This window comes from Rhinichthys klamathensis, unplaced genomic scaffold (assembly GCF_029890125.1).
Source record: "Rhinichthys klamathensis goyatoka isolate OS25496 unplaced genomic scaffold, OSU_Roscu_1.1 h1tg000223l_1, whole genome shotgun sequence".
NCBI lineage: Eukaryota > Metazoa > Chordata > Actinopteri > Cypriniformes > Leuciscidae > Rhinichthys > Rhinichthys klamathensis.
This window is the reverse complement of record NW_026606747.1, coordinates 4,576,957-4,649,045: the sequence shown is the minus strand read 5'-3', so window position 1 is coordinate 4,649,045 and position 72,089 is coordinate 4,576,957. Positions and strand designations below refer to the sequence as shown.

At 38.4% G+C, this 72,089-nt stretch overlaps 1 protein-coding gene and 2 long non-coding RNA genes across 3 annotated transcripts; 2 read left to right on the top strand and 1 right to left on the bottom strand.

Annotated features, from left to right (window-relative positions):
• Window positions 1–33,912: 33,912 nt before the first annotated feature.
• LOC130097709 (G2/M phase-specific E3 ubiquitin-protein ligase-like) lies at window positions 33,913–36,561 on the top strand. The gene is made up of 6 exons (XM_056264650.1): window positions 33,913–34,259; window positions 34,386–34,567; window positions 34,640–34,797; window positions 34,965–35,179; window positions 35,317–35,495; window positions 36,454–36,561. Exons 1-6 carry the CDS (start codon window positions 34,187–34,189, stop codon window positions 36,559–36,561), a joined length of 915 nt encoding a protein of 304 aa, XP_056120625.1. The 5' UTR covers window positions 33,913–34,186.
• Window positions 36,562–39,542: 2,981 nt separating this feature from the next.
• On the bottom strand, window positions 39,543–40,108 carry LOC130097752 (uncharacterized). Its single transcript, XR_008808341.1, has 3 exons — window positions 39,985–40,108; window positions 39,741–39,881; window positions 39,543–39,647 (listed from the first exon to the last, which is right to left on the bottom strand). It is a non-coding gene; the product is annotated as an uncharacterized LOC130097752 (long non-coding RNA).
• A 4,626-nt stretch (window positions 40,109–44,734) lies between these two features.
• On the top strand, window positions 44,735–47,098 carry LOC130097751 (uncharacterized). Its single transcript, XR_008808340.1, has 4 exons — window positions 44,735–44,942; window positions 46,334–46,603; window positions 46,684–46,838; window positions 46,960–47,098. It is a non-coding gene; the product is annotated as an uncharacterized LOC130097751 (long non-coding RNA).
• Window positions 47,099–72,089: the final 24,991 nt, after the last annotated feature.

Below are 72,089 nucleotides of genomic sequence, written 5' to 3'. Positions count from 1 at the left end.
TTCTATTACCTCAAACTGCCTGAAAAAATAGTGTATTTAGCTGACGTAAATGGGAAACAAAATCTCCCTGGGGGAGTATGCCCCTGGACCCCCCTAGGTTTGGGCTAAGCCCAAATGTTAACATCGTCTGGCTCCGCCCCTGGGTTACAGTATATAATTAATCCTTAGGTAGTGTGGAACATAGGCTTAGATGAGTTAGATGAGGTATTATAAGCCATTGGCTTACTTATGTTCTCCCATGTCTGAATCATGTGTTCATCTATTCAAAACTAGAATGTTGCTGGACCCAGTGAATACAGCTCAGCTCACAGAGTCAAGTGTCATGGGAAGACGGCTATGAGAGAGACACACCCTGACACAGATGCTGACAGTTTCTTAAAACTGTGGCTTAAATCAACTATTAATCGGCCTCTGTGCTCGCGCTGGCCAGTGGAAAAGCGGCTAATGGGTGAAGATGGCAGAAGAAGACTGTACATTCGCGAGATGGACGTATGCGCATTACTTCGAGTTTGTCAGTAACAGACTTGGATCGTTTGTGATTCTGTCTGTCATCCTTTCTTGCATTGTCTTGAGCCTTCACTTTGCCAATTATATGCTATATTGTTAGTAGCCTGGATAGCCCACAGTCATTATGCTACATCATATCGCTTTCTACTGGATGTAAAATGCTCTGTAGTACATTTGGTCATTTTAGAATGTTAAGTTCTACTTCTGTAGTTATTTTGGTGAAAGTAACTCAAAAGTAATACAGGAGTAATGTAACGCACTACAATTCTGAGACAGTAATTTTGTAAGGTAAATAATTACTTTTAAATAACAGTAACAAGTAATCTATAATGTATTACAGTTTGGAAGTAACTTGCACAACACTGCTGATATCCTGCGAACTGTGGTTTGCTTCCTGTCGCTGGATTTCATCCGACTGACTTGACTGACTTCGTAAGTACTATGCTTAGTACTATGCTCGTAAGAAGGGACACTCTTCCGTTCCGATTCCCATAACAAATCAATTTGCCCCACTCAGTGAAACACCCACTGAGAATTCTGTTGATTGTGCCCTGGTAATTGGTGATTCGATCACACGGAACGTGAAAATAGAGACACCAGCCACCATAGTCACATGTTTGCCGGGAGCCAGAGCGCCTGACATCAAAGCAAATTTAAAAGTGCTGGCTAATGCTAATCGTAAATTCTCTAAGATCATTATTCATGTCGGCACTAATGATGTTCGACTCCGCCAGTCGGAGATCACCAAAATTTATATTAAAGAGGTGTGTGAACTCGCAAGTATGATGTCAGGCACTGTAATTTGCTCTGGCCCCCTTCCTGTTCGCAGGAGTGATGAGATAGTTAGTAGATTGGCCTCACTAAATCGCTGGCTGTCTGAGTGGTGTCTGCAAAATAATGTAGAATTCATAGACAATTGGAAAAGTTTTTGGGGCAAGCCTGACCTGTTGAAAAGAGAGGGTATTCATCCCTCCTGGGATGGTGCTGCTCTTCTCTCTAGTAATTTGGCTCATAGTCTTAGAGCTAAAACATGACAATCTGGGGCTCAGGTCAGGAAGCAGACAGACTGGCTAAACCGACCGTCTGCTAGCGGCCTCACGTCACCAAGGTCAGATAAATCCCATCACATAGAGCCTCTTTCACCTAGATATCATCATATAGAGACTGTGTCTGTTCCCCGAATTTGGAAATCCAAAAAACGTCAGGTTAAAAATGTAATTGATGTTCAACAAATAAAAAACAGATATAATACAGATGAGCAAATGATAAAGCTTGGGTTGCTGAATATTCGATCCCTTACTCCAAAATCACTCATAGTTAATGATATGATTTCAGATTATAATCTAGATGTGCTGTTTGACAGAAACCTGGTTAAAACCAAATGATTATATTACTTTAAATGAGTCAACCCCACAAGATTACAGTTATAAATATGAACCTCGTCTGAAAGGCAAAGGGGGAGGTGTTGCTGTAATTTATAGTAATATTTTCAAAACCACTAAGAAATCTAGTTTTAAATATACTTCTTTTGAAGTGTTGGTTCTTAATGTAAAAATATATAGTGTAAACGATAAATCACATTTGAGAATTCTGCTGGCTACTGTATACAGGCCACCAGGGCACCATAAAGATTTTATCAAAGAATTTGCTGACTTTCTATCAGAGTTAGTTCTGGCTGCAGATAAAGTACTAATTGTTGGTGATTTTAATATACATGTAGATAATGAAAAAGATGCATTGGGATTGGCATTTAAAGATATTGTAAACTCAATTGGAGTTAGACAACAGGTGTCGGGACCTACTCATTGTCGTAATCATACTCTAGATCTAATACTATCACATGGAATAGATGTTGATGCCGTTGAAATTCTGCAGCAGAGCGATGACATCTCAGATCATTATCTAGTTTCATGTAAATTACATTTAGCCAAGGCTGCAAAGCCGACTCCGTGTTATAAATACGTTAGACCTATAACTTCTGCCACTAAAGATTGCTTTATCAATAATCTTCCTAATCAGTTTCATCATCTCAGCATCCCAGATAGCTTAGAAGAACTCGATATTGCAACAGAAACTTTTAACTCTCTCTTTTCTAGCACTTTAGACGCAGTTGCTCCATTGCGCTTAAAGAAGATTAAAGAAAATAGTCCAACTCCGTGGTACAACGAGCACACCCAGGCCCTTAAGAGAGCAGCCAGAAAAATGGAGCGCAACTGGAAGAAAACTAAACTAGAGGTATTTCGGATTTCATGGAAAGAGAGCTCGATTGCTTACAGAGAGGCTTTAAAAGCTGCTAGATCTGCTTATTTTTCAACCCTATTAGAAGAAAATAAACATAATCCTAGGTATTTATTTGAAACAGTAGCTAAACTAACGAAAAAGAAACCTTCAAGCTCAGAAGTGTCCAAGCAACACAGCAGTAATGACTTTATGAACTTCTTCACTTATAAGATCGATAATATCAGGGACAAAATTATAACTATGCAACCGTCTACCACAGTATCGCATCAGACAGTGCATTGTAGTCTCCATGAGGAAAAATTTGATTCCATAGGAGAGGACGAATTTTCTAAACTTGTTAAATCATCTAAATCGACAACATGTATGTTAGACCCTATACCGACTAAGCTACTGAAAGAGATGCTTCCAGAGGTCATAGATCCTCTTCTTACTATCATTAATTCGTCTTTGTCTCTAGGATACGTACCAAAAACCTTTAAGCTGGTGTTGTGGCAAAAATTCATCTCAAACAAACATCACTGCGTAAGAGACACTCAGAGTCAAATTATATAAAATAGAAGTATTTATTCTTGCAAGAATAGGAGCAGTCTAATACACAGTTGTTACCCTGTGCAGAAGAGTGACACACCCCCAGACAGACTGAACTAGCTTTTATCTTAGTTTCAAGGCCTTCTTCCCCCCAGAGCCTTCCTCCCAGTAGTTTTCCATAGACGTCACTAGTTGGCCCACTAAGCTCCCCTGCACCAAATGGCCTTCTGACATCTAGGTCAGAGGTCCTTGTTCGTCTGTTCTCTGGAGTGTCTCCCTCTTCTGCCTCCCCAGGTACATAAACAGAATCTTCTCTCACTACAAGTGAGAGACACACATGTGAGATTCTTTGAATCATCTATATTTAACTAAAGATCAATGAATATCATTAAAATTGCCACCACAACTCCTCACTTTTTATCATTCTGATTACCCATAATCACAATAATAAACAAAAAGACAAATTTTAAGTCATATCATCACACTACTCTTCATCTCTGGTTTCCACATAACTGATCCCTCTTCTTAAACATTTGTGAAATAACATTTGGAAAAGTAAAAAGCTTAGGCTGTTTTTTTGTAAGGATAGGCCCTTAATATATAGCAAGCAAAGATAAAGGTTTATTCTGAGACCGGGCTAGACGAATAAGCACTGTTATTGCATCCCCAACCTAGGTCGGACCCTCAGTCATCTCAGAGTAATAAGAAAAGTTTACAGATTAGTAGGAAAACCCATCAGTCAAAATATAATGAATAAAAGTAGAATAAAATCCCTCATTTCAAACCCTGTCCTTGTACGCCACCTCGTAACACGGATGACTGCTGGTTGTAACCTTCCTTAAATCTTTCGCCCTTAATCTTTCTCAGAAAATGAAAAATAGAAGAGAAACAAACAAAACCTACATACATTTAACACACATCTTACTGTAGCTTCTGCTACCTGTATCGTCGCATAATTTTGTTCATCCTTAGGATAGACTGTCATTTTCACCAATTGAACAGACAGCAGGTTTCACCTGTCTCTGTTATTGTATTCACCCATGAATAACAAAACTATCATAACACATACAATCCTAACTCCTACCATTAAGCCTTTTCCATTAATCTATGCCCATCTCCATATTTTATTCACCTCTAATTCAATTTAGTAAGCTCTATTGAACGCTGTTTAACAAATCTAACCAGAGAAGTTTTATAATTTTATCCATTCCTCTTAACCAAATTAGTTGTTCAAAATCAACTCTAATATCTCTAATACGGACACATCAACCAATAGATTTTCTACATTTACAATCAAATCCATACCTAGTTTGATTCAATCAAACAAAATCATCAAAATCATCACAAAAACAGATTCTTCTGTTAACCCTAAACCCTCAGTTGGCAGTTGGTTCCTCCAGGTGTGTTGATCATCTCGTTCGCCGTACGGACTAGCACGTCCTTGAATCCCTCACTTTGTGCTCTATTGGATGGTTGAGGCCTGTTGGTGTTGTCTAAGGTGAGAGGCTTGGACCCAGGTGTCACACTCTCCAACCATTTTCTGATCCTTATAAGGTTTTCCCTTAAATCACGACCGCACCCCCACTGGAGTGAACCATTTCTTGCCTGCTTTCACCTGTGAATGGAGACCTTAAGTATTTTGTTAGTGACCGCTTGTCTAGTCGCTCGTCCCTTTTGGTGTGACCTGTGGAATCAACAACCTGAAACATTATCACCGGATAATCTCTTGCTCACTTAATAGCACTCAGGGTCCTTTTCCCCAGAAAAAACTTTGGTCATGTCCACAACACAATATTTATACATTTGGAACAGAATCAGTTCGGTTTGATCCAATCCATCCTGACATTCTGTAAAAGGAAAATTTAAGTTATGCGCTGCGCAGGTGTGGCACCTTTCTGCTACAATAATAACCCAGGCCAGGATAGTTAGCCAAATTCATCCATAACCATCATTTTATTGGGCACATTTTGCCCTGTCTCCCCATCCTGCATGCTCTCTGTAAAGAGAAACAAATTTCGAGGTTATTGTCAGATAGTAAAGTACGTAGTTTCTTTTGTCTACTGTTCTCCCGTGGCCTTCGATGCCCTGGCGTTTCCTGTTGAAACAATCTTTGTTATTGGTGTGTGCAGCACACTCACAGACATCAATTTTGTTAGGCAGAAAAATGGCTTCTTTCAGGGCTTTTATCCAATTACCCCTAGTGTTCTCCCAACATTTATTCAGCAAATGTGAACCCCTTAATAAACCATATTTGGCAATTGTTATACCATCTCCCTCTTGATGCACGACACAACTCGAGCATCAATTTAACATAACATTTAACATAGTGTTTTTTATAAAGTTTGCCATCAACACTAACCCAAACGTTGTCCTTAAGACAAATTTCCTCCAGACATCTTTCTCTGCCTCTGAAACAAAAATATTACATTCTTCACTTAAAGCCACAATCTCATCTTCTTATCGAAGTATTTGAAAGGCAACGGCCCTCAGTCTCACAGCGTATCCTGCTTTTCAGGCCTGTTGTTTGGTCTCTCAAGTCAGTCATCTACAAACATTTCCAAAGTCATCAATTTTCCCTATCAGGTCAGGTCGTGCTGTACAGACTTGGTCAATGTCAGTCAATCATTTTTCCCCCTTTGTTCACAATAATCATAAATGTGAGGGGCTCTCTTGATAATTTCATGTTGACTTAGCCAATATGTCACTTTGTTGTTTCCCTCAAATCTACAACATTTTCATTTATCTCAGCCCATGCCAGATGGTGATCTACAACTACACAATTCCAATTTACTTAAACTGATCTTCAAACTACATTATGTATGACAAAAGTATTACTACCAGACAGAGCTTGATGGCCAATCAACTTAAAGCTTGTCCCATGTTCTGTATTGTCTTTTCATCAGAATTATCAGCTTCTTTAAAATTTGTCATTTGCCTTAACCCATCTGTAATGATAAACTCATTCCAGAGGTTAATGACGCAATATACACACCATTCAGGCGGAATATTAGTGCCTCACACTAATACATACAAGACATAAAGTGCTGTCACCATCACACGCACTCATACTAGACACACATATGTTAACTGCTCATTCTCAATGTTCACTTTTCTTTATATTATTGCTAAAAGATTTAAATTTTAAATAAGATTTTAACCTTTCCATTTTCCTGTAGCTTCTATCTAATTTTACATGGTCTCTTAACCAATTTCAAAGCATGTCTGTTCATTATTCATTAGATTTTCAGACAAGTCAGCTGGGTTGTTTTGGTTCCTTATCATTATTTTTCTTCAGCTTGCTCAGGCAGGCCGATAACAGAAAGACAGACACAGTTACCATCCCTTCCTCCAACTCAGGCAGTCTCTCTCACTATAAACAAATAATTTTTCCACCAGCCTCCTAAGGCTGTAACTTAGACAAAATTTGTATTCATTACAATATCCTTTGACCATTCACCTTTGTCATCCAGACTTTCCTTAAATCAAAAGCTGTCTTCATCTTTAGCCACCACCATGTCTAACGACCTTCAAGAGTTAAAACTATGTCATAGACCTATTAGTTCAAAATCAACACTATGATTTTCCTTGCCCATAAGGCAACCAGTACATAAAAAGTTTTGCTACTGTCTCCACAACAACTAATGGGAATCACTTCATGGCCTCAGCTGGCTCTTGAAAGCCCACTCCTGTTAGCCCTTTATCTATAATCTCCATCAGGGTGTTTTCCCCTGGCATATTTGCAGACGCTTGTCACAATAAAAAACAAGCCATACAACTAATGCGGTTTCTTCTGGCGAGTGGTATATAGAGGAGCTTTGCTTTATGGTGCAGACATGCCGTGACTCGTCACAGCTTCATCTCCCTGTAACGGCATAAGGACGCTGCTGGCCTCACAGCTCGTGCTCAACCCTCATACCTGTCTCACATAACACACCTCCATTCAGGAGATGCCCAATGACTTTACGTGACCCCTCTGCCTTAGGTTGCCCCCTGTCTGGCCAAAGAAGGTCTTACCCGTCATAGAGATGGTCACTCGTGCCCACTGGTGACTGCTCTTTCCCATCACACAATCAGTTCTCTTCAACAGAACTCAGCTGTTTTCTGGAGCTTAGGAAAGGCACGTTCAAGAGTCACCAGAGCCATTCCGATTGCCTAATAGTGTTCACACAGGGAGACAGGTTAATAACAGCAGTATTTAATCACTTAAATCCATTAACCATCTTAAAAGCAGAAACCTAGCTGCTTAGATTATACTCAGTGAATTTAGATCACAACCGTACATTCAGTGTACTTCATCTGTAGCCGGAGCCATCGGTCCTGAATGGTGGAGACTAAATGAGACAAAGAAGTTACTGGTCCTAAAATAAGCTAATCAAAATGTCATCTCTATCTGTATTATTATTTTAAATACTTCTTTAACCTGTTAAGCTTCAAGCCCACTTTTGAAAAATCCCCAGAAATCACATACCCAAACTGAAACAGATACAGTTCATGAACCCTTTGCACTAAAAGTACAAGTATGATCTCATTTGAAAGCTGACACCTGGTTGTTTATTGTAAATGTAGAATGAATTATTGTCATAATGAAAAAAACAATTTTAAATAGCTTCAAAGTTTTGTAAAGTTATTAGAAATTTATTTTTATGAAACATCTTTATGAAAATAAAATGGAAGTTGGCCCTGGAGCAATCTAGAAATGCACTGCAGCTAAAGCCACATGTCTGACCATTTTATATTTAAAATCTGAAAATGATAAGTATAAAACTCTGTATTTAGTTAAATGTTTTTCAAGATCATGTCAAATTACTTTATTTTGATTAGACTCTATTAGCAAACTGATGTTTAGTCATCCTCTGAGTCATCTATTCAGTCTATTGTCTCTATTGTTTTGTGGTGCCCCATTCAGTGTCAGTCTCCCCTGTACACATTCACACCTCTCCAGACTGGTTATTATGGATCTAAATATGCATTTCTTTTGTCTGCATTATAGCTACTAACGACTGGCTATTCACAGGCTATTCATAGGGTTTCAAACCCTAATTTCTTTTATCAAAATTCTCACTAAATATTTGAAACTGGTATCAAATGCACTGAAACATTTCAGTAAGCATTCCTATTTAGAAAAAAATCATAAAACAATAACTGCTCGTGGCAGGTGCGCCTGGGCTCGCTAGCATGTTAGCTTAGCACACCATCAATACACGACCATTTATGAGATTAAAATTATGTTTGTGCTCCAAACTTACTATATAACGCAAGTCTAGTGTTTTAAATAATCTTCTGTGATCTAACTTGGCTTCATATTAAAAAAAAATCCGACAGAAAATGTATTATTTAGTGTTCTGAACGATGATGAAATCTATATCGATTAGCATTACATTATAAATATAATCTATTATTATGAAATACCTGGCATGGCTTGAAGAACACAGGTAACTCAAATATCATTGCAATCATGTTTATTGTTTTCAAAACATCTTTATCTGCATGTTACAGCGATCTCTGTCAGCTACTTTCTGTATCACTCAGTGACGTCCTGGAATGTCACATGACTATGGGTCTTCTTCATGATCCATATATGGACTTTTATTGGACATAATAGCGCCCCCATGCCATTGGTATGAATGGAAAACACAGCACATCTCAGTAAGAAGCGATCATAACTTACATCGACGCATTTGGGTATAAATTCAATAAATATTATTCCTGTCTATAGAAATATGATGTGAATCTATGAGAATATATCAATATTTCTCCACATCTGCACATTGTTGAGCTAAAAGCCCTCAGGGACGTTGTTTTGTGAATCGCTGTCATGACGACAGCACGGAGTGTTTTTTATGAATGGACCAGCTGACGCTCATAATTCATATTAAAGGTATCGACTCATTGTTTTCATTTCATAACTCCTGACACAAATTAAGACATAACTGTCACTATAAGTTTCTCAGAATACAATAGTGGTCAAATACTGAATCTTGAGGCTTATATCTTTTTAATGATGTATAGTTTGTCAAGGTATAACATTAAATCTGATAGTATATTTGAACTAAATAAAAAAAAAAACGCTTCAGTGCGCCGACGCTCTGGAGACGGTTAAGAGGTTAAAGTCATTCAGTTTTATTTTTAAAACATCTCTGTGTCTATGATCTTCAACTGAAACACTGTGCTTTACTTATTATCACAGATAACAGCTTTTAGCTGACTCATTGAATGAGAGAGACTCTGAGACTCTATTGGGTGGTACACTGCTCTCTCATATACTTCTAACATCAAATTTTTATCTACCATCTTTTAACTCTATCCCAGCTTAAGGCATCTTTGCCAGAAATTACACACGGTTTCAAATAAACATATTATTTATATTTGTCTTTTGCCCACCTCAGGGAATTTAGACATTACAAATTTCCACTCAGATTGAGTCTCTGTCGCACTGGCAGTTTCAGGCACAGCACACATCAGATTTTAGATAAGCAAACTGTTTCATTACAGCCAATAACAAACTTATCTTTTGAAAGCAAAACATCAGCTTCTAGTTCTTTCATGGTCAACTTTTCAAGCTGTTTGTTTAATCAGATGCCTTTCAACACATTTTACATTTAGCAACTGTTAATTCAGTAGCCTACTGCTTCTGCTTATTTGTTCTTACATAATGGTAATTATTCTAGTTCTCAATAACGTTTCACATTTCTCAATCTCAATTACCATAGTTTAATCTCTGACTTCAGTGTTTTCTCTAGGAGTTTATCAATCTGCTTTTAGAATCCACAAAATCATCCTTTTAGTTACTTTCATATATTTCGCAACTCAAATTTCTTTTTAGTCATTATCTGTAATTTTATATCAACCGGTACTTATCCATTCACAACCGGTGCTTTAAATCTTTCCTTTAAAAGGAATTCCTTAAGTCTTCGATCTTATGACCTTATTTTTATCTCCTGTTCTTTCTCAGACGAAAACTTTAATATCGTCATTTAAACACTGATCTACTTTCAAACCCACATTAATACCAGAAATTTGTGTCACTTTATCACATTTTTTAAACACCTTTTCGGTGGGCATTTACAGTTACGTGTTACATGGTCCTACTGACCACAATTAAAACACTCTCTGCCATCTGGTGAATTTGTTTCAGCCTCAACTTACTGCACACCCTTGAAGCAGTGTGTTCCATTCAGGAATGCAAACAGAGCTGATAAGCAGTTCTCTGTATTGTTTTACAGTCCACCAGTGGCGGATTCAATCACACTAGCCGAATCATACTCTTCATCATTATTATTGGCAGAACATAATTTCAATCTTTATTTTACCATTAAAAATATAGAATTGTTCCCCATTCTGCTTAAAACATTCTTCATATCACGTTAATCCCTGTCAATCATACAATGCCTTATTTTATTCTAAAACTGAATTTTCATACCATTTAAACAGTTAATTTGACTTCCATAAATTCTGTCAGACATTTTATTTTCATCACATATAGTTTTCTACTATATTTCTTCTCAATCGTTCCCTACATACCAGTTCCTTCTGTATCCTCTCCTTTCTTCCCCCTACTTGCCAGTTCCTTTATTATCTAACCAGTACATGATTGTTTGCTTACAATCACCACACACACGTCTCACACACCAACCTTTTTGTTTTTTCACTTCCCTCTTCCACCAAGTCTCACTTACAGTTCCCTCTATTTCACACAGACAGCCTTATTGCTTCTTGCTACTTCAATCCTTGTCATATAAATTTAAGTTCTATAGACATCTAATGTCATGCATCCATTTACTGGATGAAGAAGTAAAAAACATTATTTCTCCTGGCAGTTCGACATTTTATCTTCAAGCCAACAATCCATTATCTGTTCACATTTTTTACACACATGTTGAACGCAGCCACAACAACCTTTTGTCCCGCTGCTCTGTTCCACTGATTCTCGCACACTCTTAGTCTATTTGTGCTCAGTGTTCCCTCCCTGGGGAAATCATGGTATTTTCTCAGTTTTTTCAATATCTAAAACATACATTTCCCCCCATACTTTCCTAGTTCTACAGAAAACCGGTGTATCAAATTTGGCATGCTTACTCTGAGATTTTCCCATACTGGCTGTTTTCTGTTCCCTGTGGATTTCTCTTCAACGTGCGTTTTCTCTAATCTGTTAGGCGTCCCTAACAGACCCGATTCTTTCTTTTAACCCAAATCGGTCGGGTTGCACTATTAGTGCCCTCCTAATTATGGTTTACCAAAAACAACTGTTCTGGTTCCCCCTAATTAGCCTCAGCACCTAAAAACAATTTGCTCCATGGTGGAACAACTAATTTTCAGGTTACCTATCTGTTTGAAATCTCTTGATCTGTCACACTTCTCACTTAATCCCAGATTATTTATCTGCTTGAAATTTCTTGTTCTGTTACAGACCTCAATTAATCTCAGATCATTTTCCCTCGTATCTGTTTGAAATTTCTTGATCTATATAGATCTCAATTAATCTCAGATTACGTACCACAGAAACAGCCTTCAGCCAATATGGTTCAATTTCACACTTCTCCCCAATTAAACTGAATTTAACTAATTTACCCAAAAGAAAATAAATTGAACTGTCTCTTACCAGAGATGCTTCTGTTGCCACCGGGTTCTTTCAATTGATTCCAGTAGAGTTTCTCCTGGCCCTGATAGCGGTCGGCCCCTCTCTCTGAAATTTACGAGGTAGAGCTGGAACTGCTCAGTCCAGGTGGCCAAACACCGTCCGCTCTCAGGTCCAGAAGGCACTTCCAAGGAATCCCACTATTCTGACACCAAATTGTTGTGGCAAAAATTCATCTCAAACAAACATCACTGCGTAAGAGACACTCAGAGTCAAATTAAATAAAATAGAAGTATTTATTCTTGCAAGAATAGGAGCAGTCTAATACACAGTTGTTACCCTGTGCAGAAGAGTGACACCCCCCCATACAGACTGAACTAGCTTTTATCTTAGTTTCAAGGCCTTCTTCCCCCCAGAGCCTTCCTCCCAGTAGTTTTCCATAGACGTCACTAGTTGGCCCACTAAGCTCCCCTGCACCAAATGGCCTTCTGACATCTAGGTCAGAGGTCCTTGTTCGTCTGTTCTCTGGAGTGTCTCCCTCTTCTGCCTCCCCAGGTACATAAACAGAATCTTCTCTCACTACAAGTGAGAGACACACATGTGACATTCTTTGAATCATCTATATTTAACTAAAGATCAATGAATATCATTAAAATTGCCACCACACTGGCTATGATAAAACCGCTTGTTAAAAAACCACAACTTGATCCTACAGAATTAGTCAATTACAGGCCGATCTCGAATCTGCCTTTTCTATCAAAGATATTAGAAAAAGCAGTATCCTCACAACTGTGTTCCTTTCAAGAAAGAAATGATATCTGCGAGGATTTTCAGTCAGGATTCAGACCGTACCAAAGTACCGAGACAGCTCTCATCAGAGTCACAAATGATTTGCTCTTATCATCCGATCATGGTTGTATCTCTCTATTAGTCTTACTTGATCTTAGTGCTGCATTTGATACTATTGACCACAACATTCTTTTAAATAGACTCGAAAATTATGTTGGCATTAGTGGAGTTGCACTAGCATGGTTTAAATCATACTTATCTGACCGTTATCAGTTTGTAGCAATAAATGAAGATATGTCTTTTCGATCACAAGTTCAGTATAGCGTACCACAAGGCTCAGTACTAGGACCGTTGCTGTTCACTGTGTACATGCTACCCTTAGGAGATATCATTAGGGAACTTGGAATTAGTTTTCACTGTTATGCTGATGATACTCAACTCTATATTTCTTCACGCCCCGACGAAACTTACCAATTCACAAAATTAACGGAATGCATAGCCGATATAAAAAATTGGATGACTAGTAATTTCCTACTACTAAATTCTGAAAAAACAGAGATTCTAATTATTGGACAAAAAAATTCCACACGTAATAACCTAGAATACTGTCTAACACTTGATGGCTGCTCTGTCAAGTCTTCGTCGTCGGTTAAGAACCTGGGTGTGCTCTTTGATACCAATCTCTCATTTGAAAGTCACGTGTCTAGTATCTGTAAAACCGCATTTTTCCATCTTAAAAACATATCTAAATTACGCCATATGCTCTCATTAACAAATGCAGAACAATTAGTTAATGCGTTCATGACATCAAGGCTAGATTAGTGTAATGCTCTACTGGGTGGTTGCCCTGCACGCTTAATAAATAAACTACAGCTAGTTCAAAACGCAGCAGCTCGAGTTCTTACCAGAACCAGGAAATATGACCATATTAGCCCGGTTCTGTCAACACTGCATTGGCTGCCTATTAAACATCGTATAAATTTTAAAATATTGTTGATTACTTACAAAGCACTAAATGGTTTAGCTCCGCAGTACTTGAGTGAGCTTTTAAAGCATTATAGTCCTTCACGTCTATTGCGATCTCAAAATTCCGGCCAGTTGATAATACCTAGAATATCAAAATCTACTGCTGGCGGTAGATCCTTTTCCTATTTAGCACCAAAACTTTGGAACAGTCTTCCTACCATTGTCCGGGAAGCAGACACACTCTGTCAGTTCAAAGCTAGACTAAAAACACATCTCTTTGACCTAGCATACACAAAATACATTATAGACTTCGATAATTCAATGTTAGGCTGCATAAATTAGGTCAGCCGGAACTGGGAACACTTCCCTTAAATCCAGATGTACTCGTTACATCATAAGAAGAATGGCATCTACGCTAACTTTAGTGTCTTTGTTTATCCCGAGGTTTTCCTGCAGCCTGCCGGATCCAGGCCGTATCCAGATCTGACGAAGGAGATTCGCCTGGACCCGATGACAATGCAGTGCTGGAGTGTCAACTATCCTCTCCCTATGGAGGATCCCTCTCCCACTCCACAGATAAAGCGTTGTTGAAAATCCGGTTCGCGTACCCCGAAGTGATAAAATAAAATTCGGTATCAAATTTATAGGCAAGACAAGTAGTTTGTTTAGGCATGGTTTGTAGGGAAATTACAAACCTGCGCACACATATTCAAACGAATATAACTATAGAATCAATTTTTAATGCGCATGTGAATGCCATCAGGTCACAGGTTCGCGTTTAAAGTCTGTTTAGAGAGAACGCCGTCGTCTTAGTGGCCCCTAATGTAATAACAAATGATAATTTTGCTGGAAGTGAATCAATCAAAACCAACTTTAGCCGAAAATAACATTATTCAAAATCGCTATAAAGCCAAAACAATCTCTGTTACCGTTAATTGTATGTTTATCTCTGTAAAGCTGCTTTGAAACAATCTCCATTGTTAAAAGCGCTATATAAATGAAGATGACTTGACTTGACTTAAGTTTCTGAAGATGTCATAATCTGAATGAATTTCATGAATCTAACAATATAATTATTATCACTCATATCATTAATACACTTCTCTAGTCTGGATCAATTAATAGATTTGTGTTGTAAGGACCACCCATTGGTCCAAAGACGGAATTCAATGGCCTGGGTGAAGGGAAAATGCGTGTATGTCTTTTCAGTGCTCCAGTGAAGTTCACTTAGGGCGTTTTCACACCTAAAAGTCCGCACCAAGGTCCGAACCAAAGTTCACGTTTTGATACATTTTATACTTTCAGAAAGTTTTGGTTTGGTTTCACACTGCAATTATGCATGCGCACTAAAGATCTTTACGTGACATACTTGCGTCCTGTAGTCATCATCTATGTGGGCTGCATCCTGACATTGATTGGTTTTGTAAATGGACATGCGTCTGACGTCAGCGTGTTGTCAATTCGGCGGGTAACTTTGACAACATGAATGAACAGACGCATATCGTCACAACTATATTGTTATTTTTATGGCATAATTACCCGCAGCACCAACTATACACAAGGGTTACTTCCTGCTCAGCTACTGTTTCGGACGCTCTTGCTTACTGCTCCGCGCCTTGCTCTATCGCTTTTATATTTTTTCATCGCTCTATCGCTTTTATATTTATCTCCTTTTATCACCTAATTTTAACTTCAGCAAATCAGCTACAAAAAAGCAGAATTCTTTTCTCTGACCAGCCTCCCACTGAAAGCTTACATTCCGGGGAAGGAAAAACACAACTGCCTACATTCTAAAGGATAAGAGAAAATGCCTCTTCTGAAATCTACTTGCTGCACTAACTGCCAGAGACTTTTAAAAAAGGATTGCAGTTCTTGAAACAAAGTTACTTGTGGGACGACCAAACCAGACGGAACACACAAAAGAGCTTTGTCATGGACGCCCTCAGCATACAGCCGGTGAGTCCCATGAATCTAGTGCTCCAATACAGGCCATACTGAGTGCAGAGAAACAAGCCGATCGACTGATCGACAAATCGATGGCACAAACAGGGAGTGAGACCCAAAGGCACTCGAGACATCAGATTGTCACGAGCATCACATATTGCTGCAGTAGCATCCTCTACCCCAGATACGGCTCTGACAAGGATTGCAAACACTGGTCTCCTACCACCGCCTATACATCTTGAGAACAGATTTGAAGTATTAATGAATGAGGAATCTCTGAATGTGATGAATGTGATCGAACACAGAATGAATCAGCCAGTAGCTAACACTGCTAACTGGCGCTCAAGGTCGAGCAGACAGCGGCACTCAGCTCAGAGCGCAGCCGAGCACAGGACTCTGATAGTGGGTGACTCCATAATCAGAAACATTATTAGCAGGGATACAACTACGTGCTGCCTTCCACAAGCAACGACTTCTGATGTAAATAGGGAACTTTAGAACATTTTGATGAAACATAAGACTGCAAATCGACTCATCATTCATGTGGGGAAAAATTATATTTATAAAGAGTAGTCAGAACTCCTTAAGAAGGATTTCAATTAACTTTCTGAAACACTTAAAAGACTGAAAGTTCAGACATTCATCAGTGGACAACTCCCAGCAAGAGGAACAAACAGGTTTTCACGGTTGCTTGGGCTTAACACATGGCTGCAAAAAACCTGCAATATAAAAGGAGTGAACTTCATTGACAACTTCAATGTTTTCTGGAGTCAGAGGCAACTGTTTCAACAGGATGGGCTCCACCCAAACAAACTTGGTTCAAGAGTGCTAAAGGACAATATCTACTTCTCCCTCAATCATCCTTCTGCAGTGTGTGACAATCTACTCAACCTGAATGGCACACACACACCTGGACACAGTATGAATGACCACAGGACTTCACTTCAGCACCTGAATGGACATGCGGTTGACATATCACACAAGGACAACGATAACACCATGCAGCCACAACAACTTCTGCCCCCGGACACAATCTCAGCAGAGCCCTGCCCACAGAGCTCACCACATACAGACCGGGACATATTATAACTGCTCCAAGATTCAGCTCCCAAGGACAACTTTCTGGAAAACAGCGAGGGAAACCAGGACAGCATACTACAGCCTTCGATAACACCAGAGCAACAGCCCCTCTCCCCAGACACGTTATCCCTCTCTCCAGCATCTCCACTTCTGTGCTTCTCAGAGAAAATGGAAAAACTGGTGTATGCTGGAACCAAACTATCCCACTCTTTTGCGGCAAGCCCCGAGATGTCAACCAAAAACGTTAGGCTCCACAACCACCAAAGCCTGCGGGCCCAGCCCCTCCTCCTCCCCCTCCTCCTGTGAGAGCTCATCGGCCTCTGCCACAGCGCCAGGGCTCACACCCGAGGCGCCAGGGCTCACACATCTGCTCGAGGTGAACCAAAAACATCTGATACCAGCTCTCAGTGATATGTGTCGGGTCCCCGCTATGATAACAGTAACTTTCTTAAATGTTTACAAAACAAGCGGGAACCCAGTGTGCCTGAATCTTTCTCTATTGCTGTTCAATTACATGATAGAAAATCTAAGGCCTTCAAAAGCCGTACAGCAAACCCATCTAATCTGGTGCCTATTACACACCAAACTAAGATTGCTGTGGGGACAAAAAGTAAGACTGTTAAGTTAATACTTTTAAACATCCGCTCACTTAAAAATAAATCACTTCTAGTCAACGATTTAATAACCACATACAACCTGGACTTTATGTTTCTAAATGAAACTTGGTTAGAAGACAGCTGCAGTGGAACAGTCCTCAATGAAACATCCTCTCCTAACTTTACTTTTATGAGTGTCTGCAGAGCGCGTAAGAGAGGCGGGGGCTTAGCTGCTCTTTTTAATGATGTCTATGAATGTAAGCAAATATCATTTGGGAATTACCCGTCTTTCGAATATCTGGGTATTGTGTTAAAAGGTGCTCCACGTATTTTACTTATCATTATTTACAGGCCTCCAAAATACACTCCAGCCTTTGCTGAGGACTTTACAGAACTGCTATCAACAATTTCCTCAGAGTTTGACTGTTTTGCCATTGCTGGAGATTTTAACATTCACATAGATAATGCAGAAAACAATAGGTCAAAAGAAATCAAAACTGTTTTAAAAACTTTTGATCTGACTCAACATGTACATGGTCCCACACACAATCGTGGACACACTCTAGATTTACTTATCAGTAAGGGTTTAAACATCTCATCGATTGTTATTAAGGATGTAGCACTGTCTGATCATTTCTGTATTTTGATATATTGATCTCTCCTGCCATTGAAGCTAGATTTGTGTCTGTCAAGAAGAGATGCTTAAATGAGAACACTAGTGTGCTATTTATGAAGGCTATGGGCCCTATTTTAACGATCTAAAATGCAAGTATCAAGCGCAAAGCGCAAGTAGCTTTGTGGGCGGGTCTTGGGCGCTGTTGCTATTTTCCCGGCGGGATAAATGACTCTTGCGCGAGGCGCAAGTCTAAAAGGGGTTGGTCTGAAGTAGCTTCATTATTCATAGGTGTGGTTTGGGCGTAACGTGAAATAAACCAATCAGAGCGTCATCTCACATTCCCTTTAAGAGCAGGCGCGCTTGTTCTAAAGCAGATTCCTATTATAACGGCGGATTTGCCAGGCGCGCGCCAGGAGCGGTTCACAGCCGAGGAGAGCAACGTTCTCGTCAGGGCCGTAAAACACAGAGAAGTGACATTGGGGATGGAGAAACCCACCCAAATTAACTTCTGTTAAACAGGCGTATGATAATTTGGGTAAATGTGTAAGCTACATGTATGCTTTTATAATAAATTGTCTATCTATCTATCAATCTATCTATCTATCGTAATAATGTATGATTTGCAAAAATGAAAACTGCTGCTTAGATGAGAGAATCAAAGTGTATGCGCGTTGTGCACACGCTACATTGATTATGACCAAGCATGCGCCCTTAAAATAGCATAATGAACAACGCGCAACGTGCCACTGACTTTAGACTAGTTTTTTTCTGGTCAGTGGCGCAATTGTTTTATGGAACAGCAAAATAGCAAAAGGGATTGTTTGCGCCGGAACACGCCTCCTTTTTGCGCTGAACCGCCCAGGGAGTGCAAGTTCATTTCCTAGTTTAGCGACGTGCTTCTGTGGAGGGAAAATCGCGCTTTGCTCGGGTGCAAAATAGGAATGATACATGCGTCAGTGTACAAAGTCAATTGCGCTGGGTGCAAGATAGGGCCCATGATCTTTAAAAGCAAGCATATCTGCTGACTGTTGATTTGCTCCTTGATTCTTTTAACTCAACAGTTAAAAGTGTAATTGATGATATTGCTCCTGTGAAAGTCAGGAAGAATTGTGGTAGACAAAAAGCACCTTGGAGAAACTCAACAGCTGTGCAAAATATGAAAAGACAATGCAGAAGAGCAGAGCGCATGTGGCGGAAGACAAAACTTGTAGTCCATTATAACATCTACAAAGACAGCATCCATGCTTTTAATATTGAACTAGGCAAAGCTAGACAGACTTTCTTCTCGAATATTATAAACAGAAACTTAAACAACACACGCACTCTTTTTGCTACTGTAGAGAGACTGACAACCCCCCACCCCCAGATTCCCAGTGAAATGCTCTCACGGCAAGTGCAGTGAGTTTGCTTCTTTCTTCTCTGAGAAAATCAATAATATCAGAAAGGTGATCAGCACATCCTTGAGTTGCTCTGGGGTCAGACTGATCAGACAACAACCTGAGAATGTAGTTACTATGTCTGTTTTCGAAAGAAATTGAAGGCACAATTTTGGAAGAAACCGTACAGCACCTTAAAGCATCAACCTGCGCCCTTGACACACTTCCCACATCTTTTTTCAAAAGTGTGTTAAACAGCTTAGAAGCAGATCTCCTAGAAGTGGTAAATGCCTCACTTCTCTCTGGGAGTTTTCCAAACTCCCTGAAAACTGCAGTTGTCAAGCCCCTCCTGAAAAAGAACAATCTGGATAAGACCATCTTAAGCAACTATACAGTAGACCGATCTCAAATCTTCCTAGGCAAGATCATTGAAAAAGTTGTCTTCAATCAGCTGAACAAATTCTTAAACTCGAATGGATACTTTGACAATTTTTAATCTGGTTTCCGATCGCATCACAGTACAGAGACCGCGCTCATAAAAATAATTAACGATATTCGCTTAAATACTAATACAGGGAAATTATCAGTACTGGTACTACTCGACCTCAGTGGTGCATTTGACACTGTCGATCACGACATACTTCTTGACAGGCTGGAAAACTGGGTGGGGGTTTCTGGGATAGTCCTAAAAGGGTTCAGGTCATACTTAGAAGGGAGAGGTTATTATGTGAGTATAGGAGACCATAAGTCTGAGTGGACATCCATGACATGCGGAGTCCCACAAGGCTCAATTCTTGCACCACTCCTGTTCAAACTATATATGCTCCCAATGAGCCAAATAATGAGAAAGAACAAAATTGCTTACCACAGCTATGCAGACGACACACAGCTCTGCTTAGCCCTATCGCCTAACGACTACAGCCCCATCGACTCCCTGTGCCAATGCATTGATGAAGTAAACAGTTGGATGTGCCAAAACTTTCTTCAGTTAAACAAAGACAAAACTGAAGTCATTGCGTTTGGAAACAAAGATGAAGTTCCCAAGGTGAATGCATACCTTGACGCTAGGGGTCTAACAACTAAAAATCAAGTCAGGAATCTTGGTGTGTCTCTAGAGTCAGACCTTAGTTTCAGTAGTCATGTCAAAGCAATAACTAAATCAGCATACTATCATCTGAAAAATATTGCAAGAATTAGATGCTTTGTTTCCAGTCAAGACTTAGAGAAACTTGTGCATGCTTTTATCACCAGCAGGGTGGATTATTGTAATGGACTCCTCACTGGCCTTCCTAAAAAGACCATAAGACAGTTGCAGCTCATACAGAACGCTGCTGCCAGGATTCTGAGCAGAACCAGAAAATATGAACATATCACACCAGTCCTCAGGTCTTTACACTGGCTCCCAGTTACATTTAGGATTGATTTTAAAGTATTATTACTGGTATATAAATAATTCAATGGGTTAGGACCTCAATATATTTATAAATAATTCAATGGGTTAGGACCTCAATATATTGCAGATATGCTCACTGAATATAAACCTAACAAATCTCTCAGATCATTAGGATCACATCAGCTGGAAATACCAAGGATTCACTCTAAGCATGGAGAGTCTGCTTTTAGCTATTATGCCAGCCGCAGCTGGAACCAGCTTCCAGAGGAGATCAGATGTGCTCCTACAGTAGTCACATTCAAATCCAGACTCAAAACACATCTGTTTAGCTATGCATTTACTGAATGAGCACTGTGCCACTGTTCGTCCGACTGTTTTTACTGTACTGCTTTAATTTTTTATTTTTTTATACATGTATATATTTTTTTAATAATCTCTGGAAGAGATTTTGAAGGAGAGCGGGAGAGTCTTTACTCCGATGAAGAGAGTGAAGGTAGTAAGTTCATTATTCTGCTGAGAGTATAAGAAGTCGCTGAGAGCGTCGTTAAGGGTAACGGCAGCAGACAGCGCACGCGAAGCATTACTGGTGTAGCACCACCCCAGCAGAGTACGTCCCTGGGCTAGAGGTCCAGTGACACCGTAAACCGGCTCAATCTCTTTCATCTCAGATAAGGGATCCCCGAATTTAGTGAATCAGGCAGTTAGGGATACAAACAAAAAATAGGGTTGTTTGCCAGGGATGCATCAGGAACGATTCCGAGAGAAAAATAAAAGTTGTGACCCAAATTGGCGTGGACCAGTATTACTTTATTTTATTTTATATTCTAAACTGTTTTAATTATTCTTATTTGTTTTGATTATTTTAATTTCTTCTATGTAAAGCACTTTGAATTACCATTGTGTATGAAATGTGCTATATAAATAAACTTGCCTTGCCTTACACAAGGCTAGTTCAAATTCGCCAAATGAACGTCCTCGTCGTGCGAACATTTTATCGTCGCTAGTAGGAAAGGAGGAGAAGACTGCAAGTTGACTTCTTATTATGTCATCAGACCATACTTCATTTAAAAACCTCGTCTCCTCTCCCCATGTGCTACCACGGCTCATTTTTCCTGACATCTTCTGTTTTTTCGGCTTTGCGGGAACCACCGGAACTTCCTGTAAAAGGTCTGAAAGTCCGAACCATACAGAAATGCTTTCACACTAGAAACGAACCAAACCTTTGTTCAGTTTGATCCGGACCGAGACTACCTCTTTTCGTCGTACCAAATTTCATCTGTTTGGTCCGGACCGTGGTCCGGGGGAGGTTTCACACCTGTAATTTTGATTCGGACCAAACTGAAAAGTCCGAAAGTCCATTTAGCCACTTCCATACAACTTTCCAAGTCAGTGATAGACAGAAATCAAAAGGTCTTCAGATGACGTGCCTACTGCTCCGTTCATATGCGCCTTTAGTTTGACCTATCCTGGACACAGAGCTGCGGTAGCACCAGCGTCCTCATAATCTACTAAAATAAGGATTTCAGAATACTTTAGAATAAATCAAGATGTATCATTTATTTGTCAGGTAAAAATGTATCATGCCAATTACACAAGTAATTAACAGCCAATTCAGAAATAATAAATACATGACATCAATTACTCAAAGATGATTCTAAAAGTAAGCAATGCATTCCTGACAGAGACACACAGTAGTGTGTGAGTGCTTTCCACCGGGAAAACTCTGACACAGTATTGTATGGGGGTTTTCCTGGTTACGGTTCCCTAGTGATGTATGTCTCGAGACCGGTCTTGGTCTCGTGACCACTTTTACGTGGTCTCGGTCTTGTTACGGCCTTGACGGTCTTTGGTCTTGTCTTGGTCTCAGACCTCTCGGTCTTGTCTAGGTCTCGTTGTCTCAGACCGACATAGTGGTCGGAGGATTTACCAATATCAATATCCACGACGATATCCGCAACGGATTGAAGCGCGCGTCCGAGTGAAGACAGTGCGGTGCGCGAGCCGTATCCGTGCCACTGATCGCAGAGGCAACGAGCACTTTGATCACTTGATTTAAAAAACACATATCATGTACAGTTTTTGATGTATTAATATTTAGTAAAACACATATCAGTGACATGATGGGTTTTAACTTCATTCAGGAGATTTTGGAGAACTGCACAACTGACAGATGACTTTGAGCGCACCGCCAACGGTGTGTGTGTGTGTAACCATAGCGACAAAACAACCAACTTTCGGATCCTGGACTTTAGTTTATAATTTCGTTTTTTAAAATATAATTATGTATTTAAAAGTTGCAGAATGGATTCATTTGGAGACTTCGAAATCGGCAGAGATAGGCAGGCAATGCAAAACAAAATCTTACAAGTTACTGCTTAGCTTCAGCAACACTAGTCTGTTTTTTTTCCCCCTCCGGTCTCAGTCTTGGTCTCGACTTGGTCTGTCTTGGTCTTGGTCTTGATACCCTCTGGTCTTGGTAGTGTCTTGGTCTCGGTTTAGACGGTCTTGACTACAAGTCTACCAAAGACAGCTCTGTTACCTAGCCTTAAATACCCAGACCAGAACAAAAGGGTTGTACCAATATTTTTCAGAGTTTGTTTTGGGTCAATTCCTGTACCCCAGGGGGTAGCACCTGGTCTCGGGGGGAGAGCGAAGATATCTTGAAAAGACATCACCCATGGAGGAGAACAGGATTCTTCTATAAGTTCTTAATCTTTCTCCTATTACCAATGACTGCAATGAAATTAAGACCATTTTACCAATCGCACTGAGACACTTAAAATGATACCAAACATGAAAAGTAAAAACAATAGATTACATGATACATCATATATGATATATAAGCTTTCTTAGTGAACTTTTGGTGACTTGACCCAGGGGGAGAGGGGATGAGGGAGAGGGGAATTAAGAGATAAGGGAAACATGTTTGGACAGGACAATGTCCTGTGCTTTGTCTTTGCGATCTTCTGTCCAGGGTGCGTTTTATTGCTTTATGGTCAGTTTTATCTCAGCTTTTGTCTTCAGCAGGAAAATCAGTTCTTACAGTATTATTAATAATTGTTTTGTGCAGATTATTTACTGTATTATTCAAAAGAACGTTTAATATGTCAGGGTTTAATTTCAATTAATCAGTTTTCTAAGTTTTAAGAACAAAAAAAAATATTTAGAACCATAAAGAAAACACGCAAAAATACAATAAAAAATTCAGTTTTAGTCTACCATTATACAGTGGGTATAGAAAAGAATCACACCCCCCTCATTCATTCACACACAGACATGCGATTCATATTTAAACAGTCTTTGTGCAGTTTACAGACACGATTCCATATCGCGATTAGAACAAAGCACTTAAAAATAAATAACTTACTACATCAGCTTGATTCGTTGCTCCTCGAAATGAAACTACCAGCACTTCAGAGGTAAATTTTTCCAGGATTATTAGTATTATTCCTCACAGCGTAGCAAGACGACGTAAAATAAATGATTCGGTTTCACTTTATTTGGATGGTCCCTTTAACACATTCAGTTGACTATAAGTAACGTTGCACCTACATCTCTACTAACTCTCACTAGAGTGTTAGTAGAGTATTAGTAGACTGGTAGGGTTAGGGATAGAATAAGTTGACTTGTAGTTGCAAAGTTACTTATAGTCAGTAGAATGTCTGTTGGAGGACCATCACAATAAAGAGTTAGCAGATATTAAGCAGACAGTCTACTAATACTCTAATGAGAGTTAGTTGACATGTAGTTGCAAAGTTACTTATAGTCAACAGAATGTTCAAAAGGGACCATCAAAATAAAGTGTTACCAATGATTCTTATTAAACTTGATGTGTTTTATCCAGCTGTTGTGGGCGTTGACACGTTTGCGTGGCTTGCCTCAGGTTATTTGCGTTTGAATAGCGTGCGAACTCAGTGGGCGTGGTCAAATTAAAACTTAATGAGCTGAAAAGAAAACGTCTGAATTCTCTCTCTTTTCATACAGATTACATAAACTGAGAATATTTGTTTTTTTATATTAATTTCTTAATTTAAAAGAAGATAATTCAAGCTTCATGCCTGTGTCTCTGTATTCCTGCTTGACTGAATATTCGCTGAGTTACAGTTCAATTTCGGCGCGTTTCAGAATGGACTTCACTGACAGAGAGAACGCAGAACTCGCATCATGTTTTTTTTTCTTTATTTGGCGAAAAGCACAACACTTTGTTTTTATTGTGAGTATACACAAACAAAATAGACACTTAACAGGATCTAATGATGTATAACACTTTTATGTAAGATCAAAATCAACAGAGTATTTTGAGTCTCTTTTGCACTGATAAGAAAAAAGCGAGCTGGTATCGCCCAGAGGGTTAAATTTGGTACAGTACACTTTAAAGTTATAATTTTAATAGCAAAACTTACACAATTTTCCCCTTTTGTGTTCTATGACAGGGCTTTTTGATGGCCTGTTGGTAGGAGATAGAGGTTCTGCATGCCAGAGGTTTTTGCTAACCCCCTATCCTGACCCTCAGACAGGGACCTTTCAGCTGTTTGATCTCCAATTTAATTTATTTAATTTGGAGCCTCCTCAGCTCACAGTCCAGCTCCTGTAGAGAACAGTCTAGTCTGAGACTCCTTTTGTAAAGGGCCCTGACTGAGTCTGTTTCCACCTGAAACAATTCCACCACAAATAATCATTACACGTTTTCTGGAGGTTGATCAAATCACAAAAAGTGGCATGGCTTTCTAGGACTGACTGTAATTCATGTCAAGGGTTTGAAGCATTACCTTGTTCACATTCCTTCTGTAGCCCATTGAGGTAGAGGCTTCAGTTTCTGGGGCAGGTTGTGAAAAATCCTACAATAAAAGAGATGTGTAAGGGCCAGTCACTTAATTATGACATTCAAATGTGTGCCATAATAAAAAGCCCACTGCATTCACCTCAGCAACTGTCTCAGAACACACAGACAGAGTGTCTTCATCATTTGGTTCACCCTAATAAATAAAAGGCCAATGTAAAGCATAACTGTTATGAAGCAGGTTATGTTCATTGTGTTCTGTCTGCTGTTGACCTCTGTGTGGGAGACTGTGTGCATGTGTGCTGGCTTCAACAGGGACACTGTATTTCCCTCTACTGCAGAAACGAGTCAGCCATATTTAACTATTTTAAAAAACATTAGTAATGTATTGCACACACATACCCAGTGTCACTTGCTTAGAGGAGCCAGCAACAGGGTCAGACTGTACAGCATTTGCAATCCCATCCATAATGGGCCGCCCCTTATTGCTCCTCAGAGCCGACTTCTCCGCCACAGTGTAATCTTGAGGAGAGGCCCTCCCCCCGTTTTCCTTATTTCACACTTTTTTCTGTTTGCTGCAAACAAGTGTTTGTGATTAAATGTTCACAAAAATAATAAAAGCTTGTGGTAAATACTCACCACTTTGAATTATATTTTTATATTTTGTCTTGATCTGCTGCCAAGAACGTTTGGAGTTGGGGTTGCATCTAAAAATCAATGAATATCAATCTTTCTTAGGATGTAATAGCCTATACATTCACATTTTATATACACACATACGTATGTATGTATCTGTCACGCGTGTGGTGCGAGCTGAAGAACAAGATGAGTCTAAAGTTCCAATTTAAACTTTTACTAAACTCAAAACTACAAACAGGTATTGGCAGACAGATGGGCAGAGGATACACACAAAGGTAATATTCACATTGGTACCATAAACACCTTACATAAACGAGAACCAACCAAGACTAACTGAACAGAAGGAGACTGAGGCCCTGTCCACACGGACACGGGTATTTTTATAACCGTGACTTTTTTTACGCGGTTCGGCCGTTCGTCCACACGAAAACGCACTGAAACCGAACATTTTTGAAAACCCCTGCCAGGGTGAGGATTTTCAGAAACGCCGGTTACAGTGTTGTCGTGTAGACAGTGAAACCGGGGGTTTTGCCTTGCGACGTCAGAGTTTGCGCCGTTATCCGCTGTGTTTGACGTCAGATTTGCGCCTACCGGAACCGGTAATAACTTTTTGTTAGGCTTCTGATTGGCCAACGTGGCTTTACGGTTAAGGGTTATATCGCCGCCTGCTGGCGTGGCATGCTCTTGACCGCGCTTGATAGCGTGATTTTGCGTTTTCATGTAGACGGAGACCGAGCATGTGTGGACAGGATTTTTTTTAAACGCTGGAGGAAAAACTCCGGTTATAAAAATACCCGTGTCCGTGTGGACAAGGCCTAAATACAGATACCAATGAACTATGACGAGGTGAAGGTGAACACAGGTGACATGGATGATGCAGACGAAGGACAGGTGGGTAATTGAGGGAGTGAGTTCAGGTGTGGAGACAAGGAGGATTCTGGGAAGTGTAGTGAAGACGAAGACAGGATGGTGCAGACGATGACTGTGACAATATCAACACAAATACACACATTTTCATTTTAGCATTTAATACATTTTTAATATGATTAGCCTACATAAATTTACATTAATTGTTTAACTTAGCCTACGCATTAACGCAAATCAGCAATCTTCCTCCAAGATTGTTCTCTTGCTTTGGCAGCAGATACAGTGTTACTGCGTGCTTGAAAAACATTTCTATATTCTTCATATTTCTGAAGAATAATCTCTTGCTCCTCCGCGGAAAAATATATAGCTCTCGCTCTAAATGCGAGAATGATTCGGATTTAATACATTTACCATAATACCATATTTATTATGTTGACTAATAACATATGATTTCTATTAATTAAGGCATGGGAAAAGAAAAAGGATGGCTGAACATGTCCCTTCGAGATGTTTGCCTTCTTTCATCTCCCAGAGATTGCACGGTTCCAAGGTCCAGCAGAAAAACACTATTGGCAGAGCAAGGGCATATAGTGTCTGGCGTGCAGTTTGAAAAGGAGTGGGCTGCACAGGAGATCCTGCAACACCTGACAACCATATTCAGTTCAAAACTGAAGAGTAGCACAGAGTAAGATAACATCCAAATCCTATCAGCACTCCATCAAATCACTTAACTAGTTTTTGATAAAATTATTGAATTCAACACTTTGAACAAAATGTATGGGTGTATCAATTTGTAGATGTTTGGATTATTTGAAAATAATGTTGAAAAGTATTTACAAAATTATAAATAATCATGTGATATTTCCTTAGAATCACAATAATGATGGCCACCTACACCAAGTTGGTCAAACCAGTGTTGGAGGCAGGTAGAAGTCTTGATGGTGCAGTGTAATGCAAACTTTGTAAAGATAAGACCATCTACCTTCAGCCGTCAATTGATCTTCTAGATGAAAAAGAGACAACAGATGACATAAGTTAAATAAATGAATTTCAACAGAATCTATAGGTCTATTTTCATGGACCTCATCATTTCACTTCTATTAGGTGTCCCATCAATATTTCATTTCTGTTTATCTGTGAGGCCACTGTGGGGAAAAAGGTTAAATATGAAGTATGTCATTTCTTCAACTCCAATGGCACCAAACTAATTGCAAAAAGTTTTCCATAACATTGTCAAATATCATGCAGGTAGTCCCACCCCAAACTGATGCTACTGGTGAGCCAATTTAGATAGTTGGGATCGCATAGACAAAAAGCGATGTTGAAAAGCATAGTGTGTACACTTTGTTGAAATCAGCAGATTAACAGTTCATTTATTATTGTCCACATTAAGCTGGGATTGAACAGTGTATATTAACATAAAAAAACATTACATACTTCACATTTAATTTATTTTCCATTTTTTTCCGCACATATAAAAGTCTTGCCTTATTTTTTCCATTTAAAAGAACACTGCCAATGAAATACTAGATGCTGCTTGCAGTTCTGTAACTGACAATGTCGCCATCGTTGCTTGTGAGGAGCAGTCAGACGCAGACGTTCTTCTAAACGATGGGGATCCATCCGTTGCGTCATCTTCCATTGCCATGATCCCTGCCTGCTCTTTTGTGATGATGTCAAATTATGATGCACCTCAAGCCTCTGGTTCTCAATTGAATGAGGGAAGTTCTATGAGTCTTGCCAACACTGTCATTGTTGGAGCTACATTAGTTTGCTTTCAGTAGTGGTAATTTTGTTAATTAATTTGTTTATTATTATGATTTTGTTCACATTAGTAATATATATTTTGGTAATGTTCTTTTGTTTGTTTGTTTAGTTAATTGTTTTTATTTATGTTTAGTCTTTATTTTTGGTTAGTTTAACCCTTGTGCTGCATTAGATTTTTTACGCCGTTGAGTACATTAATGGACAAAAATGGCCACATATTAAACATTGCCTAAAATAATATATATTATTATTATTTTCCACTTTTACCAAGTTAAATCTTTTAACCAGCATCAGTCCTCATCATAACTACCAAATATTTATTTAATTTCAGGATTTTAACCCTTTAAATACCAGTTTTGGTGGCGATACCATCAATTTGTATAAGAGGAAAAAACACAAAAATGTAATTATTTTCCATACACTAAATGCAAAGAGAAAACTTTAGCTTTGGATTATCACAGTCTTGAATATGTCAAAGATTAGCGGCAACATTATTTCTGGTGCATTTAAAGATTTTGTGTTATGTCAGATTTAAAAAAAAAATCCCTCTTAGCGCGTTAAGGGACAAAAATGGCCACATATTAAACATTCCCTAAAATATTATATATTATTATTATTTTCCACTTTTACTGAGTTAAATCTTTTAACCAGCATCAGTCCTCATCATAACTACCAAATATTTATTTAATTTCAGGATTTTAACCCTTTAAATACCAGTTTTGGTGGCGATACCATCAATTTGTATAAGAGGAAAAAACACAAAAATGTAATTATTTTCCATATACTAAATGCAAAGAGAAAACTTTAGCTTTGGATTATCACAGTCTTAAATATGTCAAAGATTAGCGACAACATTATTTCTGGTGCATTTAAAGATTTTGTTTTATGTCAGATTTTAAAAAAAAATCCCACTTAGCGCGTTAATGGACAAAAATGGCCACGTATTAAACATTGCCTAAAATATTATATATTATTATTATTTTCCACTTTTACTAAATTAAATCTTTTAACCAGCATCAGTCCTCATCATAACTACCAAATATTTATTTAATTTCAGGATTTTAACCCTTTAAATACCAGTTTTGGTGGCGATACCATCAATTTGTATAAGAGGAAAAAACACAAAAATGTAATTATTTTCCATATACTAAATGCAAAGTGAAAACCTTGACTTTGGATTATCATAGTCTTGAATATGTCAAAGATTAGCAGCAACATTATTTTTGGTGCATTTTTATTTTTTTGTGATATGTAAGATTTTTGAAAAAAATCACACATAGCGCGTTAAGGACAAATTTGGTCCTATTTGAACCCATTCAAATATCCATTTTTGAACCCACTGTCATAATATCATAAAATCATAATTTCTATTCAAATACCCTGTCATTACCAAGCCTTGGGGTAAAATATTTACTTTTTACTGTTTTCCACCAGTTGGTACCATTTGTCATATAATTGACATACTGCAAACATCTGTAGTACTGCAAACATTTTCCTGATTTCTACTAGGTGATTATAACCTGTGCCTGTCTCACTACACATCAAGATTTGCTATAGAAAGAAAGCAAAACTACAAGATCACCATGAACATGAATTTTTATTTTTTCTATAAACAATTTAATTCTATAAATATAAAATTAGTGAGGCCAGCAGGGGGTGCTCTCCTTGTGCTCTGTGTGGGTCCTAACATAGTGGGACACTATACTGTCAAAGAGCACTGTCCTTCGGATGAGACGTTAAACCGAGGTCCTGACTCTCTGTGGTCACAAAAAATCCCAGGATGTCTTTCGGAGTAGGGGTGTAACCCCGGCATCCTGGCCAAATTTGCAGTATGGCTGCCGTCGCATCATCCAGGTGGAGCTGCACATTGGTGGTGGTTGAGGAGATTCCCCCATCTATGTAAAGCGCTTTGAGTGCCGAGAAAAGCTCTATATAAAATGTAATGAATTATTATTATTATTATTATTATTAAAACATATCAAAACTTCAAAACAAAATCATTCTTCAGCTCATTTGCAGGAGCTGCAGAATTGCAATGCATGCTCCTTACAGATGTAAATGCCACATTTTGAGGAGGTGGTGGAGATTTTTCTTTTTTTGTTAGGGCAGAAACTGCACCCCCTCCTCCTCTTGTCATGGGTGTCTGCAGACCCACTTTCCTCTGAATTTTCTGCTCAGTTTGTAATTGCCGCACCAAAGATGTGCACAGCTTTATAACTTTTGCATCAACCGCACTTGTATGATTTCTCAACTAGTCTAATCCAAAACAAAGGCAGACTTTGTTTTGGATTCCTCGCAGCTACATCTTTGTGTTGCCGCAAGATGAAAGGTGTTATTATTGTCTAAGGACTGACTGCATGGCTGTGTTTGTGCCTCTACGTATGTGAGAAATTATCAATTAATTTTGAAACATAGACTGCTAAAAAAAAACGAAGCTGTGTCAAAGGTTCATCTCTGTGCGTAAAATACGCATGAATCAAACCGAAAGAAAACAATGCAGTGAGAAGCGCTTTCTCTTGCTAAATGCACACACACACACACACACACACACGCTCACACACACGCCTACACACACATCATACACCACACACACACACACACAGAGAGAGAGAGAGAGAGAGAGAGAGAGAGAGAGAGAGAGAGTAGACAGAAAGGGTAAAATATGACCTTCAGGATATTGTGATTTGTCACTCGCCTATTATATTTAGGCCCTACACACACACACACTTTTTTCAACGCAGACACACATTGCTCTCAGACATCCACACATACTCAGAAACAATTTCAGATCATTGAGCCATTAAAATGCTTCATAACAGTCAATAGTGCCCCTAGTGGAAACCAGGAAAATAACATGCATTTCCACCCATAGGGAATACCTATGTAGTGACGTCATCTGGTGGAATACACTATATAATGCAAATATAATGCTTTTGCTTCAAAATGAAAGGATGTTTCAACATAAATCATGATTCGTGTATTAATGATGGCCCCGGCTTTAAACGACGTTTTAATGGGTTTCAATGGGACATTTTTGTCCATTATGGTGCTGAGTGTTACTATTTGTTCTACACAGAGTGTGTTATACATATTTTGCAAAATGGGATAATTTTTTTTACATTTATCTAAAAAGTCACAATTTTGCCAAATTACATACCATTTGCATTAAAACAGCCAAAATGGTCAAAGAAATTAAACTGCAAAAGACCAAAAATGTCCCTAATGCAGCACAAGGGTTAATAACTACAATGTTTGATTTGGACACCTGAGGGCAGTAGTGGGCACAGGTAAAGGTACATATAGGTAGGAAGTAGGAGGTGGCCTGTAGCACCTGGGTGATGGGCATATGGTTTTTTACCAGCGCGAGAGATGTTGTATTGTTTGCTCAGTTGAAGAAATAAACCAGCCACAAACCCTGAATCCAGCCTGGAATGTGATTTTATTTTCTTGCCTGCGTACATCACCTGCCCAGGGTGTTAGAAGTTGTCGTTTTTTATGGTTTGATTTAAGTTTCTTTTGTTTTGTTGCTAAACGGCCACTACAGTCATAATTTATATTTGTGAGGAGCAGTCAGATGCAGTCATGCTTTATTAGCTGGTTGTCCTGCATCCGCAATTAACAAGCTACAGTTAGTGCAAAATGCAGCTGGTAGAGTTATTACTAGGTCAAGAAAATATGATCATATAACACCAATTTTATCATCTCTACACTGGTTACCTATCAAGTTCCGTATCAATTACAAAGTACTACTACTGACCTATAAAGCCCTAAATGGTTTAGCTCCTGTGTATTTAATGGACCTTCTATCGCCCTACAATCCATCGCGTTCTTTAAGATCACTAAATTCGAGGCTTCTGGTCATTCCTAGGATATCTAAGTCCACTAAAGGAGGGAGGGCGTTCTCACATTTAGCTCCTAAACTCTGAAATAGCCTTCCTGATATTGTTCGAGGCTCAGACTCGCTCTCCCAGTTCAAAACTAGATTAAAGACGCATCTCTTCAGCCAAGCATTCACATAATGCTTACCTTTTATACCACTGTTGAATCAGATCGAATGCATTAATATTATGAACAGCAGCTACGCTAATTATTTCCCATCTGCTTTTCTGTTGTTAGCATCCCGAGGTAAATAGCGTTGGTCAGCTCCAGTTTGTATCCAGCCTCTCACGGAGACTTCAGATGCCCCAATACCTGCGATGAGACGCCTAAACGCCTGTGAAGAGACGACTAAACGCCGGCGATATGTTATGCCCTAAAATGAATACATGATTAACAAACTGTGTCTTTCTATGTACATTTCTGAAATGCACTTTCTGTAAAGCCGCTTTGAAACAATATGTATTGTGAAAAGCGCTATACAAATAAATTTGAATTGAATTGAATTCTTTTAAATGATGGTGATCCATCCGTTGCGTCATCTTCCATTGCCATGATCCCCAGCTCTGGTGTGATGTCAAATGATGATGCAGATCAAGCCTCTGGTTCTCAGCTAAATGAGGGAAGTTCTAGGAATCTAATAGACAACAACAGGTAAAAATCCAAAACATCTTTGACTTTGGTATACTTTTTCAGTTATACTTTATAGAAGTGTTCTCTATAATATGTTGTTGATGCTGTGTAGAAAAAAAAAGTGTTGTGCTAAGGCTCAGACTTATTGTTCAAGGGAGTGGCAATACGCAGCACTCTTCGAAAGTGATAGTGACAGCGAATTTCTACAATTCTCAAATGAAATAGAGGACATTAAGTTCACTTCTTCGGAAGAAAGGTAAGAATCACTTTTTTCTAACAGTTCAGTAGTGGCACTTTGCGTTATTTCTGTCATTCCAAACCATGCACGTAGTAGCCTATGCTTGCTTTTATGTTAAATTAACAGTGGTTTGTGAATGTTTTTGCTTTTAATAACAAATAATTTATCACCATAATCACAGGTGTTTTATTTACCTTACTTGTGAGCATCACCAAGTAACAGCAGGCTACAGCATACATGACCCTATTCTCTCAGAAAACAACAAGCCAATCAGAAAAGAGGCTCATGAATATTAAGTAGACAGGAGATGGTTTTTGGTACTTATACCATAAATATATATTTGCGGTATAAGTACCAAAAACCATCTCCTAAGGACATCAAAACCTAAAATAAAACTTCAGAAAGGTGTACAATAAGGGACCTTTAAATCAATTAAAATGAATAGTACATCATTTTAATAAAATAATTACATTATTCTGTTACTCTACTGTTTTACTTGTTTTTCCTGAATAATGATGTGTTCATACTGTATTGCTTCTTACATTTCTCAACAGACACATTACAGGGATCATAGATAAGCAGAGGGAATTGATGAGAGCAGAGCTTCCTATTTTAATATTAGTAGAAGACACATGTGGGAAAGTGCAAGACTCACCATGGCCATGAAGTCATTCTGCCCATCGAAGAGGATCGATGTAAAACTTATGGATGACCTGGTGCAAGTGAGGGAGCAATAGATTCTTGTGGACCGAGGGGGGAGTTCCTCACTCTGCTTATGGAGAACCTTAAGCAGGGGGCATTATTTGTTGGTCCTGATGAAGCCAAATTCCTGAATTTCAACAGTAGATGTAAATAAGCAGTGGATAACTGAATAAACATGCACTGACACATTCCAATATATTTTATTAAGTCTTGAAATTGGTTTAAAATCAATGATAATCAGTATTCAATAATCTTAAATAATTGTTTTTCAGCAATGCAGAATGATGATTACTTCTTTGCTGGTGTTGCCATTGCCCTCTCTGTTGTGCATGGGGGACCAGGACCACAGTTTATTTCACCAAGCCTCTTCAGAGCACTGACAACTAACCCTGAGGGCACAGTCATTGCTATTGAAGAGGTTACAGATCCGATGCTTTGCATCAACTTGCAAAGAGTAAGTTTTTAGTTCAAAATAGTATTAATCCTTTAAATATTCTCTTAATAATCTGTTGCTTCCTTGTTATAGTTGGCTTCCGGGGATTATGATGCCTTCACAAATATAGAGTCCATCATAGTTATGGCTGGGACTTTTGCAGTTATCAAGGACCATCAAACAGCCAGGAAGGTTGCCCTAGACACTGCACACTGGTACTGTCTTGGTCGCAACCAGTCTGCATTTGAAAGGTGTGCATTCCTGGACAGTATTCATATTGTCGATTATATTTTACAATGCATTTGATAATTTGTAATGTATGTTAGTGTATATTTAATTAATTACATAACTGCATATTTAAAATTAGGTGCCATCACTTGACTATGGCTTGTACTCAAGTTTGATTATAACTCGTCAGATTCAAAGAAGGTTTGAAAACCCTGGGGGTTCTGGAGGCAATGCAGGAAAATCCAACTTCCTTTTCCGCAGTTATGTGCCATCAACCTCAACAGTTCACTTACTGCAGCTTCTCTTCATTGATGGAGCCTGAACTGAATCTGCCAGGTTCTTCCAAAAGGAACACAGAAAACCTTGTTCTATCTTTCTGGAGAACCCTGTTGATTGAAATTGAAGGTAAAGTCATTTTTGAGTCCTAAGAGATGTCCTTTAAAATGCTTATTAGTTTAATGAAAAATGCTGAAATTTCACAGACACGTTCTGGGGACCATAGATTTTTAACATAAAAATGTTATCCACTGATTATTCTACAGATGAACCCAGTGAGCTGCAGGACAGCGACATCTTTTTTACAACTGGTTTAAAAACCATGCCACCTCTGGGATTGAGACCCCACCCCAGCATTCACTTCCTCCACACAGTTGAAGAGAATGAGATGCTGTCACTATTGCCAAAAGCAAATATATGTGCCAACAGCATTTCTCTTCCAACTGTGAATCAAAATTACATTGACTTCAAAAAGAACATGATATATGCAATTCAAAATTGCCAAGGCTTTGGGTTTTCATAGTTTTTTTTTTATTAAGGTGTAAAATTTACAACAATATCTGGTTTAGTCAGAATGGAGCACGTAAACAGAAACAGAGCACGTAAAATAACATACACAACTTTAGAGAGAAGAAAGTAAATTAAAGTTAATAAAAAGAAAAACAACAACAAAGGATAAAGAAAAGTAATAAAACAACATTTAAGGGGCTTCAGTTCATTTTAAGCCATCAATAAAATTAATAAGTTTTGTTTTTGCTGTTTTCTTCTTCATGAACAACAGGGACTTGTATTACAATGCAAATTCTCTCTTGAAGACAGAAAAAATAGGCTGTGTTTTTATACATTTACATTTGTGGATGAAAATTTTACCTGAGATAATTAAAGTGTTTGAAATCAGTTAATAGTTCTTGTCCTTCATTAAAATTCCAAATGTGATGTTATCTTAAAAAGTTTGTGTTCACGGTTATGATGGTTTGTCAAATAAACTGCGCAATGGTTTGTCAAATAAAACTTTTTTGTTGTTATAAAACTATAACAAGGTACATTTTATTTGTACATGCCATACACACTAGACTAGGAAACATGCTTTAAATACAGGATGAAATAATCTCAAAACTAATCATATTTCTTAAACATAAAATGCCTAACTGTTCAGTTTATGGGAGAAAGGCTCATTGGGTTACTGTAAAAAATACATTCCAGTTGTTAAAGATCCGATGTGTCGTACGCGGCACGTCGCATATTATTGCGCAAAGTACCATATGATTCATGCGCCCGTGCGCAAAGACAGCAATGAAAGAGTTTAAGAGTGAAAGAAGGTAACGTGTAAAATGGCAAATAGAACTAGAAAAAAACACTTCTTACTTTGAAGAAGTTATTGAATAGTGTACTCACCGTGACAGTGCGAGTCGGAAGATGACATTTCTGATAAAGAGAGCGATGTTTCATCCATTGACTTGGTAGCAGAGGATATGTTTTTGGATGGTGGAGACGTCACCCTCGACAAGTAAGTTTTATTATATTATACAACATATTTGACTGTATTTACTGAGTTATGTGTTTGTTTTGAGGTGTACTTGTCAGCTTATGTCGAGTTTGTGTTTGTTTTGACGTGTAGCCTACCTTCTAACTTCTGTTGAGTGCACTCGTGCGGTTTTCTTGGGTCCCTTTTCAGTGTGTTCAAAGAGACCAAAAGCATGCATATACTCCAAATGGTTCAAGAACAGCATGCGATTTAGTTTGGGTAGGCCTTTTTTAGGCGTTTTAGGATAATATTGCAGGATTTATAAAAGGTAAATACAAGTACAATTCCATAATTATATTTAAGACATTCTGTAATTGCAAACTGAAATAAAATCAATTACAAAAAGATAGTGATAAATGCCGTGGTTGCCATCATCTGTAAGTGGGTTACATGCAGCATGTAAACGGATAACATTGTCAGCATTTAGATTCCCCCTTCCATGTGAAGCGCTTTGAGTGCCTAGAAAAGCGCTATATAAATGTAATGAATTATTATTATTATGTTAGGTTACTTTCTGGAACTATAATTTGCTCATTATCTTCCCGAACTACAGGGCCATCATAGTCAATACTAAAGTCATCAGTTTTTTTCCTGTGTGAGAAGCTCCAGATTTGGCTGCAACAACATACCCGTATACCACATAGCCAGGGGTGTCATGGATTGGCCTGAACTTAAAGTATGGTGGTTCCACTGTTGGCAAAATTCTCTCGCTGACCGCTGTATCCTCCTAAGGTACACAAAATGCAAATCCCATAAATGGACTTCACTTGTGGAGTCCAAGATTTCAGAGTGCTCCATGTACTGGAAAAGTTGCTTGTAGAAGTCTGACACCACCCTATTTACATCACCCCAAAGGCGTTCAATTCTCTGATTATGAACACTTCGGCCCACTATAAAACTCCCTTTTTCACTACCTCGATTATCTATCATGTACCTGACAACTTCAATGTTCTCACCACCTCTGTCTCCCCTGACTCTGTAAGGCAAACCAAATCTTGCAACACCCTGCTGAAAAAAGGTTATTACTGTAGATGCTCTGTTGTTTGTACAGCACTGTAGCAATAATCAGATAGTCAAGTCTGCCATTTTCCTAAACTGCTGGTTTTGCATTCTTGTAATTCAGAGACTGTGACAGAGTAGGGGTCCTGTGACTGTTGATTAGATTACTGAGTCACCCACAAAGCTTCTCTCTTTCCATGAACTACCACACGAAGCGAATGGTGCTTGGACTTAATTGAATTACCGATACTGATGTGCCACGAGGCGTTTTTCTCTGATAAGTAAACAAAGAACTACTATTGCACATGTGAGTCATCGACCAGTAAGCTGAAGATCCCGTGGGGATACCTCATACACACACAGAGCTGAGGATTGTCTAATTAGACAACTGGCCATTGTAACAGATGTTAAACTCATCAAATTCGGAAGAGCTCACACGGGACTGGTCCCGAGTTCACCCCCGCCACCACCGTTCAATGAACTCTCAATACACTTACACACACAAAGAGACAATCATTCACGACCACGTGTGGTTAAAAGTAACGTTTCAAATGTATAAAATGTTGTCTGGTTGTGTTTCATGATTCCCTTGTGACAAAACTGGTATTACTGTAAGCTTTTATGATATGTAATCAATTTGATATGCGTCTAATCACGAAAAATCATGTATCTTAATCTTACTAACGTACAACTCTATCGTGCGCGATATCGTTGTGATCAGAAAATTGCATTGATATCAAATTCCTGACCCAAAGTGCAACATGAGGCATACTTTTATTAATCCTAGTTTAGAAGTGTATTGTTACTAAATTTTTATCTGCTAGGCACATGACCCGGAAGGCGTGTACTTCGCGAACCACAAGGTTTGCCGACACGCCTTCTCCCAAACGATTGGATCAGACACGTAAGAAAGGTGTGTCTCGAGCTCCTTCAAAACACCCCGCCACATTCTCTTCTGCGCAGTTTTCTCAGCCAGAGAGAGATTCCAAATTTCCTGCGAACTCCCGTCGGAGTTCTGCTTATTCTTCGTCGTCGTTTTCCTACTTTGTTTTAATCTAAGTTTTCTTTTATTTGAGCTACCTCAGTTTGATAGTTTTCCTTCGTTCAGTGTATTCGCGAACGAAACGAGTTTAAGATTTATCGTTTCTCGTACGGGCCGCAGCTGAAGCAATCGCAACATCTACCTCCGACCGGAAGAACCCTCGGACATCGAGCTCACGCTTCTTTTCAAACCAGCCGCACAAGACAGGGCCATTAAAGCAAGTAACGTACAAATCTCAATTAAGTGCTGCCTTAGGTTGTTCAGATTAATTTAGAAACCTTTGGGGTCTCGTGTTGAACTATTGTGAACTGTTTTGAACTGTTCTCTCTCTCACTCTCTCACACTCTAACTTTCTCTCTCCAAATACGTCGTATTGCAATCTTTTGTTAACTGTTTGTTTTGATATGCATATTTACTCCTGCGTGATTAAAGTAGTTTGTGTAATCATTAGTTGTGTTATTAAATTCATAACCTTTTGAATTGAATCTGTCTCATTGTCCCATACTTTGAAGCCTCTGTAGATGTCAAAGATCTAAAAGTTGCCAAGCTCTACCCTGTTTGACTTAGAATATCGAAAGTGCCGTACACGAGAAAATATTTCCTTGTGGCCACAGGAAAGTATTCACTCTGTTTACAGGCAGGTAATATTGTGATATAAGGAAGTTTTCGGCTCCAGTCCGCTGGACGGACAGCTTGACGGATAACTAAATTGGAAACACATGTAAATTTACCCTGATAATTAATCTGATGTTACCGACCTTGATATTAATAATTACTACGAGCAATCGTGTTAATTTTTTCATATATTGTGAGGTTTAGTCTATTCCCTATTTGGGATAATTTAATTTATGTATGCGATTACATATTCATTATCTAATGAATAATATTCCCCATTTGAGTTAATAATTTCCCCAAAGCAAAACTCATTGTTGCTACAGCACTCAAGGTAAATAACAGTCCGGCTATAACCATCAATGCACCCATGGAACACAAATCTCCATGCAATTAATTTGTGGTTCGAATCAATGTGCCTACAAAAAATTAAAAAAAAGTTTTGTAAAAATTGATGTGTATTTTGTCTGCATAATATGAGTGATACATACCAATACCATTGAAATGGATACCATAGATGATTTGGTCCTCTAACATTGTATACTCTCCTCCTAATTGCATGTCTTGTACGGATCATGGTTCCAACAGGGTCAACTACTGCCAGTCGCTCCCGGACAAGCCTTCTTTGAATAGAGAGTCCTCTACTTCTCAGACTTCCTACAATGCAATTGAACAATGTCAGCATCATCAGTATAAGCACACATGACATCAAAATGACACATGATGAGATATCATTAACATGTATATGCAGCCTACTTGCCGAGGACAAGTGTGACTCCAGCATTATGTGTTTGACTGATAATCGAACGAATCAGTGCATCGAGGTCAATGTCTGAAATAGTGCTAAAATTAGTCTCAACGCCATACTGAAGACGTCGTCGTAGAAATAGCTGTCCATGACATTCCTGTCTCTCTCAGCTGGGTCAACTGCTCTCTGGTCAGATCATACCTTTGTAAGGATATATATAAAATTGCAAACTTTTATTATTTAATTGTATTATTGAATGCACTCAGGAATTGCTGACAAGTGCTAATCATTGGTGCAATTGTGAATTTAGTTGAACACCTTTGTTCAGAATTTAAGAGTTTCTTTTAAGGAAACTTGTAGGGAGGTGGGTGCCATTTTTGTTTGAAACTGCCTTTCTCCTGGTTGTGTGTAGTCAGGGAGATAGGGAAGTTCATTTGTCATTTATTTTCTTTTTGTTTTATGTATAGGTAAATTATGGTTAAAGCTAAGTTAGACACCTTTTTGTTTATTTTGTTGGCCTTTGTCCCCCTCCTGAAGCTTATGTTTCCTTTTATATTTTTCTTTTGATTCAATAAAACACCAATTTAAGCTTATTCGTTCTGGATGTGTGCTACTGGGGCTGGAGACAAAAAAATTCCTGTGCTCTCTCTCTCCAAAATGTGTTACTGTTTTGCCTATTACCCCAAGACTAAAAGAGGGCTACACTTATTTATAGCCACCCACAACCTAACCACAAGGTCTACTCTTCAGCATTTGTTCGACAAAACAAACTCAAATACACTCACCTAAAGGATTATTAGGAACACCATACTAATACTGTGTTTGACACCCTTTCGCCTTCAGTACTGCCTTAATTCTACGTGGCATTGATTCAACAAGGTGCTGAAAGCATTCTTTAGAAAAGTTGGCCCATATTGATAGTAGAGATGTTCCGATACCCTTTTTCCCTTCCCGATACCTGGACTCAGGGTATCGGCCGATACCGAGTACTGATCCGATACCTGGGTGTGTACAGCTGCAATTCATACTAGTCAAGTCAAGTCATCTTCATTTGTATAGCGCTTTTAACAATGGATTGTTTCAAAGCAGCTTTACAGAGATAAACATATAATTTAAGGTAACAGAGATTGTTTTGGTTTTATAGCGGTTCTTGAATAATGTTATTTCTAGCTAAAGTTAATTTTGATTGATTCACCTCCGTTGAAATGATCAGACTTTAAACGCGAACCTGTGATTAACGCTGACGGCGTTCACATGCACATTCAGAATTGATTCTATAGTTATGTCCTTTTGAAAATATGTGCGCAGGTTTGTAATTCCATACAACCCATGCCTAAACAAACTACTTGTCTTGCCTATAAATTTTGATACAGAATTTTGTTTTATTTTATCACTTCGGGGTACGCAAACCGAAATTCACAACGCTTTATCTGTAGGGAGAGGATAGTTGACACTTCAGCACTGCATTGTCATCGGGTCCAGGCGAATCTCCTTCGTCAGATCTGGATATGGCCTGGATCCGGCAGGCTGCGGGAAAACCTGCTAAATAGGAAAAGGATCTACCGCCAGCAGTCGATTTTGATATTCTAGGTATTATCAACTGGCTGGAATTTTGAGATCGCAATAAACGTGAAGGACTATAATGCGTTAAGAGCTCGCTCAAGTACTGCGGAGCTAAACCATTTAGTGCTTTGTAAGTAATCAACAATATTTTAAAATGTATACGATGTTTAATAGGCAGCCAATGCAGTGTTGACAGAACCGGGCTAATATTGTCATATTTCCTGGTTCTGGTAAGAACTCGAGCTGCTGCGTTTTGGACCAGCTGTAGTTTGTTTATTAAGCGTGCAGGGCAACCACCCAGTAGAGCATTACAATAATCTAGCCTTGAGGTCATGAACGCATGAACTAATTGTTCCGCATTTCCCAATGAGAGCATATGGCGTATTTAAGATATATTTTTAAGATGGAAAAATGCAGTTTTACAGATACTAGACACGCGGCTTTCAAAAGAAAGGTTGGTATCAAAGAGCACACCCAGGTTCCTAGACGAAGACTTAACAGAGCAGCCATCAAGTGTTAGACAGTATTCTAGGTTATTACATGTGCAAGTTTTTTGTCCAATAATTAGAATCTCTGTCTTTTCAGAATTTAGTAGTAGGAAATTACTAGTCATCCAATTTTTTATATCAGCTATGCATTCCGTTAATTTTGTGAATTGGTAAGTTTCATTAGGTTTTGAAGAAATATACAGCTGAGTATCATCGGCATAACAGTGAAAGCTAACTCCATGTTTCCTAATGATATCTCCTAAGGGTAGCATGTACAGAGTGAACAGCAACGGTCCTAGTACTGAGCCTTGTGGTACGCCATACTGAACTTGTGATCGATAGGACATCTCTTCATTTACTGCTACAAACTGATAACGGTCAGGGCCCGGTTCCCCAAAACTTTCTTATCGCTAAGTAGTTCTTAACCTATACCTTAACCTCTCTCTTAACCTTATGGCACGATTCCCGACACGTTCGTACGCTAAGTATATCTTCTGTAAGTCACACTTTCGTAAGGTTGGTCTGGACCATTCGTAAGCTCTCTCTTAGCGTTGTTTGAGCTCAAGACGCTAGTCGCCGCCACTGTGCAGCAGTCTTTAGAAATCAGCGCAGCGCAGTAAAAGTCAAACTATGGTATGTTGACGATGTTGTGTCTCAACAATGATTTTATATTTTATGGACATTTTAAGACTAATAATAAAATAGGTTCGCAATGGCAGGCCTATTTATGAAGTTGACTTTATTTGGTATCAGAACTAATATGGTGGTAATTAGCCGAGGCTATTTCGTAATGTCATTAAAGAGTTTAAATTGGCAATCACTTTTGATAGTAATTAAAATCTGGCAAACAATTTGGCTCTAAATGGCTAAGATCTATAAATGGGTAAGCATGGTGGTGTCTAGTAACTGACCAACTATGTCACATTTTTTCAAAACTCTACACACAATTCCCAAAACTTCACACACAAAATGCAAAATGCCTCACATCTCCTTCAAAAATGTCATAAACACATGTAAGAATGAAACATTTGCATCAAATGACAAACATTTATTTCATAATAGTGCATTTTTGGATATACCTTGTAAACATTGTTTTTCTAAATCTAAAGCTCTTTGGTCATTCTTACACTTATATCTACATTTCAATACAATGTTCTACAGTGAAAGTAATCTTCTGAGAGGGGTAACAAGTACACTGTAATCACCAATGCAATGTAGAAACAGAAGATATTTATTAGGCCAAACATTACTGTTGTATACAGTAGCATACAACAAAACCATAAACATATGTAAACCAAAAGTATATTCTTTAGAATACAGTAAAGAACACAATTGAGTGTGGGGGGTCTCTGTGTTGGCATCCATTGTTCAAACAGGTAATCTGACCTTTGACCTATTATAGGCTTATACTACAGTAAAGCAGTGATTGGTTAGTGATCAGTAAAGCAATTAGTGTTTGCACATATGAGGAGTGTGTGTGTGACCTGGTGAATAAGTGTACCATTTCGATTGGTTAGAGAATTGTATGTAGTGTTTTGAAAAAGTGTTTTATGCAATTGAAAACTGAGTCAAAGGCTGAGAAATAGCTTATGGTTTTGGAGATTTGGTGTGTAGGTTTGCTCTTTGAGTGAGAGGTTTCAGGCCCGGAGTGGGACTCATTTTCAGCCCTGAAGTTTCATGCCTTAGACCGGCCCACTTTAGTTCCCGACTGTCTATATTAAAATAATGTAATGAAAACCTCAGTATATAAGTCTGCAATTGTGCACTCTTCTGTACAGCCTTGTAATTCATTGTATTTTTCAAAAATATAATTTTCTATTCAGTGCAAAAGCCGTACACAGGGTTTTATAAATACAGAGGTCCCAAAAGTGATCTTGCTCGGGGGCATATTATTTTTCCACTGTCATTGTCAAAGAACTTAGGCTATGTATATCTGTGTTAAATGGGAATCCACTGCAATAAAGTTATTCTCATTCTGGGCACAGTATTGCTTTACCTGCTCTCCTCTCTCATCTCCATCTCCTTCTCTCGTTCTTCTTCTCTCAGTCTCTTTATCTTTACCTGTAAATATCCCCTTCCCGAAGCTGAGCTTTGATTGATACAGTCTTTGCAAACTGATTATTTATGTCGGTCGTTTAAAACTTCTATCGTAAAACAGCTGTTTAGTTTTGCCACTTGCATCTTATCTCGTGAAGCGTCGCGTTGGGATTCGCGCGCGGCTCGCGCTTCTGTGAACATAAATCCTGCTTTGATCGGTCACCTCAAACATTTTGACATATCACAATTTGATATTTTAATTAATATATTTTACTGATAACTTAAACTATGTTAAAATAAATATTACTGGAATAATTTGAGGAATGTTTCATTTGCATATAACGTGTTGTCTTTCTTAACGCCGTAATACACCTTCGCGCGAAGTGGAAAATCGATTCCTGAGCAATCGATGCCAGCTGATTCAGGACATTCACGTGGGACAGCGCCTTTGTAACGTCGAACGTAAGACGCAGCGTGTTAAGAAGCTTCCTAAGGGACACTTCGGGGAACACACTTAGGAACTTAAACAACTTTGGTAAGATATATCTTTTGAGTCTTCTTAGCGCGCTAAGAGTGAGCGTTATCGGGGAACTGGGCCCAAACACTTTGCATGAAATGTATAGCTAATAATAATATTCTGTTAAATTTCTCAACCTTTATTTAGGAAGAAGCAGATTTGGCTGACATTCTGAGATCATTCCAGAAAGACCACCTTGACCATCAAAATTGTGCCATTGTTGTTGCAAGACGGTCAAAAATTCTTCCCAGTGCCTGTCAAGCTCTGTCAAAGTCCTAGTTTGCTTGGAACAGAACTCACGAATTGAGTTTGTTGGAGAGTCTGCTGAAGATCATGGTGGGCCACAAAGAGAGTTCTTTAGGTTGGTATAAACACTTGTACTGCTAGACTGGGGGTACAAATGTTGGATCTTGAAAAACTGAGGGTGTATTCACACCTGCCTTGTTTGGTTCGATTGAATCGAACTCTAGTTCGTTTCCCCCCTTGGTGCGGACCTTTTGAGCAGGTGTGAATACAGCAATCGAACTCGGGGGCAGACCAAACAACCGAACCGAGACCCAGCTGAAGAGGTGGTCTCGGTACGGTTCCAAACGAACTCTGGTACGGTTCGTTTACGGTGTGAACATGAACCGGCCCAATTGCAAGAAAGCACTGCGCCTTTGAGTGAACAGGCTTCCGTAGTCGGAGATTTTGGCATAATGGTTTGTGTTATTGTTGTTCAAGTGCGAAAGAGAATTCCATTCCGGCGCGCTGTCTGGCCACACGATACTGTTGCGCGTCTTTCTGCGCGTCGTGTGTGCGTCATTGGAATGGAATGAATTAATGAGTGTGTGCATCAGGACATTCACATACAGAGCGTTCTCTTTAGTCTAATCGCGCATAGATGCAAAAAAAGCTTTAGCAGTTCATATAATGTAACGATAGTTACAATACAAGGATGACGCTGCGTTAAACTGGACAAACTTAATCGCAAGCGTTAACATTGACAGCACTTGTTAGCAGTATATACAATAAGAATCTCATTATTTGAATGTGTGAACATAGCCCCTCTCTTTCAAAACTTTATACTTTATCCGTCTTCTGCGCAGTTTCTTCATATTGCGTTTGTACAGAATAACACAAAATTAGTAAAATAACCAATATTGCAGTACGAAATATCTCCATGCTGAGCCTTTTTTGCACTTCCTGATTTCCCTACTTGAGAATCCCTGTCCAATGAATGGACGACCTTAGCACACGTGTGGTTTTGTTTACAAAATTTGGTTCACTTGCAAAAAGAGCAGTGTGAAAGCGAACCATACCAAAAAAAAAAAAAAAAAATTATTTGGTCCGGACCAAAGCAAGTGAACTATCGGACTTTCCTGGTGTGAATAATCTTTGAAACAAAATATTAAGGGCTAAACTCATGGGTACAAGTCAGACTTGATATTGTGAGGTATGATACTAGGGATAATCAGCTTGGGGGGAAGTTTTCTGTTCTGAAAGTTACAGTACATTTTAATAGTACAATTAACTTATATCTCAAAGATCCAGAAATATTGAATTCCCTTTCTAATATTCAGAAATGCTCAAACTAAAAGAAATGTACTTATTCTGTGTGCTACAGTTCATCCACAAAATATTTTTCTTTGTTTATACATTTAAACTAATTCTACCTTTATTTGAAGTAATAAACTGAAACAACTAGTAATAGACTACTTTGAGTTGAAAATGTATATAATGTTACAACCAATATAATTTTCCTTCCATCAGGCTCTTAATGATCGAGGCACAGTCAGCACTTGGAATTTTTGAAGGAAAGCAAGGCCAGGTTTTTTTTTTGCCTACAACCAGTCAGCCTTAGAACAGAACCGGTTTTACACGTGTGGGAAACTCATTGCTTGGTCACTGATTCATGGAGGCCCAGGCATTAAAGCCCTTCATCCGGCTTTGTATTTGTTGATGTGTGGACAGGAAGGGCAGTTGGATAGGTTTGATTTTCATGACTTGCCAGATGATGAAGTGCAGTTAAAGTTGCAACAGGTAGCCTATTATCACCTATATGTTTATCCTGATGAAAAATTAAATGGTAATCTAATATTGTCTAAAACTGGTCTTTTTAGATCAAGCAGTGCAAAAGTGTGGGAGACCTAATTTCACTGAAGGCCTCTCTTGGAGACTGGATTGCAGAATGTGGTGTACCCTCGATCTACAATGCTGGCCTTCCTGAAATGCCCAGAGTTTACAGCCTGGTCATTAAACACTTTATTTATCTTAGGTAAAAGAAGCCAACATATCTTAAGTCAATATCAAACTGCAATTTAGTAATCAAACCTAAAACAATTTTATAACAGTGCAGTTAAACGTAAATAAACATTGTTATCTGTTTGTTACCCCAGGCCTGCTAGCATGGTTTCACAGTTTAAGGCAGGAATGAATTCATGTGGATCAATTTGGCAGACAGTGGAAAACAACTGGATGGCATTCAAGCCTCTGTTCACTAACACTCAGAAGCCACTGACGAGAAGTGAGTTCAAAGACCTTTAGGCCGCTGTACGTGAGCTGTATCGTTCAGTTTCGTTCCGACGAACGGGCCACTACATTTTCTTTTGCTCAATATGCTCAACGTTAATAAAAGGTATCCAAGCAAAAAGTTCTCCACGCATTATCCTGCAGTTAATGAGAAAAGTGTAATTTATTGGCGCACTATATTGACTGCGTATTGAGACATATAAAACTGTTTAGCTAGATTTTCAACCAATCAGCATCGAAAATGTAAGTAGGTCACAGCCAAAATCAAGTTAATATCACTACGCACATGTAAACATGGAGGAGGACGTAAGCAGCGCATCTTCATCTGATAACGGGGATTAAGCTCAATTAACACCCGTAAAGTGTATTCGATCATGTCGGAAAAGATGCTGGGAAAAGTCCGCAGCCCTTTACTGAAGTTCGATGGGAACAAATCAAGCAATGTGCGAAGGAATGGCTCAAAACGTCGGACACTACGGAGCTAGCTATTGATCCCATACTGCAGGTAAGTTACTTTCATAACATATCAATATTTGTTCATTATTTTTGGGTGATGCTAATTTACAAACTTCCCGATCAGAATCCCGATAAAAACATCGACATGATGAGAGACGTTGTCCTCCGTTGTTTGATCTGTTATCTGGGTGAAAAAGAGGATGACCTCATCCAAGAGTATGGTGTTTTGAGAAATGTATTTGTACATTGTTTTTATTTATAAAAATAGAAATGCAACTTAAACAATAATCTTTTTTTCTAATTAAATTATATAAAGCTAATGTGAAAATATTTAACACAAAATAGATTTTTCGCAGCCACTATATGAAAAAAGGTAACACTTTATTTTGATGGTCCACTTTAGACATTCTACTGACTATAAGTAACTGCAACTACATGTTAACTTACTCTATTAACCCTAACCTAGCAGTCTACTAATACTCTGAGTTAGTTGACATGTAGTTACTATACAGTTAGTAGAATGTCAATAGTGGACCATCGAAATTTAATTCCCCCCCCTACAATAGTGTCACCAAATGTAATTTTAAATTTATTGTATTTTTTCTTCCTTAATACACCCTCTGTCATTGGTGAAACTGTACTTATGTTATTGTGACAGTCTTTGTGGTCCACTGAAACATAATATTTTTATGCTTCAGTGATTACAAAGAAAATAAACTATAATGGTTTACTTGTAGTTGTCTTAGCATTTTAAGCTGTTATAAGAAATTTTTACAACCGTACACAAATCAAGTTTATAATCAGGGGTGCACATAACTGGTACGCAGGTACGCATGCGCGACATAAATCAGAAATGCGTAATGCCACTTGTGTTATTACGCGCCTTTGCGTACTTAAAGGGTAACTGTCGCCAAAATGCAACCTAGGGTCTTTTTGTTAATCTACCCGAGGCAAACTTTCATTTAAAAGCATAATTAGAATGGAAACGCCACTTTTAAGTTTGACCGTATTTTCGTTTTCGGTCAAATTGCCTTTTGAATGGGAGAGCTAGGGGCACGTATATGATAGCATCAAAATCGCTATTTTTAAAACACTAAGAAGGCTCGACACAACATGAAACTTTGCTGGAAGTATCACCAGGGGCTCTACACATGAATTCGAGCATTGAGAACATTGTTTGTGTACACAGTTTTCTAAAAAGAAAGATAGTGAACAACTCACTGTAGCTGTGTCCGCCGGAACAGTAACACCCGCATTTTGTCAGTCAAAAATAGTCGATCTCCGAATGCGAACTGAACTGACTCTGAATTTTAGTATTGTTTCTTATATGAGGATCCTTTTTCAAATACAAGGTCAATATTGTTTTTCACTTACGACAAAACAACAAATTATCCGTGAATTTATATGGAACTAAGCTTTAGGAGCTTTCCATCTTTACTCTCCTCCCTGTTAAGTTGCATTCGGAGATCGACTATTTTTGACTGACAAAATACCGGCTGACACAGCTATAGTGAGTTGTTCAAAATCCTCACCATGAAGTCTAATGAACTACACAATCAAATTGCACTTCAAATTAAATTTTTCCAAAGATGTTTTCTGTCATTTTAGGTCGTTTTTTTCACGCTAATGTAAATTTAAGTGTTCGTTTTTTAAAATAAGTTCGGTCTTTAGTTAGTTATTTGATGCTATAAAAACGGGAATGTGATGTCATGATTGACAGCTGTGATTGACAGCTTCTACACTGAGGAGGACTGCACTTATTAAGACCACGCTACATATGGGGTGAGTACCAAACACCATCTCCTGGTACTCACCTGAGTAACTCACTGAAAAAGTTATGTGCACCCCTGTTTATAATTATGGACAGACTTATAATGAGACAGACGAGATAAAAATACTTCTTTAATGTTTGTTTTACAGTGTGACAATGGAGATATCCTGCAGCACATAATGAAAATTGCCATCTCCAAGAGGGATTCTCAGGAGGATTTCAGCATCATCTTGGAGGGGATGCAAGTCATGGCTGGCTTGGAAAATCTGGCAAGAGCCTGTGCTGTTCTTCTTGGACTCACGTATGCACTAAACCTCACCTACCCGAAAGATCTGAGGCACACTTTTGAGGCCTTTCAGAAGCTCTTCTTGGAACTGGATGTTTGCAAGTTTTCCCCGAAATTACTAACACTTAAAAACAAACACATGACTTAGATTGAGACAATGCATTATGACCAAGTTCTGGTGAAAAAAAAACTGCATTGATTGATGAACGTTTAATATTGTTCTACATACAAGCTTTCAGCAAGTACAAATTATTTGATATGTTTTGCTACAAGTTATTCACAAGTTTTAGTCAAGAATGTGACTTTTCCAACAGAAATTTGTATGCACATGTTTTTGTGTAACAAATGATCTTTCTCAATGACATGGAAAATGTTAGCATTTTTTTGCTTTTATTTTTCATATCTTAAAACTGCTGTCTTACATTTTATATAGATTTGTTTTATTTGTGCAAAAAATACAGAATAAAAGCATGTTTGATAACAAAAAGTGCATTATGTATTCATTATTATCTTAACCTGAAAAAGGCAGTAAATGTTATAATTAAGTAAATTTCATTAATACAAACGAGTAAATTCTGCTTGATTTATTTGTGAGACAACTTAAATTAAAAAAGCACATTCCACTAATAATATTAAATTCATCATGTGCCATAGACTAATTTAGGAAATTTTACTTAATTTATTTGGGTAGATTTCACACACACAAAAAAAAACCTTAATCTACTCAAATATAATACGTGTAATATTGTTACCATATTTTTTTTAAGTAGATAGCATGTCATATTTTTTACAGTGTACATGCAGTGCAGTTACTGCTCGTGTATGTGAATTGACAATTCACCATTAAATGTGTTCTTTTGAAAAGTTTTTTTTTTATATATATTATATTTTGGCTGAATTCTATTTGTTATTCAGATTTTACCTCAAATATTACCTTTGAATTGGAACAACATAATGAGAAGTAATTGGGATGTTAATGCTACAGTAGAAGTTTTCTTGATAATCTTATCATGTTTACTATGCCTAGATAGCAACTTCAGGTATATCACACATTTCAAACTGGTTTATGTTGTACCTCAAGTGGTAATTCAGCATTTTTGGTTTTATATGATAAACAGGTTTGAAAGTGCAAAATTCCCTGTTTTCCCTTTTTTTCAAAATGGGAACCTTTAGCATCATTTTTCTCAAAAACTGCAAGGTTGTGTGCGGAGAACTTTTTCCTAAGGAATCTCTATATATTTCTGATGTTAAATATAAAAAAATTGGGTAGTGCCCCACATGGTGGAACGAAACCCTATTTCTAGGCCTCTTTTAGGCTACCGACAGCGGCCTACTTCTTGTTGTGAATTGGAGTGATGAAGGCAGCAACCACAGACAGATTGAAGAGGACACAATCTTTGCTTGGGAATGTTTACTCAACAGCATTCAGCGTAGGTTGTAATATAATTAATGTATTTTCATTTATAATGTTGGTTTAAGAGCTTGGTTATTTCAATTGGGCCTGGATACATAAACAGGATTCAGATCAGGGGTGGGGAACGTTGATCCTGGATGGTTATTGTCCTGCAGAGTTTAGCTCCCTGCCTGCCTGTAACTTTAGCAATCCTGAAGACCTTGATTAGCTTCGGGTTGGAGCTAAACTCTGCAGGACAATGGCCCTCCAGGATCAACGTTCCCCACCCCTGGTTTTAAGATAAAGCCAGGATTAGGCCTTTGTTCCTTTAGGGCATTTAAGTAGATTTAATAAATGTACTTTAGAAAAAAAAAATACTGTTGTGCATCTTCAGACAAAACAATGACACTGACATATTTTAAGAGATGTAAGTTTGAGTTGCTTTCAATTAAAACAGCTCAAACATTTAGTCCAGGACTAGGCTTAAACCTTGTCTATGAAACCGGGAATTGATGTTTTATAATGTGATTAACAGAAAAAGAGACCTCTCTGATGTTTGAGGATCTTCTGACATTCATGACCGGTGCTGATGCTGTCCCTCCTCTTGGCTTTCCCAAAAAAGCTGAAATTGACTTTTACACTCAAGAAGATGGATGCCAGAGATTGCCTTATGCATCAACTTGCTCAATGGTGCTTTTCCTTCCAAGAGGGGTACTTGATGAATCAGAGTTATAAAACCTGCTGATAGATGCTCACTTGGGTTTGGAAAAAATTAGATCTGGTATAATATTCTGAATCTTGCTCTTGATCATGCTGCCATGGTTTTCCAAATGTTCAATATATTAGAGTAATAGTTGACCGCAAAATGAAAAGTATCCCATAATTTATTCACCCTCAAGTCATCCTAGTTGTATATGACTTTCTTCTTTCAGTCGAACACAATTCTATTAATATTAAATCAAATTCTTAATAAAAATAAGAAAGTACTATACAACTAGGATGACTTGAGGGTGAGAAAATTATGGGATAATTTTCATTCTGGGGTTAACTATTCTTTACAAATATAGACATATTTGTCCAAAGGCTATAGTTCACCTCTAACGAAAATTGACATTTTTCAATTCAGTTTTAACTTTAAAAATGAGTTGTAGTGACTGTTCTGATAAAAAAAAAAAGACTACATTTGCCTGAAAGTACAAAAACATTTCAATAGTTTATTGTTACACAATTTACAGAGGACATACTGAGAACACAACTGTATTTGTCTATAATACTTGGACTAAATTGACTGTTTTATGGATTCAGAATCGTGCAGCTCTACTAAGTACTTGAAGTAAAGAGTTTATAATCATAAATATTTCTCATCACTTGACAGGTGGAGATGCAGCTCCAATTTCTCTCCCAGATGTTTTAATTTTTACCACAGGGTTGGAGAGGGTTCCTGCAATGGGATTTCAACCCCAGCCAGAGCTGTCCTTTCTCAAAGAAGATAATGACCAACTGGCAATGTACCCCACTGCAAATACCTGTTTGTTAATTTTACGAATTCCTGTTAAAAACACATATAGTGTTTCATGTTCTTGTTCCATGTCTGTCCTGTTATAGTCATGTGATCCTGCCATGTGTTCCCCATGTGAATGTGTCATGTTGTCATTGGTTGATTGTCTTGATTATGTTTACAGGTGTCCCTTGTCTAGTCATTAGTCTTGTGTATTTAAGCCCTCATGTTTGCCATGTGTCTTTAAGTATTTTTATCCACTGTTTGTAAGTCTATGTTCACATTTTTGTTTTGAGAGTCATGCCACACCATGTCTTTTTTATTTTTGTTCTTGTTCAAATGTTTTATGTTAAATGATCTTGTTTTATGTTTGAATAAATACTGCACTTGGGTTCTTCAAACTTGCCTTCAGTGGATATTACTTACATTTGTTCCTTTCTATTAGTGATGGGAAGTTCGGATCATTTTACTGACTCTCTTGTTCAATCTCGTTCATCAAAATGAACGAATCTTTTTTCGAGTCGTTTCATTCATTAAGTGGCTTTAAATGTTATACATTTAACAGGCAAATTCCCCGAACACATCCACCTATGCAATATTGATCATATCGTCGCTGCCCGATGAAACTCACGTATGTCCAAAACGGTTACTTTTCAGGAAGTGAAAAAAACACGTAATTTAAAAAGCAGTTGAACGTAGCGTTGTCATACTTGGTACGACAACTTTAAATGTAACCATATTCTTGCCAGTGTAATGATATAATCCACATTTGACCAAAATTGAGTCTAAATGGACATACGTGCATATTTTACAGTAACGGTGGTCGATACGCGTTTTTCCGATCATTAATTAGAATGACCCAGTCGCGTTTCATATTGACAGATGAATAGGCTACCGATACCGATACTTTTTCATTTTAAAAGCATGCATTTGAACTTGTATGCACTTTCCTGTGCTAGAGCAGTGTGTCATGATTTATGAGGTGAATGCATCATTAATATGCTAAATCTGAACACGTTTTCATGACTACTAGGCCTAAATATTTTTATTTGTGCTCTCAACTCCCCTTTAATTAGTCAGTGACTTTTACAAAACTACCCTAATTATAGTAATAGCCTACTAGTACTAGCCTACTGTTCAAAAGTTTGGGGTCTGTAAGATTTTTATTTCTCTTAGTAAAAACTGTAATATTACAATGTAACAATTTAACATAGGCTATCTGTTTTCTATGCCATAGTAAACTGTAATTTATTTATGTGATCAAAGCTGAATTTTCGGCATCATTACTCCAGTCATGATGATAATTCATTTTAATATGCTGATTTGCTGCTCAGGAAACATTTCTTATTATTATCAATGTTGAAAACAGTTTCATATTTAGTTGGAAACCATGATACATTTTATGCAGAATTATTTGATGAACAAAGTTGAAAGAACAGCATTTATATGAAGTAGATTTTTTTTTACAATGTAAAACCCTTGACTGTCACTTTTGATCAATTTAATGCATCGATCCTTGTTGAATAAAAATATTAATTTCATAAAAAAGATCTTACTGACGTCAACATTTTAAACCGTTATGTACAGTTTTGGTTTGTTTATTGCGAAATAACTCCAGATTGTTTCTCTGTCATCTAAGCAAGGCCCCAAACGCACTGGGCCTGTGAGCTCAGCGAAGCACCAGCAGCGAACGCTCTCTGTGATTGATTGGTTTCGTCTTGTATACAGATGACTAGGAGAAAAGGTTCTATCCTACACAATAACCCGCTAACATTCGCTTATTTTTCCACTTAGAAGCTTATTTTACGCACTGAATTGCGTGCTAAATTAATAAAAAATTACTGGTAAAAAAAAAAAAACACATTTGGATCGATATTTTTATGTGAGGATCGATCCTTTTCGATACCACGTCAGTATCGAAGTATCGATACTTCAGGATCGATCCGCCCATCAAGAACAGGCGGAGCACTGCTACTTGGGCGCAGAGATCAGCTATCAAGCAACACCTGAAATAAAGCTTGCAAATTTGTTGATGAAAACGTTGATTAAAATGAAGATACAATTTATACAAAACGAAATTTTCAAGCAAAAATAATATTCGAAGATCGCTGGGTATTATTTGATTATTAGCATGTGAGCAAAGCGGAGCGGTGTGACGCTTATAAGTTAAAAAACTTAAACATACGTTAACATTTCATATTTATGTTTAAATAATACAATGTTATTTTTTTTTTATTTCATCTATGTTGATTATATGAAAACGGAACCGCATGAGATGAGTAAGAGGATCATAAGATGACCAATTAGGCCTATATCGGAAAACATTTGGAATGGGTCAGATTTTGATCTACTAAGTTTTGTTTTGTAGAAAGCCTTTCTTTAAATTTTATTTCGTTTTGTATAAATTGTATCTTCATTTTAATCAATGTTTCATCAACAAATTTGCCTGGATTAATAAATAAGCACTTCATTTGAAGTGTGAATTTCTCTCTGTAGGCGCGTTCACTACTGCGAAGATGGCGAATCTGTATCGTCAACTTTATCAACAATTCAAATGTTTCATAATCATTACTTTCGCCGGTTCTTTGTGGCAAGCTTTATTTCAGGTGTTGCGTGATATCTCTGTGCCCAAGTAGCAGTGCTTCGAAACCATGTTCGAAACTTCACGAGACCGGCGAGATGCATCCACAGGGTGGGAGATACGCGGCGTGATTGACAGCTTTGACACCAAATGGATATACGTGAAAATCAGATGACATGATTTCACAACTTTTCATTGGTCATTTAGATAATGTGAAGCATGCTGTATACGGAAATGAACCTGGACATTATATCCGTCAAAAAATCTCAAAATCGGCAAAATGGACATAGGCGGTTTTCATCGGACAGCGACGATATTCTGAATTAAGAAATCATTATTATGCAGTCAAAAATAATTTACAGGGAACATAAATAATTACTTTACTATTCGAGTCTTTCGTTCATTTGTCACGTGACAGATGCAAAGAACGGATCGTTCATGAAAGACCCATCACTACTTTCTATATTCAATTGTTTAAACTGAACTGTTCACTATTTCACACAATAGGCTGAAATAGTTTATATTGTTACAGTTTTATTAACTTTAACACATGAAAGAATTTTCTTTTAAATGTTGCAGATATCAAGAAAACTTCATGTAAAATGAAATATATAAACTAAATTGATTGGATAATAACTAGGATTCTGAAGGAGACATATTATGAATTTTCAAGGAAAACCGAAATGCATTAGACATAAAGCAAAACTTAGTAAGGGGAGTGATAGAAATGGGTAAAGAGAGAGGTACTATACATAAAATACAATATAAATATAGTACAAAGAACAATAAAAGCTTATTGCAGGGAAACCTAATGCCCTCTTTCAAGAGGTCCACTTCAAGGTTGTCTCTTGGTCCTGACAAGGGATCAACAAGTTGCTGAAGTTCAGCCAAGCGGTCATTTTCCAGGGCATATTTAGTCAAGGGGACCTCAACGCTGTCTGGCCAGTTAAAAGCTGGTACCTGAGGTGAGTTGGGCACTTCTACATCCAGTTGAGCTGGCTGCTCATCAGCACCAAACACTCCCTGAATCTCAGTCAGATTTTGAGCCTGTAGGCGAAGACAGCCACGCACAAAGATCTGATATGGCGACATGTACCTTGCTGTTCTCAGGAGGTGATGGTTCCACTGATTAACAAAAAGATGTAAGTCCCGGTTTATTCGAGGAAGGTAGATGTAATGGAGTGCCCAAAGATGCCCCTCATTGTTGCAGTCTACCACTCCATCATCTTCTAAAAGGGTGAAAAGCGAATGCTACACATTAACAACACCTCTCCAAACATCTCCCCACAGTCTCTCAATCCGTTGATTATGGGTGCTCCTTCCTCTCAAAGCCCTCCCCCTGTCAGAACCTCGAAAAACTTCCACGAAAAGACAAACGGCATTGTTCTCTCCTCCTTGTTCACAGCGGACTCTTGATGGCACACCACACTGGTCAACAGCTTCAACAAACTTCTCCATCACAGTGCTGCTTCGGTTGTTGTTTGATGCTTGCAAAAATGTAACCAGTCTGCTAAAGCCATCAATAGCCCCGTGAATAACAATTCTCCACGGGAAAATAAAATGCAATATTAATACACTTGTTGAAAAATGATTGTCTTGACCTGAAGTATTTGTGGAATATATGGCATTATATATATATATATATATATATATATATATATATATATATATATATATAAATATAAAAGTAATTATTCAAAACTAAATTCCACCTAATGAGCTTGTGGCTGCCATCCAGATGCCATAAATAATTTAGCCCTGCAACTTGGTATGTCCGCCTGCGTAGTCTGGAAGACATGGCTCTGCGTGCAGCCCCTTCTGGGTTGGTCCGGAGCATACTTTGACGAACACGCCTCCGTTGCACCAGTATACCCTCTCCAAGAAGTCTTGCTCTTACAGCCTCTGGACCAAGTAAGTCATTGCTGCAGACCACCTGTTGGACTCTTTCATCTAACTCCGCATCAGAGATGTTTGTGAAGCGGCCACGCAGTGATGGATTGAATGATCTGTGAAGGCCAACAAACATTTCAAAATAATGTGTAACAATGATTTACAGTGGTTTCAGTTTGTAAGGAGTGAAGTCAAGCTGACAATTATCATTATGCAATTAAACAAAATTATGACAATGCCCTTTGGTTCATAAGTAAGATCTATATTTACCCAAGACGTCGTTTCACAGTGCGACTTGAAGTGCCCAGTATGTCTGCAAGGGCCGTGCACAGACATTTTGAGGGGCAGTGGCCTAAACAAAAAAAAGGGCCACTAAGGGGGTGGTTGCTTGTTAACACTAATTATCCAGTTATTACGAAATATACAATTAAAAGAGAAGACAGCACACGCTCAAATACATTTTAGAATTTATTGTAGATGTTTTGATAGAACACCACAATTACACATTGCTGATAATAACTAACTATTTGCTGTTTTACATTTTTTTATTTACTTGTTCCATTTACAGCAACACTTTTTTATTTGCTACCATGTCCTGAAAGATCTTGATAACCTATTTTTTTTATGATTCACAATTACACATTGGACTGGAGATAATAACATAAACTATTTACAGTTTTACATTTTGATATTTACCTTTTCCTTTTACAGCAAAACCTTTCTATTTGGTACCATGTCCTGAAAGATCTTAATCACCTCATCTTTTATGATTGGGATGTCTTTTTCAATGGCCAGAAGCAGAAGATCAGAGAGTCGTTCTTGTCCACACAAATTACGAAGTTTAGTTTTCACCAGCTTCAACTTCGAGAATGAGCGTTCAACAGTGGCTGTTGAGACAGGTAGTGTTGCAAAGATTTTCAGCAGCTTGAAAAGTGTTGGAAACACAACATGAGCATCAAACTCCTTAAATGTTTCCAACATTGCATGGGCACTTTTTTGTGAGCATGTGAAGGAAGAGTAGAAAACTCTAAGCTCAGTTCGCAGCTGTTCCTCCTCCTCTTGAAATCCGTAAAACTCACAGAGAGTATGGGCAGCATTAAGTGCTTCAGTGTCTGCAGTGTCTTTCCACTTTGATGGCTCAATCAAACAATGCAGTGACATCACAATTTTGTCAGTGTTCCCCTTCCCTTGAAATCGCCTGTGGAGTTCCTGAATCAGGGAATCCAAAAAAGTGAAGTACATCCTTCCTCTGTAGTACTCCTCTAAAGTCTGTGGCTGGTGGTCCTCTGTTGCTGATGTGGAGCAGTACTTCAACTTTGTTGGTACTTTTCGCCGCCTTGCTTGTCCTGGAATCTCTTCAGGCACATTGATCCCTCTGGCCTCTGCTTGAATGGTAGCATTGTGAAATATTTCTTTGAATTGCTCTTCAGTCCTCAGTGTGTTCATTCTGCTAATGACACAATTTACAACAGTGTAAGCTGCTGCCAAGTCCAAGTCTTGCCGCTGAAGAGCATTTGAAGCAACTGCTGTTTCCATGAATATTGGAGTTGTTATCTCCAAGCAAAGAATAAATTCAAAGTTAATGCAGTGCAACAGCATGTGTGCGTCCCCTGCAGATAGATCAGGTGGCTCAGACTTGGTCAGATCTTCCAGGAATTGCACAACTGCAGGGAGGCATTTTCTGAGAGTCCTGAGGGCTGTTTCCCTGCAGGTCCATCGGGTGTCTGAGAGCTTCTGTAGCTCAAATGCACGCTGGCCAGGATTCATGGCTTGCTGTGTTTGAACAAAAGCTGCATGTCGTTTTGTGGAGTTGGCAATGAAGGTGTAAAGTTTTTCAACTACTGTAAAAAAACTGACAAAGTGAATGCTTGACTTTGCACTCTCCACTAATACAAGATTCAAACAATGAGCATGGCAATGAACATATAATGCCTTTTCATTTTGCTTTTGTATTCTGGACTGTAGTCCTTTGTAAGGCCCACTCATGTTGGCTGCTCCATCATAACCCTGACCATGGATGTCCTCAACTTTCAGCTGGTTCTCCTTCAGCAAGTTCATTACTAGGTTTTCAAGCTGTTCTCCTGTTGTTGATTGAACATCACAGAGCTGAATGAAGCGCTCCTTTATGGTCATGTCATGTACATAACGCACCACAAAGCACACCTGTTCGATGTGCGATACATCAGTAGTTTCATCAAGTAAAATTGAAAATATTGACGCTTCCCTTACTTCCTTCAGTATTTCCTGTTTCACATAAATGGCCATTGCTCTAATCAGGTCATTTTGTATTCGGTTCGAGAGGAGAGACACCTGAGGTTTTTGACCTGATGCTTGTTTTTCTTTGATGTTGTCAAGATGAAGCTTAAGGACACTGTCATATTGGCCAACCAACTCTACAAGCTCTAAGAAATTTCCTTTGTTTGAACTTGAGAGGCTTTCATTGTCACCTCTGAATGCCATGCCTTGTTTCGCTAAGTACAATATAATATCAATCAGTCGGTAGATAATCTCCCTGTTTTTTTGCCTTTCTCTTTCTTTGGCTGCTTGCATCTCAAAGTCGGCCTTTTCCAATGCTGTATCCAATGCTTTTCTTTTAAAGGCATTCCACCGAATCATGCCTAGCATGTGTGACTCTGTCCTGCTATGCTCCTTCATTTTTCCTTTAGCTTGCTTCCACAGACTTAACCCCACTGACTTCCAACCTGTCCTGCTCTTATACTTTTCATCATTCATGAAAAGCCTGCAGCTGAAACAGTACATTGCATCATTCTCAGGAGAATACTCCAACCATGGGTGTTCTTCATACCACTGTCCCTGAAACGAACGTCCTTGGTCATTTTTTGGGAACGGCAAAATTGGACGACAGGGTCCTACTGAATTTAAAAATTTTGTGAAGGCCACATTGTATGTTATATTGTATTTCTTTACATGAGCAGGATCTGATGGGTTTTGTAACTGAAGCAAAAACTCAAAGTCTTCCGTCTTTTTCTCCCTTGTGTACATGGCTGTGGCTGCCCCACTCTCCATTTCTTCCTGTTCTGCATCTGTCTCTTCCCTCTCTGTCTCACTGTATTGCCTTTCTTTCTCATTCTGAACTTTTTCTGTCTCTGGCTCAGTTCCAAGACCATCACTGTTGCTCTGTTGATTTGATTCTGAGGCAATTTCATCTTAATATAGAGAATGAATAACAAACCTGTTACAATCATATTTTAAATACAATTGTAAGGCTTAGTGCTAATTCAATTTATGTTATTGTAATATAATTACTCTTCCATTCAAATAATTTAATGTCTATCTTTCTTGTTATCAAACTATTCAGAAACCTTTACTGTCAGCCAGTTTAACAACACTTACCTGTAAGTGTCTGATTTGGCTGATGCTCAATGGGCTCTCCCTCACTCTCTAAACCTGCCTCTGCCTCATCTTCAATGGAGTGATAAGTAATAGACATTTAATTTCATATTAGCATACAGCATAAATCTACTGTATATACTATGCTAACATACAACTCATTTAGAGCCTATGATATGTGTTAGTCTCAACTAAGAAAAGTGATTATAATGGGAAATATACTTACAAGAATTAAACTGACAAACTGTCTGCTAACTGTTCTATATGATTATTTACCTGCTGGCTTACTGGAGCTTTGAATCCATGTTTGCAGTGTTGAGCTGTCTTTAGCAGCCTCCCTTCGCTCTTTCTCTCTCTGTCTCTGTCTTCTTTTTTGTGAAGGCATTGTTTTGTTTGTCTACAAAGTGTGCCAACAACAGAAAATTTAGTTATTTGTATTAGATCTGATCGAGAGTACAATGATTTGATTAGACAAGCAGCTAATTCTAAGAACGTGGATATGTTGTACACGTTGTTAGCACTAGTAGAAGACCAAGAGCAAAACATTACCGACATCAATAAAATAAAAAAATAAAATAAACGAATAATTTTGCAGATTCAACCATTGTCTTGCATACCTGTTAATGCGACAGCTTTCGTGAACTGTCGTGTGAGAGAGCGCCGCGCGGCCGCAGACACATACTGTGAGTGATGCTGCGGAGTGAGGAGCGAGCGGGAAAACCTGGAGCGAATTAGCGGAATCAGCGGAATGTTTGAGCGGAGCGGTGGGGGTGGGGAAGAGAGGGGCACCTCAGTTGAGGAGGGCAGAGGGGCAGTGGCTCTAGCCACCGGGCCACCCCCCTGTGCACCGCCCTGATGTCTGCAATCTGAGGTATTGTGAACTGTAGAGACAATAAAAACTGCAGTTGTTCAGGGGTGATGTGGCACTTTGGATGCCCAGCATGTCCCTTAACGTGTGGAACTTGATAACCAAGGAAAGCTGCAATTGAAAACATTTAATTAGATATAACAACCATTAGTGGTTTGACATCCACTTTACTTTGACAGTTTTTTGACACTTTATTTAAGTATACTTATTGTCATCTCTGTTACAACTGCATGATTGATCTTTTCCATTACAGTGTGGGTACATTGAACATTAAAACCTCTAATGTGAAACTACACTTCTTTCTGTATTCATCAGATTTTCTATATAGTCCAGCCCATCCACTATTATCTCATAGTGAAAAACAACAATACTACCAGGTTGTCGCTGCTGCCGAACATCTGCCACAAACTCGCCAATTAAATTTAACAGTTCGTCAGCTAATTGGGATTCAATAAGTCTGCCTCTTGTCCAATCAAGGCTCCGTGTCATCGTTTCGATTCTAGACAGAATTTAACAAGAAAACAGGAGAATCAATGGATAGCCTACTTTAATTGAAGTGAAATACAAAAATAGAGGAGCTGGGGCAGATATTTCTTAATCTTCAGTTGCCTTGTAGGTTAACTTGTCATCTATAAACACCAAACACATTAAGGTCAAGAAACAAAACAGAAATACTGGGTGGCCACAGTGTCACAAAACAAGATCACTTACCTTGTACCTGGTCATCTGTTTGAGCCAATCGGGTGCACTCCCGAAATGCCCTATTGCAATCAGACAGAAACTGTCTCACAGCGCCATTGTAGTCCTCCTGGAAAGAAGTGCATTATAGTGTAATATAATTAGGAGTAAAAGAAGTGTAATATAGTTAGGAATATATTTAGGAAATAATCCTGATGTGATGGCTTCCCGTCTTTACATTTACTATGAATCAAAAATAATAAAAGCTTATGCATATTACAAAAGTTCAGCACACTCGTCAGTCTTTGAGCTTCTATCTATCTATCTATCTATCTATCTATCTATCTATCTATCTATCTATCTATCTATCTATCTATCTATCTATCTATCGTTCTATCTATCTATCGTTCTATCTATCGTTCTATCTATCTATCTATCTATCTATCTATCTATCTATCTATCTATCTATCTATCTATCGTTCTATCTATCTATCTATCTATCTATCTATCTATCTATCTATCTATCTATCTATCTATCTTTCTATCTATCTATCGTTCTATCTATCGTTCTATCTATCTATCTATCTATCTATCGTTCTATCTATCGTTCTATCTATCATTCTATCTATCTATCGTTCTATCTATCTATCGTTCTATATATCGTTCTATCTATCATTCTATCTATCTATCTATCTATCTATCTATCTATCTATCTATCGTTCTATCTATCATTCTATCTATCATTCTATCTATCATTCTATCTATCGTTCTATCTATCATTCTATCTATCATTCTATCTATCTATCTATCTATCTATCTATCTATCTATCAGGTAACACTTTAGAATACGTTTCCTTCGTTAATGAATAACTACACAAGAACGAATGAGTAACACAATATTAACAATCTAGTAATTATTATTAACTAACAAGAAACTCTGATTAATGAACTAGTAAGTAAGAGTGCACAGATGAAAGTGGTAGTTCGCTATTACAGTTTTTCTCAATTGCTTTGGCACATTTTTCGAAACAGTCTTAACATTCTCTAAACTGTGAGTGCAAATGTCACAACTGTTTGCAGGAACTTCAAAACTTTATAGCATGTCTGCAAAATGTAGTTACTCACCCAAAACATTTACAGTTTTTTTCAATTGCTTACACACTAAAATGAAAACTTTCCCACTATTAGCAAAACCTTACACTCAAGGAGCAAAACACCAGCCTAGATTTGCACAATTGTAAGCACGTTGTCAGCTTCACCCTTTTTGCAAAACATTACACACAGTAATTTGTAAAACTCTACACACATTTTCACACCTTAGACACAGTTAAGGATTGTGAGGTTACTTCCTTGTCATTACAAAGCCCCGGTTTGCCATTGACCACACTAATGAATGAATTGGATATGCACATCCACCAGGTGTGGAAGCACACATGTGCTAATTCGAAAACGCAGCACTCAGGTGTGCTATAAAAGGCAGCAGGTGGGTTCACCTGTCTTCAACCAAAATGGAAGGAGCTAGAAGAAGAAAAAGAAGAGTGAGAATAAGAGGGGGAGCTCAAAGAGGAGATGAAGGAGGTAGAGGAAGAGGAGAAGGAGGTAGAGGAGGAGGCCCAGGTAGAGGAAGAGGAGAAGAAGGATGTAGAGGAGGAGGAGAAGGAGGTAGAGGAGGAGGCCCAGGTAGAGGAAGAGGAGAAGGAGATAGAGGAAGAGGCCTAGGTAGAGGAAGAGGTAGAGAAGGACTTGAAGAGTTGATAGAACCTGAACAAAGAAGACGAGGACCAAATTTGACTCAAAAAATCCGTGCAACACTTATTGACCATGTTATTAACCATGGACTGACACTGATGGAAGCTGGACAAAGAGATCAACCAAATCTCTGGTTGATAATGTAACTGAATAGTTACAGTATTCTTGTTGCTTTTACAGTAGTTTTTCTTCAGAGTCAAACTCAATGTACTTCATGCTGTAATTTTTATTTGTCTACAGATTATTTTTTTTTTTCATTGATTTCTTTGTTGGTTGATTACTGTAACTGATTATGGTAAGAAATACCAGTCTGCAGAAATCAGTGTTGTGCAGTGCTTGGCAAGTTAATAATAGGCCTATTTGTGTACATTCTCCCTATATCTCAAACTAATCATGAAGAATGTTGTGGGTTTGTCACTATTTTTTTTTTCATCTAAATTATCCCTTACATAACAATATCTGGCCAAAAATCTAGCACATGCTATTTCCTAAAATAGTTTTTTTTACAAATGTGTTTTTTATTTATCACAGTCGTGTGAAACTGGCTGCAATAGTGTCTGGTCATTGAGGACTGTGTTGGTTAAATGAAAACTAATAGCATTTTCACAAATATGTGTATATCTTTTGACTTAAGTGTGTATGTTTTGACAGAAGTGTGTCATTTTGCAAACAATCTAGGAATTATGCAAATTGAGTGTGGTGTTTGGATAATTGTGATTATATTTTGAAAAAAAGAACCCGGTTTTCAAAATTGCGTGTAAACAATTGAAAAAAACTGTAATTCATGCTTCAAAACCTAGTTATTGTGTCAATAATTTGGCCAAGGCCACCAAAATCTAAAGTATTTTGGTCATTGTGTGAGTCACACTGGTCAAAATGTTTAGTTGTTTTTTCACCACAACAGTCAACCATGAAAATTAAGGGTTTACTGTAAACAAATCTCATATTTGTTGAGAAAAGTCAATAGTATGTAGAGAAAAAAAAAGTCTATGAACATTTGTATTTTTACAGTGTTTATTTTTGTACTTCATGTGTATATATACAATACAAGTGTATTTACTGTACATGTAAAGTAACTGACAAGAGTAACAAGAATCACTTTACATTTCATATTTGTGTATTACCACAAATACACAAACAACAAATAACATTCATGGGAAAAAAAACAAAACAAACTAATTATTCTTGGTGGACATCTTGTCGCTCACGTTGGTCAGGCCAAAGATTTTCATCAACATCACATCTGATGTTTTCCATTGCCACACACCGTGGAAAAAATCTCCTTGAATGCCGCACCCATCCCCTGCAATGGTCAGCTGTGATGTCCTCACATGCAGCATTCATGGCATCCAACAAAGAAATCTGATTTTGTGGTCTATGATCATACACTTTCCACCTCCATGCTGAAAAAAACTCTTCTATTGGATTTAGGAATGGAGAGTTTGGTGGAAGGAATTCCACTGTTATCCTTTCATGTGCAGCAAACCAGTCCCTAACACTGTTGGTTCGGTGGAAGCTGACATTATCCCAGACAACAACATAATTAGGCAAATGTGGTCTAACTAAACCTCTTTCTTGTTCTGGAATCAGGTCTCTGTAAAGTGCATTTAGGAAGGCCAGGAGAAGTTGGACCGCTCTCTGAAATGGCAGCACACATTGTAATATTGGCCCCACGTTGGCCTGGTGTGTCAATTGTGGCTCGGTGTCCAATGAGATTGCGACCACGTCTCCGGCCTTTGGACAGATTAAGCCCAGCCTCGTCCACAAAAACAAGAATGTGGGTCGTTTCATGTACTTCTAACTCCATGATTCTCTATGAAGAAACACAGAAAAAAATGTAACAGTAAATGTTTTTTCTTATGGGTTTCTGAAATTTACAGTAAAGTAATACAGGCATCTTAGAAAAACAGGAAAACTCACTAAGTGCACACCAATGGTTTACCTGGACATACTGGTACCGCAACGCCTTGACTCTTTCACTGTTCCTCTCAAATGGCACCTTATAGCGCTGTTTCATAGTCATCTGATGTCTTTTTAAAACTCTGTCTATGGTGGAAATGCTGACAGAATTTATATTTGCAAAGACATTATTGTCATTTATGATTGCACTTTGGATCTCTCTTAGCCTGATGGAATTGTTGGCTATGACCATGTTGCAAATGTCTTGTTCTTGCAGTTGGTTAAATACTGCTGCTCTGCCACCAGCGCGAGGTTGTCGTGCAGTTCTATAGAATAAACAAATAGACTTGCATTTACCTTTACAATATTGTTGTTTATACTGTAAAAATACTTTACATACTGTAAAACAAAACAAAAAAAACATATTTACCGGTTTTCCCTAAAGGTTTGCACAATTGATGACACTGTGGATCTGTTTACATTAGGCTGTACTCTTCGACCAGCCTCTTCCATTGTTAAACCATAATTTATGACATGATCCACAAGTGTGGCTCTGATTTCATCAGAGACTCTGACTCTTCTATTTCCACCTCTTCCTCGATTATTTCTTCCTCTACCACCACCACGTATTCTTACACGCCTTCCAATTGCTCTTCCATGAGCATGTTGCTGCAGTTCAGGGTTGTGAACGTCCTCCATTCTCAAAAACTTCTACAGCAGTGATTGTGCTGTGGGCAATCTATATATATATATACAGTATATATATATATATATATATACTCCCAAAGTTGATTGGTTAAATGGTTAAATGGTTGATTCATATTAGAGTTAATTTGCAATTAGATTGCGAATGCAATTAGAGGTCATGTGCCAATTTAGCAAACATTACAAACAATGTCAATGTCAGATATATTTTAGAATATACATTCATGTATACTAATTATGATAATTGAATAGATCGTTTTGAATGTGATGGCTTACACAATAAAAAATGTCTGAGAAGTTCTGAAGTGTTTGACAGTGTAAGTGAGAATCGAGTCATCAGTTTTGATCAACAAGCCATATGCAATTATTTGTTGTCCAAACTGCAGACAGTTGTATGTACTCTTTGCACACATGTGCCAAAGCATTTGCAATTTGCTCAAATCAATAAGAAATTCCAATCTGATGTGAAAAAGAAGCGAATTGTTCAGAGATCTGAACTTAATGTTTTGGGAAATAAAATAAAAACATTTGAGAACTGAGCCAAAGCAATTGAGAAAAACTGTAACTAATCAATAACTACTATTTTTTTAATGCTTCCCAGAGAACTACTGAAAAAGTTTATTAACAATCTAGTAACTACTATTAACTAAAAATAAACTCTGATTAACGAACTAGCAAGTAATAGCGCACAGATGAAAGTGGTACTTCACTATTAACTAATCAATAATTACTATTTTTTTAATGCTTCCCAGAGAACTACTGAAAAAGTTTCATAATTCATGCAAAACTATCACATACATACATTTATACTCTCTCACACATACATTCTCCTTTCACACACACATACATTTTTACTCTCAAATACACATACATTCCCTTTCCCATACATACATACATTCTGCTCTCACACACACACATATATTCTCCTTTCATATATATATATTTGGTATCCATTACTTCCTCTTTAAGCAGGAAGTCACACTCAGACCAGGAAATTCATGTGCAAGACTTGCTCTGCTCTTCATCACAACTTTAACAATTTTTTCCAAACAAAATTATTACATTTATCTTGCCTAAATGTTTGCGCTCATTGCATTTTTACAATGGGGTAATATTGTTGTTAAGAATTTACACATCACAAGGAAGCTTGATTTAAATTGTTTAATTAAATTGAAAAAAGTAGCACAAATAAATACAATAGAATAAAGATACAAATAAAGATAATTAAAGAGAAAAGTTTTTCAATGGGTCTAACACTAGTAAGCTATTCATATACAGAAACTGAATAAAGTAATCAAATGGAAAATAACACTGGGTAGTATTTTAGTCCTGAATAAATTAAATACATAGGCTATTAATCCTGATTCCTTTAACTTAAAGCCATCTTTTGATGTTTTGACAACAAAATTAATGACAGACATATGGCTGCCGTCACTTTAAGAGCTAGTGCACGGATCCTGTGTTCATTATACTGGCATGCGTTTTATGCTTAGGCCTATTAAAGACAAAACCGACTATGTTAGAGTATAGCCTACTCACAAAGACCGAAATTGACCATTTTGCGTATTAAAGCAATATAATCCGCGAAAAATAGTTACTGGCCAGCTGTTTTTGAGGCGGATTTTCTATGAATGTGCGCATAGAAAATAATCTCAGAGAGCGCGCGAGCACTGATTAGTTTAAAATCGCTTGAATGTTTAAACTGGTAAGACTTAAAAAGACTTCAGTCACGATGCACTGCTGGCCCGATTGTGCAAGTGAATATTCTGTCATGTCCCGACCTTACAGTCTATGGTCCCGACTCCAAAACGCGAGTGTGTATTATCGCCGCAGCGCTTGATGCCTGCCTTGCACAACACATTATGAGAGAAGAGATAGAAGCGGCACCGCTGAACACTCACGCTGTTTGTGAAATTGCGTCTGGAAGATAGTTGTTAAAAGAATGATTTGATTTTATTATCTGTGTGGATTACGATTGCGGGAATTTCCCGCATTATAAATGGGAGACGTGCGGGAATGATTAGAATTATGCGCAATACCCGCAATCCCGCGCCGAAATTCGAGCCCTGGGGCAGACCTCGATACAGCATTTCAGGAGAGCAAATTTCTCATTTGGCATCCCTGGGAATGAATTGGCAAAGCATTCTATGTGCTTAGGCGTAAGCTCTCGGACTCTGTACAGGCATAGACAGCAGCTGGGTGTTCAGCCATGATGTATGCCACACTATCAAGTGACAACCTGAGTTGTTGGTGAAATTCTTCAGTCGACTACAAACGCAGGAGAACGATATGTGCATGGGAGCTTGAGGTCACGTGGGTTACGCATTCAAAGGTGGCGTGTCAGACAGAGTCTACATGAAATCGATCCTATTGGACGGTCGTTCAGAAGACGGCGTACAATCCGACGGTGAATTTACAGTGTTGCATTTCCAAATCAATTATGGTGAGTTAAAAGGATACTTCAGGATTTAGCATTAAGCTTTGTATTAGTAGAAAACCTGTAGTATTTTCGAATTACCTTGCTTTCCACCCTCATTTCCCCCTGAGACGAGAGATTTATGTATTTTTTGTCTGGAAAAAATCCTCCGATGACGCAAAAATCGTCATTTTGCGTCATCGGAGGATTTTTTGGCCAGAGGCTAAAGACTACAGTCAGTAGTAGATGCTGTCCCGCATGTTCTCAACCCGCCCATAGAGGGTGGGATCTCACTCACAGAATGTACACATAGTGTCAGACATCTTTTTTTGGAAGCTAAGCAGTAGGGGTTACCATCCTCTTTTTCCCGGACATGTCCGGCCGTCGATGTCCGGGATTCAGCTTTTGCTTTCTGCGGTCGTCATTCATTGTTTACATGCACACCTTTTGTTTCAGTCTAACTGAATTCATTCCGATTGGTGAATCTGAATGTCGTGTTTACATGAACACTTAACAAGTGTTCGGTTGATGTGCGTTTTAACATTGCTAAGAAAATTCCCGCTCCTCCGTGAGAGATACGAGACCGGTGCGTCTCACAGGTGTCGCTCATCAGTAATCACGCCACCAGCCTCGCGCCGTTCTCCCGCGGCCCTCACTCGTCCTGCTCGCCACAGTAAACATAATGAATAGCGACTTTAGAACGCAAGAGCTGAATCCTGGACATTTTGGGCGACCTCGAAACACATTTTCGGGCAGACTCATCACGGAGACTCACTAGTAGCCTAGACTTGTTGTTTAACTACCGGTTACCGGTAGGCATGGCCTTCTAGGGCAGCGAAGCAAGTGCATTCTGGGAGATGTTGTCTTTCATCCACATAAGCCAAAAATACATGTTCTGGCTTTTCTCAGTCTAGAAAGCTCCAAATTCAAAAATAATTTCACATTTCTTCTACATAAATGACCCATTTTAAATACACATTCATCTTTCCAGAGGTGAAGTATCCCTTTAATTCCTTAAAAGTGTAAATGTAGTAACACAAAGTCAAGAGTCAGTTTCTCACAATCCACTCGGACATGATGGAAGTAGCAGCATACTTCTTAGGTGCAGTACACAATTTCTGAAAAACACTGTTGAAAGGATCGTAGCACCAAAAACACACTTGTAGCCAGTCAGCAGTGTTGGGAACGTTACTTTGAAAAAGTAATTAGTTATAGTTACTAGTTACTTCTCCCAAAAAGTAACTGAGTTACTCCACTATAAAAGTAACTAGTTACCAGTAAAAGTAACTATTGCGTTACTTTTTCGTTTCTCGCCCCCGTAACCCCCCCCGGCCCCCACCTTCTCAAAGCGTGTTTCATAAGCCAGATGAATAGAGTGTACGACAACAAAGACAAGTACCTGCACAGAGGTTTGCATTTATTGCAACTCAACGTAAACGACAGCGGATGGACATACACTTCTCAAAATATTTTTTCAAAAAGAGAAATACACAATCTAACAGAGGCTTTAAACTGAACTGAAAATGTATATGGATTTCTTCAATAAAACTTAAAAGTGCATAAATGCATCCGTTCATTTTGCATTTGTGCAATCATTTATCCACCCAGCCAACCCAGTTGTCTCACCAACAGCAAAGACAGTTACCTGCACAAATTTTCACTTAATGCAACTCTAACTTAACAGAACTAGTACACAATGGATGGACATAAAGTGCTCCAATTTTGTTTCTTAAAGAAAGTAAATAGCTTACAGCAGTGCAAATTGAACTGGAAATGTTCATGGGTTTGTTAAATCCAACTCTTAACATGTATGCATTCCTCTCCCATCCACCCACCCAGCCCAGTCATGTCAACATTTTAGCTCTGAAACCAGTGGTTGTATCGCAAGAGAAGCAGCTTCTCAAACTTGTGGTCAGAGAGTCTGTTCCTTTTTGGTGTGAAAACAGGCTAAATAGTCTCTCCACCGGAGCACTGGAAGGAGTGGCAGCATTATACTTCAGGGAAATTCTCTTTATAAGGGGAAATCCATGAAGTGAGTCAATCCCTTGGGCTCCTGATTTCAAATAATCTGCCACTTGACTTTCCGCAGTAGCAGAAGTGTCGTCCTCTTCATCAAAGGAGAAGAATGCATCCTCAACAGTTGAGCTGGTACACGTGGGTGTGGTGGTGCTTGTACCTTTATGCTGGTCTTCACTTCTTACACTTGCACGACATACCGCCAGCAGCTCTGCTTTGGCCTTGTCCTTTCTTTCTTGGGTTCGCAGCCAACGTAACTTAAACCTGGGCAGAGTCACAGCAGCCAGGAGAGCGCTGTCACTGTCCAGCACCTCTGCAAATCTTGTTTTTATTGCCTGAAATGACATAAAGCAAAGAACACATTACTGACTGTCTCTATACAAATACAAACTCTCTCTCACTCTCTCTCTCTCTCTCTCTCTCTCTCTCTCTCTCTCTCTCTCTCTCTCTCTCTCTCTCTCTCTCTCTCTCTCTCTCTCTCTCTCTCTCTCTCTCTCACAACACACACACAATTTTAACTGGTTAATCGGCTAACCCTAACCCTAAATTATACACATCTATACAATTATACACATTATACACAATTTTAAAAAATGAAAAACTACAGATATGTAGTTCTTACCTCCACAATTGCCTCTGGAAGGTCCACAAGTATTTGAAGCCCACTCTTCAGCTCAAGGGTTTTCATCATCAAGGTCTCCAGGGTAGGTAGCAGTGTGCCGAGGTAGCAGTTGTCCTCTCCCTGGAGGATATCTAGGGCGACTGTCAGTGGCTTCATTGCAATGCAATATTCGTTCAGGAGCTGATGCTCTTTTTCTGTGATTGCTTTCGAGCCAAACTTGGATGAGATGGTAATGAGGTCCACTATGGGAATCTTGCAAATCCTAGCTAGAGCATCATAGAAAGAATTCCATCTGGTACTGCAAGGCACTATCAGCTTCTTTGCAACCACATCCTCTACTGTCTCTGCGGCCACTGTGGAACGACTGGCCTTATTCCACAAGGCTGTGCATTTTGCAGTTGCACTTCTGTAAAGTGCCTTCATGGTCTGGAGAGAATCCACTTTTCAATGTCAGAACATGACACAAGGTTCAGCGTGTGTGATGCACACCTGTAGTGTGGTGGTAAATTAATCACATCATCATCCTCATCAACACGGGCTTGCAAGACATCATTTATGTCAACAAAAGTAACCTCGTCATCTTCCTCAGAGTCTTCCTCCTCAACTGACTGATATTTCTTAAACGCCTTAACGAAATTCGAGCCATTGTCAGTGACAGTTGCCGTTATTTTGTGCGAAATGCCATAAGACGAGTGGATGTTGTCAAGTTCTGTGGCAATACTATCGTGGGTATGACGGCCCTTGAACCGTCGGCATGCCAGGGCAGCTTTTTTTCGTTGCATGTTTACTGGATGCATCCAGTGTGCAGTTACGCCTAG

Bases quoted from the DNA above. Each gene is read 5' to 3' on its own strand.
- LOC130097709 (XM_056264650.1), top strand. From the start codon at position 34,187: ATGGAGAACCTTAAGCAGGGGGCATTATTTGTTGGTCCTGATGAAGCC. The intron at 34,568-34,639 runs GTAAGTTTTTAG...TCCTTGTTATAG, and splicing joins TTTGCATCAACTTGCAAAGA to TTGGCTTCCGGGGATTATGA. The intron at 35,496-36,453 runs GTGAATCAAAAT...TCACCGTGACAG, and splicing joins ACAGCATTTCTCTTCCAACT to TGCGAGTCGGAAGATGACAT.